Raw genomic sequence first — 72,089 nt, forward strand, 5'->3', positions numbered from 1 at the left:
CACGTGCCTTTACGGAAACTGCCGAGTAGAGAATTTTGTTCTACATCACGGAAAAAAACGAAATCAAAGACGTTATTTCATTTGGTGCTTAGTATATCGACTGATCGGACAAACGTGCATCGTGTATAGCCTATACTGTTCCATTATGAAATTAGTTTTAGTCGAGGCTTTTATATCGATCGATCGGGCAAACTTAAATGTGTATAACCTGCTGTTGACCTTTATATTGCGAATTAAATTGATATCAGGAAGTCTTCATAACACCTTTCTTTTCCCGAGAAGTTACTTCAGTTGATACACGCAAATAAATATTTTAGTTCTTACTGTTCCTAAAGCCTTAATTTCGGCCCATAAATTTGGTGCTTGCACCAATGTTTCTTGTATTATATAAGTGATTTATGATATACACAAGAAGGTATTGCGTTACGAATGTCGATACGTTATAATGTTGACGGGCAGACAGACAGACATAGTGATTACTACAATAGTCTTCCCATATGAAAGGTGAAGATAATGAACAGTGATCAATGTCATAACTCCTATAAGCAATACAAAATAAAGAGTTGGGCAAACACGGACTCCTGGACTTACCAGAGGTGGGTTCAGGTGCCTAGGACGAGTAAGCATCCTCTGTCGACCGGTCACACCCGCCGTGAGTCGTATATCTTGATCAGGTAAACGGAGTTATCCATAGTCAAAATTAGTGTGCCAAGAACGGTGTAACAATCGGTATGAAGCACGAAAGACAGCATTTGACCCAATGATAGGTTGTATTGACGAACTAGAACTAGATAAAACATATCTACGACGCGGAACCCTATCTTATTCGATTAAAAATCTGAAGTATTTAATTAATACAAGTTACCTTGCTGACTGGTTTTTTACATGCAGCAGAACTTTCTGGTCGACCTGCTTTTGGTTGTACTTGGACGGACTGAAACTCCTTCCGAGCAGTTTTCTGCACTCTGGGTGGACGCGGTAGAGCTAACCTAATTTTCGGCAATGTTAGATTAGACCCATTGGAGGGATTAGCTTCTTCACATCCAGTGCGACAGCCTACACATCCACAGCTCGGGATCTCCACTAACAATTTCCCTGGCGTTTCACTGGTATTGTCTGGGCCTGGTGTTTTAACGGCCATGGTAGACACAGAAAATGATACCCTTTTCTTTGATTTTCTACCAGGTACGACTGATCCGGGCCTTTTCAGAATCGACTGTAATTTGTTAGAGGTGGATGTGTGTTGTTGCAGTGAATCTACCGGGCGGCTTTCCGTTTCTTCACGATTGTCCTCATCGCTGCATGAAGGCAAGATGTCATCAAGGTAGCCATTAACAATGGACTGTTCTAGAGGACCAGCTTCACCCAGACTATCTGAAGTTGTTTCCTGGGCGTGGTCAACTTTTTCGTCGCTCAAGACGGCAGAAGCTTCCTCTTCTGGCTGCTGACCTACTTGGAGATTGACCTTCGGTAGAGTACCCGGAAGTACATCACTCTGACACAAGCCTAGGTTATTCTCAACTTCATCAATCTGCAGTGGGACTACATGGAGCACATGATCTCTCGGAGATGGAGCTGGATTATCATGCAGTGCATCATCCTGCCATGGCGTAAGGTTTTCCTCTGGTATATCGTTCTGCCATGGGGCTAGATTTTCCTGAGGTAGATCGTTCTGCCATGGGGCTGGATTTTCCTGAGGTAGATCGTTCTTCCACGGGGCTAGATTTTCCTGAGGTAGATCGTTCTGCCACGGGGCTAGATTTTCCTGAGGTATATCATTGTCAATAACCTCCGTCATCGGACGTATTTTGTTTTTACGAAAGTTCCTTATTAAGCTCCATACTCCACCACGACGAGTTGTCTTCTCTACTGTCGTGTCCTGGTTTCTGACTTCAGGAGAGATCTTAGAACAATGTATACAGCCCATCAGGAGATTCTGCCAGTACACTGAACACTGTGACAACGTTACGAACACGATTGTGACGCAACAATGGAGAAGATATGTTCTATTGTGACGTCATCATTAAAGATTCGTCTACGCGGACTTGCGCTCTTGAAATTCCTCGTATCTCCAGACTTGTGTTGTTTTCATTACTTTCTTTCAAGACGTGTAGAGCCATATGTTTGAAGTTTTCATTGAATAATCTAAAACATATAGCTAACTTTCCCCAAATAAATAATTAAATATTTGTCCATAAATGTATATTTCTAATCATATGAGAGAGAGAGAGAGAGAGAGAGAGAGAGAGAGAGAGAGAGAGAGAGCAATTATGGTGTTCCCAGGACGTTAGACATTGATTGAGAGCTGGGTGTCGATCAACGGCTTGAATTGTGTGAAATTAATAAAAAGTGATCTTCAAAATATTTATCATGTCAGCAAAATCCTTGTCGCTATAGTTAGACGAAATTAACAGCTACGCGCATTGATGAAGTTTTCCGTCCAACGTTTCCTTTGATACATGCATTAAACAAAGAATTATAAGTCTCGTTTCTTAAATAAAAAATAAATAGAGAGACCTGAAAAATGCAGGTGGGCATGTCAAAAATTCCCAGCATCGTTGATATTTGACCAAAGACGTCGAATATCGTCAAATTTGGGATATTTTTCGCAAACAACGCCGAATCAATTATACCAGCACCTAAATAAATTGTAACAACCCCCCCCCCCCCCCCCCCCCCCCTCAGCAAGATTCAAAGACATACAAATTTCCTGTCCCAGTGTTACACAAAATGTCAGCGAAATAGTTCTCATCTTCAACTTTTGCCAAGTCGTTGTTTAATATATATTTACATACTGTCGACTTTCTAATTCTTTAGTCCCACCTATGCAAGGGCGGATCCAGAGGAGAAGGGTACAGGGGGTACGGACTATCACCGCCCCCCCCCCCCCCCCCTCTTCTTGCGGACCAAAAAGTTTAAGAGTTATTAAATTCTAACGGCGTGTCTTTGAGTCAAAATGATATGAAAGGTGGATGCTTACATCATTCAAAGGACAGGTTACGTTTGGGGCCAAATTTGGCCCCGCGTGCAACTTAAATGATATTCCTCAAAATTCTTTCATATGGTGTATACTTCCATAAAATGGTTATGATGTCTTCGTAAAAAGCTTTACTTATGTATAATACATACGTAAATACAGTATAGTTTACGATAACGTTGTGCCATTTTGACGTTACTTTATGCAACGTCATGAACAAGAAAGCTATGTTATGAACTCAATATGAAAATAATCCAATTTATGTCGCCATATGCTCAAAGTTTTATTAAACAAATGTGCACTACGATTTTATTTGAAAAGTTTAATTGATTTTTTTCCGAAAGTTTTAATCAATTGTAGATGATTCGATGCGGCAGATGCTGTGATTTGAAGGACGATTAGAGTAATTGTATCTAAGAATTGTAGAGCAACCCATATATATTCATTCAATTTTAACATTGTATTTACATTTGCATCCAATTTGCATTGTTTTAATCTAAATTAAATGAATATCATATATGTACGTAGCGCGTGGTTACCTTAAGTTATTCTTGTGTGTATATGTACACTTTGTTCTTTCTTTTTTCTTTCTTTTTTTTTTTTGAGTGCACTAAATGTTTTCAGCGAAGGAACACACACTAACCAATGCTACATTGGATTGTACATGTAGTAACAAAGAACATGAAATTCATTCAGAATATATGTGAAAAGAAATATTATAAAACGAACTTGAAAAGGTTTTTTTTAACTTCAACACACGACAATGGGACCGAATGTGAACCTTATAGGATGTGATAAGATTTACAAAACAATGTGATAAGTTCTACACAAGAGTTGACACTGACACCATGAAAAACCTAACAAAAAATAATCTTGTCCGTATTCTATTCAAAGTTTTACACTTGTATCTATTTACACTCTTTATTTGAAAAAAAAAAATATACTGGCTCCTGACAATTATCTTTATATAACAAATCTTTCAATGCATTAGTATTTACGCAAAGGAAAAAAGTTTGAATCATAAATCTTATGCATTGTCTCAAACCACGTCCGAAGTCCGCATGGGGGAGGATCGTATATTTTTACCCCCCCCCCCCCCCCTTCTACCTTTTGATACATGCCGATTTAGTCGGAGATATGAAAACAACCTTGGTTTCCCTGTCTAATAAATCATTCAACAATTCCTTTTCCGCCAGTTCCTAATGATGAATGAAGCAGAGACTGTCCATTAACAGTACCAAAGTCAATCACTATGACAATGCATCAGCATATATAATGCCGTCAGTCAAAGATATTTATATTTTCCAGCAATTGTCAAAATAATGAAAGATGTAAGATCTAATCAGTTTTTGACACTAAGTTTTTTCACTATACTAGTGAAAAGGACTACTAGAATATATAATTAACTAGTCCGGCTGCTGAAAGTAGACGGCCGAGTCGCGATGCGACGAGGGGAAGAGTGCGGGAGGGGCTTGTCCCCTCTTAAAGAGGGTGGGGGTCCGGGGAAAAAAATTCAAAATCTAGATGCAGATTGTTCATTTGAGACAAATAAATGAAAATTTTATGACCAAATCTAGCCTCTTTTTCCTGATTCTCTCATCAAACCATCATATTTATGCTTGAATATCATGAAGAATACGTCGATGTGTAGCATAGTACCGTATTTTGTCGAATATAATATGCATTTTTTTCAAGGATTTTTGCTCTGAGAAAGGGGTGCGCATTGTTTACCAAATATTTTTTTTCCAGGTGAAACTCGGCGGTTAAGTAGTGTTTTACTCGGAGACATATCGTATGCTTGTTCACCTAATCGATCTCATGAAAATGTAAAATTGTAGAAAATGTTATACTTAACAATATGTAAATAATTAAATTATTATAAAACAGCCAATTAAGTTTCATTCGATCTTACATTCATATTAGATATTCATCACCGTGCAAAAGTGCCACGATATCATCAGACCGTGACCATGACTGGCACATGTTTTTCAAAGCCATCGTTGTGTACAAGGACTTGCCAGACACCTATTCAGGGTACTTTCTGCATGCTGCACGATTTCCATGAATCTGGGAATATGCGATTTTCTTTTGTAGTAAATGACACGCGACTGACGTACTTCATCTATCTAAATGCAGTGAAATTTCGGAGAGTTATGTTTGAATTCTTCATTTCACTACCGTCTCCAATTGATGCTAGTGTACGATTACAACACATTGAACAATTGTTCAATACTTTTACTTTATTTCTATAACGTCGGCTATTTGAATTATTTGAAGTTTAAACAAAGAAAATATCGAGTGTTCAAACTTTAATGCTACAAAATATCATGCTTTGCTAAAATTAATATATTATTATCGCGCTGTATCCAACTTCCTGTGCTTTGTTGAGAACTTACATTATTTCCACAAAGATTTCTAGTGAAATTGAAAAAAGCAAAGAATACTGCTTGGTTAGAATGTTTACATTAATCACCGGTAATTATGTAAATTGGGAAAAGGATATCAAACAATCGTTCCAGTTTTATACAAGTGATAATATTGTGCTCTGGTTTAGTCCTCATTACTTTGCGCACAAATTACATGCAACTTTAATTCCAGAGGGGAGGGGTGTCCGGACCTCCACTCTAGATCTGCGCATGATTCGGATACAGTCATTAAGCGGTGTTTTGTGCACATGCCACTAAATGCTAAGTGACCGACGGTGAGTGGGATGGTTAGAATGTAAATGCAGGAAAAGAAAGTTCTCCTTATGTGTGAAAATCGCGTTCTACTACTACAACACCAGTTCCACGATTTAATGATGAAAATAGTAACCAATGACTAACTATCATGTATTTTTAAATAAGACTATGTCACAGAACATCGACAAATGTAAGGCGATTCTATAAACAAATAATTATTACAGCGACGTAGCAACAGGGAAATTTGGCCCACACATTCTTTTATTTTGAGAACGTAGTTTTTCCATAAATTTTACATGCGAATTTTGATTTATCCCCCCCTATGGTAGTACTGAATGCTTGCGAAAATTTAAGCATGAAACGATTAGAGTTGTAGATCTGTTGACATTGAATGCAAATGCAGTCAGAGTCGTTCGTTTCTACTAAAAATGTTTTCTTAAAAAATGTTTTTTATCTATTTTTTTTACATGTAATGATCGGGGTTCATCGGGTTTTGTCCTCTTGGAACACGCAATACAAGCGTATACTTTATCTTTAGGGAAGTGTAAGAACTAAATATTGTAAGAAAAAGTGTTTCAAAGAATTCCTTTGTTTAAAAGCACGCGGAAATTACCACGCGAAGGCTGGTAAAATTTTAAAAGGTAAGGTTTGCAACAACAGGGAAATAATTATAGGTTATAGACTTTGTATGGGAAAATATGACGACCGAGTTTTTTGGCGCGTAGACGGACCAAGCTTGCGAGGTCCGTTCGCGACAAAAAACGAGGTCGTCATATTTCCCATACAAAGTCTAACCTTTTTATTATAAACTTTCAATTTCATTTAGAAACTAACAATAATTTTATTTTTAACAATAACTTTATCGGTTTAACTGAGTAATTTTAAGATGAAAAACACGAAATTTTTGAAAATTAACGGCGTAGAAATTTGATTGTGACGTAATGTTTGCGGGCCGGAAAGTTTCCGGGCATATATCGTGTGATATATGCCCGCAAACTTTTAAAGAAAAAAGAAGCTCGGTCCGTCTACGCGCCAAAAAACTCGGTCGTCATATTTTCCCATACAAAGTCTATAACCTATAAATATACCTCAGTGCACTTCGTGCTTTATGACGTCATAATGAAAAATGCGTCACGTCATAGTTGAATCGAGGGAAAATGTCATAATATTTACTTGTTATAGAACTACTACCGCTGTCAATACGGGACTTTCGAGATACGGATCCACTCGACTTTTATCGCGCGTTGAACGTCATTTGTAGGGCATGTCACTTCCGGATTACAATAACAACTAAGTAAACAAGCATGGAATTCTTCAATTGCTATCAAGTTCCTGCATTTAAATGCTATCTTTGAAAGAAAGGAATTACTACAACCATTTTCCTATAAAATGCATTTGATTAGAATATGGTAGTTGGCGAGAGAAATAAATCTAGGGAATATCTTGAGGATATCGGTAAAACCTCACGCCTTACATCTAATGATACGCGTCTAAATGCACCCTTTCCCCGCCATCTAATTTACACCCAGGTCACTAAGCACCAATAGTGAATCAAATCGTCATCGTGGGACTGCGCATAGCTCTTTACGGACCGTTTGCTAGCGAAACACCATTTGTATCGTTGTCAACTTTGCCCCAAACTCCCCGTCGAGGCCTCATTACGTCACCTACGAATAGACCTCTCCTATGTGACGCACCACAATATACAAATTTGTATATTGTGAGTCCGCGATTATCACGCAGACAAATTACACTAAAGAAGTAGTTCGCAGTTAAAAGTTTGAAGATATTAATATTAAGAGCATTAATATAAAAGTATGGATTTTATTTTAAACATAAAATGATCAAAAGATCATTAAAAAGTAGGGAGACTGTTCAAATTATTGTGTAAAGTAATGAACTTGATGTTTACGTTCTTGTTTTGAAAGTTGTTTACGTTTGACGTTATGTTTTTTCGTCATTCTACAGTGACGTCACAGTATACGCGGCCTAAGAAATCGCTATCCCATAATGCCTAAGTGGAAGAGTTTGGTTTGTGAGCAAACGAACTCTGGTGGAAGTTTGAACTTTGCCCTACAATTGGTTATTATCACGTGACCGTGGTGTGTAAATGTCAAATATAATCGGTCGTTCCGGCACATCCCGAAAGTTCCGTATTGTCAAGTGGCGTATGTGTAACACTCTACAGTATGACAAAATAATAATAATGATTCTCAAATGATCATTTATAAATTATTTTCTTTGATATTATGAAAGTCTACAATTTTATATATATGTATACATATTATAGTATGCGCTACGGTTAATTCCCATTAAAGTTATGTTGTGACCATGTAATCTCTGCGAATCTTGCTCAATAGGGAAAGTAGGATTTATTTTGATGCTGTTATAATCGATCATTGTTTGTGAATAGTATCCTCAAAGGCAAGATTCGACATTAACGAAGCTAGGAATTCTTATGACATTCACAAGCATTTTTTAAAATAAACCCGACAATGCTCTCTAATTACATGCACTTCATATTTCAATGCGGTGACATCTACATGCGCTGATAGAGCGATTTATCGCATGAACTTTGAAATGTAGAAAACGCGACTGATCTGGTCATGTAAAAATAAAAAAGGGGTCTTCTCTAGTACATCTTAAAATAGTCTTAATTTTGTCTGAGGAACATTTGCATAACGTCGACATAAAACAGATTTATTAGTGTCATTTTTACTAACTTTACGTTACCCCCACCTTCCCTCTAGATCCACCACTGACCGGGCTTTATACTTTATATTGTCACAAAGGTTACAGTTGGAATGGAACAAGGAGAGGCTAATGTAACACAGAATTTATGACGAAGCAGGACCGTGGAAAACCCGCAGGGATATTGAAAATATTGTATTGTATTGAATTTAGAAAAAAAAACCTCAACATCTTAATTTCTAATAAATGTGATACTACAATACTTGACAAATAATTATAATTATCATTTTTGGGCTGGAATTGTATCTTATTCATGAAAATGCTCAATGCACTCTTCAAAACCTGTAAAATTATAAAACAAAGTGACAAATCGCATAAATGAAATAATTCTTTTCAATCTGTTACCATGGAAACAAAGCCTGGTGGGTAGTAATTTTATATGCTTTCTTAAATATTTATGGTCCAAATATTATGTTTAAAGTAATTTTTTCTGACGTAGACCTTATAAAGCTGCCCAATATACATTTTTGTTGCCATGGCAACCAATTTAAATTTTATTTAAGATATAAAAAGTGCTATTTTTTTGGTGTTTTTAAAAAATGACATTTTTCTACCAATTAGTGTAATCTTATAGATAATACTCTTTTTAAAAATTCTACCAGTTTTTTATCCCATAAGTTTGCCTCGTGTAGTTTTTATACCACTAGTATTCCCTTTCGTACAAAGATCCCGAAAATGTAAAACATCACAAAATAAGCCCATCTGGTCAAAAAACGACACGGGCGATTTTTTTTAAAAAGTAAATTTTTAAAAGATAAATTCCTATTGAACATACTGATATGCAACATGGCTTTGTTCGCTACATGTCAAAATGTCGCAAACCTTACCTTAAATCCGGAGATGAACGAACTAAGTGAAAAGAATAGTTTGTTTGGTTGGGGTTTTTTTTGGTTGGACAATATTTATTTGAAAATTCAACACAATGCAATATAGTCATTAAGCAGAATACTGAGTGAATGTACATACCATAACAGTATACGAGAGAGAGAGAGAGAGAGAGAGAGAGAGAGAGAGAGAGAGAGAGAGAGAGAGAGAGTATAAGGTTGTCATGGTTGGAAAGTAAATATAAGGCTCTCATAAATTGGAGGTAATTAAATAATAGGAGTTGTCATATTTAGAAGCATTGATATTATATATAAGATAAATCCTTAGTGTCAAGAATTCAGATAGTCAGGGACTATATGTTTTGTTGTGAAATGTTATCAGTGCTTTATATTCAGAATAGTTGTCCAAGTTTCCCATTTCTTTTTTAAATCTTCGAGTTTACAGTTTTTTTGTAGCCATATATTTCAATGTTGAAATGTGTGTTTTGATATCTAAAAGTAATTCGTGAATAGATAGTTTTTCATTCAAACAGCGCTTCCTATAAATATATGATTTAAAAATCAGAAAGATTAAGTATGTTCCACTGGTTTTAGGGTCGAGGTTTAGTCCAAAGATAAATGTTAATGGATTTCTTGGAATAACAATTCCCATGGTCTAACAATACTCATAGAATATATTGATTAAGTCTTGAACAACGGGACACTCCCAAAGTATATGACATATTGTCTCCTCATATGTATTACAAAAGCTGCATGCATAATTCACTTTCTTTCAATCCTATTTTAAACAAAAAGGTATTAGTTGTTAGTATATGATGGTTGATTCTAAACTGTAGCCATTGTAGTTTGGTACTCTTAGTATTGATGAAAGGTAAGTGAAAAATATTTTTCCAATCTAATTCTGATAATGTTAATAATATCATTATGAAGTCACTATTTATTGCTAGCTCAATAATGCAGCTAGTCTTACATAAGGTTTTAACTTTGCAATACCAAAGTCAACAGCAGGCTATACCACCGTTCACGATTGTCCGATCGATTGATTGATTGTGCAACCGGAACCAGTCTGTTTGTATACCCACAGTGCTCCCTACCTATATCGAACTCTGCAGGGTCATCACAAACTTAATTATCATTTGTTTTAGAATGTCACTATAAATTCAATTCCATTCCAAATATATTCATAGGCCCTTGAATTTAATACAAGCAGAGCACACTGCATATACAAAATACATGTAGTATAAATACTATTAATGGTTCAAGATATTTGTCAACCCAGGTTCGTGTATTCTTGAACTATGTCCCTTATGAGACCAGAATTCTTGAATTAAAACACCAGTGTAAGAGTTTACAATTTATTAACAGATCAAAAGTCAATGTAATATAGGAATAACAACTGTGAACTTAGAAAAACTTAACGAGTGAAAATAATGAAAAGTAAGCTGAGAATAAGGGAAGGAGTAGTTTCAAGAAAAACAAAATAGATCTATAAAGTACACTAATAGACCTCCACACTTTTCAAAGTGATTCAGAACCTTGAAAATAACGTCAAAAATATCCTACACTATCTCTCATGTAGCAATATAAAAGTACTACCTATAAAATACAAGTCATATGTAGAGAGAATTGTATTTAACAAAATAAATATTTCCCTAGGTAAGAAATCTACTTCACCTTGAGCCAGACTTTAAGGTTGGGTTTCAATATCAGAGAGAATTTAATTCATTGTCAAAATTAAATTTAAGAGAAATTTAGGCGAGAAAATCGTGCAGCAAAAGTTCGCACAATGCCTAGGGAATATCAGTAGGGAAAAAGAAAAGTGGTCGAACCTTGAGATTCTTTACCACAACCTAAAGTAACTTGAACGAGTCGCGTTCACGTTTTTATATCCCCTCTAACCAATCAAACTCGACTTTACAATACCCCGCCCAACGAGTGAAACATGAAATCTGAAACGTTTAAAGGTGAGACCCCTGACCAATCAGAAACGTTGTTTTATAAATAACTTCGAGAGAACTGTCAAAATGGATGACCTTTTCCTGTCAAAATACATATACTTTCTCAAAACAAAATAAATGTGGAAATAGTCAAACACAGGAAAGAAATCAAAGAATTAAGGACAGGAAAATAACTGAATAGTAAAGGTAACATTATTTACGGTAGATAAGAAATTTAGACACGTTTTGGAATTATAAAAATCAAAACTATTACAATTTTATATTGTTTAACGTCCCTCTCTCGAGTTTTTCACTCCTATGGAGCCGTCGCCTTTGCCAGTGAAGGGCTACAAAATGAAGATGGGTGACTTTATCGAGCGAGAACCCACAGAAGGACAGATATCAAAGTTAAAATTGAAACTCTCCAGAAAAAGAAAAATTTGTATTCTAGTTACAACAATCAATCCAGAGTTTCCAGAAATGCTTTTTTGATGTGCCCATTTCAAAAGAACATTGCTTACTCCTCCTAGGCACCTGATCCCACCTCTGGTGTGTCCAGGGGTCCGTGTTTGCCCAACTATCTATTTTGAATGACCTCAGATGACCTTCAGTTCATCATATCTTTTTATCCAATTCATTGACATGCCAATATTTTTGGTTAGTCCTGTAGCTATGGATGCCATCTTTAAATCATAGTAAAATAATTAAAATCTAATTACATTCAGTAAATGTTTTTGACCATTTTCCTAGAAAACTCTATCCTCAAAAAGATATTTTTTAGAGGCGCTGAGAAAATTCGGACTGAATTTTGGGCAATTTGTTTTTGCGTTACGTGGAAAATATTTTCACATCACAGTGTCTGCACATAAACTGTTTGTATGATGGCCATTGAATATAGCCATATCATATTACAACCTGTTTGTTTGTTGTACATATTTTTGGTTCTACAACTACTAAATTTTGGCCTTTTGTGTTTTTTCAACATTGTTAGGTTCAGGGGTTGTTTCCATGGAAACGAACTCATTAACATATATAAAAATTGTCATTTTTCAAACAGGAGAGACCTCCTTTCTATGATAAAATGATTTTCAGAAAAATCTAATTACTTTCATCTCAGCATCATATCCCCTTAAAATATGATGTGTATATTTGTTTTTAATTCTACATATTTTGGATATAGTTTTAGTATGGTACTGTATCTATTGTAACTACAGGTACCATCAATGCGGACTCTAAACTCCCGATTCGCGACCGGTGCCCAATCATGAATGGGCTTATTGTTTGCCTAGTTCACCCATCTTCTTTAGGCCTATGCTCGGAGCTTACGGCCTTTGAGCAGGGAAGGATCTTTATCGTGCCACACCTGCTGTGAAACGGTGCCTCAGTTTTTGCAGTTTCATCCGAAGGACCGGCCCATTTAGTCGCCTTTTACGGCAAGAATAACTGAGGACCTATTCTAACGCGGATCCCCAGTAGACTTGCCGATCGCTCGATACGAAGATATGTTTGTCCGATCAATTGATATTTCGCCTCAACTAAATATCGGGATCAAGATATCTTTAGCATATCAGTAATTCTTCATTGTTGATTTTAATCAATATTTTTGGACAATGTCCGGTAGAATACAAATGTATATGATGGAAAACACCCGAAGTACTGTTCATACAATGATCATACAATAGTCACATGGTAAAACCCTATAAATAGGGCGCAAACTTGCAGTTGTGCGTTAGTCTGACGAAGATTGTTGCAGCATTAACATCGGTGAGATTAAGTTCGAAGTATTAGATAGTTTACTATATGGGCCTAAGAGTTTGACAGTGTTAGTAAGTCATCATTGCTATGCGATATGCTTAACATTTGCAATGGATGTTCCTTGATATGATTTAGTGAAGTAACTTTGGTCGCTTCGGGATCTGATACTGGTTATAAGCAATGCTTGTTGCTTGGGTTATATGTAACGCTGTTGCTTCAAGATCAAAGCACCGCGGTCGCTTTGATGTGACTTGGCTGAAGTAACCATTGTCGTTTGATTGTTAGTTTAAAAGAACCCGCGTGATAACTCCGTACAATGAATCAGTGATTTATTAACGTAGAGAATTTTCTGTTGGGTTTAAATATCTATATAATCGTTTTAAGTAGAATGTGTATATATTTGCATCTATTGTTGATAAATTCAAATCCTCAGCAAGTTATCTGAGGGGACCCTGTTGTAAATAGTATAATAACGGTAGCTAGATAGGTTACACGTTACAGATTTTGGCGCCCACGTTGGGACTCTGTTTGGGTTTATCGAATTAGTTTTATGAAGATTTTTGTTGCTTATTTTATTGTTTATAAGAAAAATCATAGCTGATTTGAATGACGACTTGAGTAAGATACAAGAACAGATAGAAGCGCTCGAAGGAGCTACGTTTGAAACTCCATTCAAGGGCGTAACATCAACAGTAGCACAAAGTTGTGATTATCTCCCCTTTTGAAAGGGACAAGGCCCTTCATTTGAGCAAACGTGGAAGCCCTTCACTTAAGTTTGGTTGAAATTGGCCCAGTGGCTCTAAAGAAGATGAAAGTGTGAAAAGTTTACAACGTCAACGATATATACATGTACATTTATTGCGATATATATCTATAACATAATCATGTTGCCTTGCTAATGATTGAAATTCTTTCTTCCTTTGCGATCGCAAGATTGCAGTAACAATAAATGATATAACAGTATAATTCAATTTTTGAATCCCATGAATGTAAAACAAATTTAAGTAAATGTAGTTCTGTTATGTCTCGATAATCTAACCAGAAAGACAATTATTTTACAATATATCTATGTTTAACCCCTCCCCCCTCCCCCTCCTCGTCACAAACACATTTAAATGCTCACTTTCCCAAACCATATAACCCCTCGAAAACATCATAAAACGTTTATTCCCATGTAGATTTTGTGTCATTCACTTTATTGCAACTACGTGTATAGTATATCGACCTGACGAAATAATCCCAGAATTAATGTATGTACATACAAAATAAATAGTGTGACCATGAATTTACATTTAGATTGTGCAATATTTGTATATTTTTTATGCGGATAAAACTGTTTTTTGTACTGAACTACACGTATATTATATGGGGCAGAACTGTACGAGAAAAATTACATCTTTATATCAGAGAAAAACGATACAAAAGTTTCAAATTTGGGAAAAGTAGTAAATGCATTTATTGACAATGTCTTTCATAAATGTAGATGTAAAAAAAAATCAGAAATATTTGTCAAATCAGTTTGACATTCGGGCATGAATGTACATTGAAATGTAGCATCGGTTTTTCTAAAAGTAAGGGGAGGGGGGGGGACGACTCGTCTAAACTTCTTGTCAATTGACAAAATAATTATGATAAATTGTGCTCGAGTTAGATGAATAAGGACTTCGATATATTGCATTGAACTTTCCGTGAAAATAAATGATATGGCTATTATTGAACTAATATTCTAACAGAATTCTGACGAAAATTTATCTGAAATGAATTTACGAATTCTATATTTGCTTTGTTTAGATGAATAAACAACGAACGAGTTAACATATACATACACACGTGGTACATTTTTGCGGGAATAGGGGCTGTGAGCTCGCAAGCATGAAGAATACTTTTATTTCTGTAGTAGCGATGGTATTATACTATGATAGTTGAGGTTGATCCAGTAAGAAATTTCTTTTTTCCCAGGAAGTGACTGTGGAATATGTTTCTTCAACGATACCAGACAGGGGAAGAAGCGATACTCAGCAGCTATGATGGAATAGATCTCAGCTCACTGCCACCATGTAAAGATTATCTTATGATGCATATTGTCAGAGCTAACTATCAGTGATCTGGGACCGGACACGTGATCGTTATCCCGACATTCCTAGTCCGACAGAGTATGGGAGGAATGTTGATGAGGCTGGCAATATCAAAAACAGTTAGTGGAAGGGTGCCATAAGAGGGTACATCAGCAAGGGAATTCTTATTTCCATAATGATGTCAACTTCCGTCCACTGTTTAACAATTTTTCGCATTTGAGAAGCAGTAGACGATGTCTGATGATTAAATTGAGAAATGGACTTTATTCCCAGTTCACCGTGACGATGCGAGAGATAGGACCTTGTCAGAGTTGCTGATAGACGGCAAGGGTGTAATTATCATGTTCAATAGAACTTTTCGCCAACAATTGCAAGCGGTGCAGCTGGTTATAAAAAGAAAACCAAGATGGCGGCGTGAATAGTTTGTTTACAGGAGGACAATTTTTTTTATTATATATATATTTAAAACGTCGAGTGCCTGCCTGTGCTTAAATTGAATGGCGAAACCTAACATCTGTATATCATAAACCTTTGTCAAGAATAAAGTTTCACACCTTTTTTGCACTTTACTTTATTGTAGTGTAATTTATACCACCTCTTGCATAGAGATAGTATTTACATTCACAAGTTGCAATTGATATCAAAATTAGCAAATATAAATTATATATTGGAGTCCATTATGATGATCCTGGCACTAACACGTGGTTGCGGAGAGAATCCCTGCTCATTGGCAATGAGTGGAGTCCGTGGTTCCTCGATTATTACGGTGGAGTGGCGGACTCGTTGATCTTCCGGAGACTGTCAATCACCCAGTAGAAATCCTTTGTTTGAATGTAATTTGGCATATTTTTCTACCAGTGTTGGCTCTCCGAGGCTTTTGATCTTCTCCAGGGCTCTCTTCCTCCTTTTGTTTACCCAGTCATGTGGACAATTCCAATGGGGGTTAAATGTGGGTATTTTGAAACTATAGGTAGGTTCCCATTCGCGTGAACAACTAGCCTAGAAGACAAGTACATAAAACTAGGGCTGAAACGATACGTCCTCTTCACGATACGATACATATTGCAATACTTATGCCACGATTCAATACTTTCAATACGATACAATTTACAGAAGAAACCAATAATAACATTGAAGAAAAGTTTAATTACCAAGATTCACATTCATAATTTTAAAAACAAAATGTTTCCAAATTGCCAAATGGTAAGATGCATGTTGGCTCTGTAGTTTAAACTGGTAAAGTTTATTATTATTTTCGTAAGACTCAAGGTAAACAACAGTCTGAACATTATATGACGCTATTTCGTTTCTCATGCAGGTAAATATAATCATTACAGGCCGAACTTGATGTGTTTTACTGAACCAGTTTATAATAAACGTATCGAACCGAAAATCGAACATTGAATCGAGGGTTTACATGTATATTGAACAGTATCGATATTTCGGTGAATCGTTTCAGCCCTACATAAAACATATGAGTTCAGTATTAAAACATGCATTAATCAATTTTCTCCACCTTTCCTTTTAAAACTACACCATAACCTAACATTGATAAGTGGTGACTTTTACCTTCACCTCTGGTCGGCGCGGGTTCGAATCCCGCTCGCGACGGTAAGTAAGACAGTTTCCCAGTTTACTTTAGGAAGGTCGGTGGTCTCTTCCCAAGTACATTATATCGGGGTTCTCTCTTCCACCAATATAAAAACTGGGCGCCACCAGATAACTGAATAATTGTTGAATGTGGAGGAAAACAGCAAAATAACCATTGACCCATTTGCTCCAACACTGGTTAGCATCCAGTTATTATGGGTTGGTTAGCGCCGGTCCATTATTACCGTCTTCCTTGGATTAATTGATTGTATCTTGTTTAACGTCTCGCTCGAGAATTTTTCACTCATATGGAGACGTCACCAACACCGGTGAAGGGCTTCAAATTTAGACCTATACTCAGCACTTACGGTCATTGAGTAGTGAGGGTTCTTTGGCATGCCAGGCCTACTGTGACACGGGACATCTGTTTTAAAGGTCATCTCCGAGGACCCGTGACATTCATATCTGATGTCGAGCGTTTGACGATGGAACTGTCACTACCTGTTTTAACAACTTAGGTCTGTCGCGGCCATGATTCGAATCCCGGCCGGGTGAACGTTCTAACCTCTAGACCACCGCGGCGGTCCGTCTTCATTGAAAGACAGTATTATATATGTAAGACTCCAAAGTGCGATGGGACTCCAAAGTGCGATGGTCACGCCAAACCCCGATAGTCTGCGCAAAACCCCGATGGTGTGATATCACACAGTCAAAATGATTCAATAAAAAAGCAGGAAAATGTACAGTTCCAAAATATATTTAAATCACTAAAAATATATTTAAATCCACAGCATACACTTAGAACAACAAGAGAAAAATAACGCGATCCTTTTCTAATACCATTTATGACAACTTACAACCCAAAACATATAAATATCTTTCAGGAAGCTAAGAAGAATTTTACAGTTATCGAGCGTGATTTAGAACTTCAAAAAGTTATTCCCAAATCCGACCTACTTCACAGCCAAAGACAACCATCTAACTTTAAAAAATTATTCACAAAAGCAAAATTCAATTCAACGTCTGAAAAATACGCAGTTTCTACATGTGGTGACTCAAGGTGTGGTACATGTCCCTTCCTAAAAACAGGACCTTCTATTACTTTTAAATGCGGAAAATATTTTACTGTAAATGATAACATGTCATGCAAGTCGAAAAACTTACTATACTGCATTATTTGCAACGGGTGTGGCGAGGAATATATTGGACAAACCGGAACACAACTAACAGCGAGGATGCGTGTCCATCGCCAACAAATTAACGATCCCAGTACAAGAAATACCCCATGCAGTGAACACTTCGACACCTGTGCTAGAGGCAACTACAGCGTATTTCCATTTTATAAACTTAAAACAGAATCAACGTCCATGAGACTTGCTAAAGAAAATTATTTCATGAAACTGTTTTCTCCTAAACTAAACAAACTTTAATCAATGCATATATGAAAAATTCTAATTGTTAAACCTTTTATCATGTAAATGTTCATGCTTATTTTGTCCAAGTCACCTTTCCCGAACTTTTGTATTATGACGTCATGTATCTATTCCCTCCTCGCAAAGACTATCATGACGTCACAATAGACGTCTCTAAGATAAATAACTTTGTATTCATTATTATATAAATATTGCATGTAGTTGAGAGTAACATTGAAAATTTTCACCCCGAGAAAACCATTGTCAACCGAGGCGTAGCTGAGGGGTGAAAATTTCAATGTTACCCTCAACTACATGCAATATTTGTTTTATTATACTGAATGTTATGTAAACTGGAAAGCAGAAAAACTCACGTCTGTTGACATTTGATCAATCACTGTCATGCGATATTTCGTATTTCGATGCGGGTACTCGCGTTTATTACAAACGCTCAAACGACGTCGTCTAGCAATCTACGGCGAACCGTACGCGCATAAATTTGACGCATGTGATAATTTTTTATAATATCACCCGTTGTCAAGTACTGTTACTTGTTGCTAGATACTATCACCCTGGGGCGCGTGTTTTTTGTTCTCAGAGGGTAACAATATGTTTTTTCAAATGCTTCTCGGCCAATCAGGTTCGAGTATTTTACATGAAAGTATAATAATAATTTTTGTTATACCCCTATAAAACAGTTCCTATATAACTCCTTACGAAAAAAAGTTCAACATTTCGACTGTTCAGACGACTGTTGAACCGAGAACTGTTAAAATCGACTGTTAAAAAAGACTGTTGACCGATGACGTCATATGGCGCTAACTCGAGTTATCTTTTCGTGTCGTTTGGATAAAGAGAAATGGCGAATGCACATTTTGCAACAGTTGCTGAAAGGAGGATGAAATTTCAAATTTGGAACAGCAAGAATAAAAAAAAAAATATTTGTTCATCTTTTTTTTTTAGAATCAATTGTATTAAAATGAAGTTTAGGCCTACTTATTTCTATTTTATTCTTGTTAAAGCTTTTATACGCAAGTCACGTGATTCTTGGTCTACTGATTTGTTTACGTAATGGTGAGGTTCACTGATATGACTGGTGATGAAATACGGAATTTATCAGATAAAAAGCAGAACAGAAACACGAAAAATATGATTATGAATTAGGATATTGGGTATGTTTTCTTTAAACTAGTGGAATCCGTGATAAATGTACGCAACCACACTGTCCCGTTCAAAGTCGACAAACCATGTGGATCTAGTAAAATAACCTAACAAATGAAGGTGTATAACAAAACAGTTATTGACTGGGTCCTCGGACAACAGCTGTTTTGTTGGACCCTCGAACAGACTTGTTGCCCTCAGCCTACGGCTTCGGGCAACACATCCATTCTTGGGTCCAACAAAACAGCTGTTGTCCTCGAGCCCAGTCAATAACTGTATAGTATTCACCTGAGGATGGATGTTAAAATCCAGAAAGTGCTAGTGATTTAAATATATTTTGGAACTGTATATTTTCCTGCTTTTTTTATTGAATTATATATATATCTATATACACACATGTATATATAATATAAACTCTAAACACTTTGTAGAAATATTTCGACCGCGTTAATGGTCTTCTTCAGTCGTGTTTATCTCTCATAGCAACGTAACACACGACTACATACACGAAAGTACTATGACGTCACAGTAAGTATTATAAAATTGAAAAGCAACCTCAAAGTTGATATTGCGCGAAAAACATTTGAGAAAGGTAAGAGTCTAATAATAAACTGAACAATACTCACCCGACCTCGTGGACACATCCTAAAATATGACTATGCATACAATTAAATATTTGGTAAGTAAATGTAACAGAATTTTAGAAATGTTTGTTCACAAAGCAGTCAACGTATGGCCTAAGTGAATACAAACAAGAACTATTACAGTAAGTAGTTAATCGTAAATCCATCGGCAATATTGTTAGAAGCAGTTATCATAACACGTTCTTTGCATACAAGACAATAATTATTCAAGACGAAAATGTTCCCTTTTGTTTATTCCGTGTGGTACATAAGTATTCAATTTTTTCTTCCATAACTTTTCTCTAAAGCGACGATAAATGTCATCTTTGTAAAGTTTTTTTAATTCCTATTATAGAATAATCGTCAATACTATGAGAATCCGTATAGAAATGAATAGCAACAGGGTAATCAGTTTCTCGTCTAATAAATAACAAATTGAAAACATGCCTTTGGTATAAAGTTACCCCAGTTTCTCCCACATATACAATTTTGTTGTATTTTGCTAGACACTCCAGAAACACATTCAATGTGTGTGTGTGTGTGTGTGAAAATTCTGAATTATTTCATTGGTTAAAATTCTGTTCAACACGGGGAGATAAATTTGCTGGGGATCTAATTTACATACGAGTTAACAATCTTACAAGAGAGGGAAAACGAAGAGAAAATTTTAAGAGCGACTAAATGGGGTGGTCCTTAGGATGAAACCGCAAAAATCGATGCCTTGTGTCACAGCAGGTATTGCACGTTAATAAGCAATATTCATAGGACACCATTGGAAATATACGGAAGCCGATAGGTGCCAGGGTGTAGAATTAACATTCATTTTAACTGGCTGCCGCCACTTAATTTATCTGGTGGTCGCCAATTATTATCTGGCGACCGCCAGTTAATTTATCTGGCGGCCGCCACTTAATTTAACTGGTGTCCGCCACATAAATTAACCGGCGGCCGCCACTTAATTCATATTCAACTCCTCTCTCTCTCTCTCTCTCTCTCTCTCTCTCTCTCTCTCTCTCTCTCTCTCTCTCTTAAAATCAAAGTAGTGCAATACTTAGTAATATGTATGTAATATACAATTAAGAGCATTATTCTTTTTCGATTGTGTTGTTAATTTACAACTCTATGTAAATGTTCACGATATCAAATGTCGACAGATTCGCGCCCGAGCAAATCTTCATTTGTACATTCCTGTAAACCGTATGGTTTTTTGATAATAAACTGAACTGAACTTGATATACCAACGTATAAGGCACGTAGAACCAGGGTGCTGACCCTTCACTTTTTTGACAACGTTCTTTTTTTTTTTTTTCATATGCAAACTAAGTTATTTTCACATGTGAAATAAGATTAACTGGCTGACTAGCCCCCATCCTTTTCTTTTGGTAGTAGTAATGAATGGTAAAAATGTAATAATGAATGAACTGATGATTTGACGGATGAATGGAGCCCCCTCCCTCCAATTTAGGAGTATGAAGTTTAGGCAAAAGAGATATTTTAAGGATTCTTTTCTGTTTGTCAACAATTGTAGAAGGGAATCTCTCCTCCTGGTTCCACTTTGAAAAACGATCCTACGTGTTTGTACTATTCTAATCTTTCCAAAATAATCACTCAGCAATACGATTTAAATTGTGTTTGAAATTGGCAGCCGCCATGTATAAATTAAGTGAGGGTCGCCTTGTATAAATTAAGTGGCGGTCGCCAGATAAAATGAGTGGCGGCCGCCAGTTAATAATTAAATATTAATTCTAGATCCTGGCTTCCGTAGAATAAGCCATGTGGCTTTTATGGGTAATTCTTGGTATGGCATACACATTATATATCTACCATATTTTTAAAATCAAATGTCTTAAAGGTTTTTCCCTTTTACCTTATGTATTTTACATGATCTCTTGTTTTAAACAGAAATGGTCTTCTTCTTTTTTTGCGCTCAAACCTCAAAATTCTTCTCAAGAATATTTGGGTAATTCAACTTCCAAACATTATGTATTGTAGAAAACGATTTCACGATTCAAGAAAACCGGTTTGGCAAAGTAAATGTTTTATACATTAACACCTCCCTACCATTATTTTTGTAAAATCGGTGGTATAGGCTAAGTGAACAATTTTCATTTTTAAGATACATATGTAAAATAGTATACATACTTTAGGGGTCTTTGTATCTTTTAATACTGACAAGATTTTTTTATCACGTGCCTTTACAGAAACTGCCGAGAACAGAATTTTGTTCTGCTTCACGGAAAAAAACCGAAATCAAAGACGTTATTTCATTTGGTGCTTAGTATATCGACTGATCGGACAAACGTGCATCGTGTATAGCCTATACTGTTCCATTATGGAATTAGTTTTAGTCGAGGCTTTTATATCGATCGATCGGGCAAACTTAAATGTGTATAACCTGCTGTTGACCTTTATATTGCGAATTAAATTGATATTAGGAAGTCTTCATAACACCTTTCTTTTCCCAAGAAGTTACTTCAGTTGATACGCGCAAATAAATATTTTAGTTCTTACTGTTCCTAAAGCCTTAATTTCGGCCCATAAATTTGGTGCTTGCACCAATGTTTCTTGTTGTATTATATAAGTGATTTATGATATACACAAGAAGGCATTGCGTTACGAATGTCGATACGTTATAATGTTGACGGGCAGACAGACAGACATAGTGATTACTACAATAGTCTTCCCATATGAAAGGTGAAGATAATGAACAGTGATCAATGTCATAACTCCTATAAGCAATACAAAATAAAGAGTTGGGCAAACACGGACTCCTGGACACACCAGAGGTGGGTTCAGGTGCCTAGGACGAGTAAGCATCCTCTGTCGACCGGTCACACCCGCCGTGAGCCGTATATCCTGATCAGGTAAACGGAGTTATCCGTAGTCAAAATTAGTGTGCCAAGAACGGTGTAACAATCGGTATGAAGCACGAAAGACAGCATTTGACCCAATGATAGTTTGTATTGACGAACTAGAACTAGATAAAACATATCTACGACGCGGAACCCTATCTTATTCGATTAAAAATCTGAAGTATTTAATTAATACAAGTTACCTTGCTGACTGGTTTTTTACATGCAGCAGAACTTTCTTGTCGACCTGCTTTTGGTTGTGCTTGCACGGACTGAAACTCCTTCCGAGCAGTTTTCTGCACTCGCGGTAGAGCTAACCTAATTTTCGGCAATGTTAGATTAGACCCATTGGAGGGATTAGCTTCTTCACATCCAGTGCGACAGCCTACACATTCACAGCTCGGGATTTCCACTAACAATTTCCTTGGCGTTTCACTGGTATTGTCTGGGCCTGGTGTTTTAACGGCCATGGTAGACGCAGAAAATGATACCCTTTTCTTTGATTTTCTACCAGGTAGGACTGATCCAGGCCTTTTCAGAATCGACTGTAATTTGTTAGAGGTGGGTGTGTGTTGTTGCAGTGAATCTACCGGGCGGCTTTCCGTTTCGTCACGATTGTCCTCATCGCTGCATGGAGGCAAGATGTCATCAAGGTAGCCATTAACAATGGACTGTTCCAGAGGACCAGCTTCACACAGACTATCTGAAGCTGTTTCCTGGGCGTGGTCAACTTTCTCGTCGCTCAAGACGGCAGAAGCTTCCTCTTCTGGCTGCTGACCTACTTGGAGATTGACTTTCGGTAGAGTACCCGGAAGTACATCACTGTGACACTGGCCTAGGCTAATCTCAACTTCATCATTCTGCAGTGGGACTACATGGAACACATGATCTCCTGGATTATCATGCAGTGCATCATCCTGCCATGGCGTAAGGTTTTCCTCTGGTATATCATTGTACCATGGGGCTGGATTTTCCTGAGGTAGATCATTGTGCCATGGGGCTAGATTTTCCTTAGGTATATCGTTCTGCCACGGGGTTAGATTTTCCTCTGGTATATCGTTCTGCCATGGGGCTAGATTTTCCTGAGGTAGATCGTTCTGCCACGGGGCTAGATTTTCCTGAGGTAGATCGTTCTGCCACGGGGCTAGATTTTCCTGAGGTAGATCGTTGTCAATAACCTCCGTCATCGGACGTATTTTGTTTTTACGAAAGTTCCTTATTAAGCTCCATACTCCACCACGACGAGATGTCTCTACTGTCGTGTTCTGGTTTCTGACTTCAGGAGAGATCTTAGAACAATGTATACAGCCCATCAGGAGATTCTGCCAGTACACTGAACACTGTGACAACGTTACGAACACGATTGTGACGCAACAATGGAGAAGATATGTTCTATTGTGACGTCATAATTAAAATTCGTCTACGCGGACTTGCGCTCTTGAAATTCCTCGTATCTCCAGACTTGTGTTGTTTTCATTACTTTCTTTCAAGACGTGTAGAGCCATATGTTTGAAGTTTTCATTGAATAATCTAAAACATGTACCTAACTTTCCCCAAATAAATAATTAAATATTTGTCCATAAATGTATGTTTTTGATTATATAATTTAACAAATCTGAGAGAGAGGGAGAGAGAGAGAGAGAGAGAGAGAAGAGAGAGAGAGCAATGATAATGTTCCCTGGAAGTTAGACATTGATTGAGAGCTGGGTGTCGATCAACGGCTTGAATTGAATTATGTGAAGTTAATAAAAAGTGATCTTCACAAATATTTATCATGTCATCAAAATCCTTGTCGTTATATAGTTAGATGTTTAATGCTCCAGATCGATTTAGAGTCACATGTTCGTATTAGTCCAGACATTGAAATAAAAAGTAATTAAAGAGACGAGGCTTTGTCAAATTTACCTGAAAAATGCAGTTGGGTGTGTCAATTTACCCCAGACCCACGGCCTATTGGGAGTAACCTTTAAATCAGCTTCTCTCTCTCTCTCTCTCTCTCTCTCTCTCTCTCTTTCTTTCTCTCTCTCTCTCCAAGTAGAACAAGTACACGTAGTAAATAAACTAAGCATTTTCATGTATAAAGACTGTCTCTCGATCTCCCTAAGATGTTATGTACACCAGCAAAGGGGTAAATGTGATAGGGATGGAAGTTGTGAAAAGTACTAGAACCCCACCCACCCCTTCACAAATTCTTGAATCCGCTTATGCTATGCAAATTGGGGGTGATTTCAAGATCACAGTGGTAATATGATAAAAGAAAATTGATAAATAATCATATTAGGCAAGCAGATTTATACCTGAACTTGATAGTGGTAGTACACTACAAAATCATAAGACACTCGACGTTTTAGATATCTATAAAAATTTGTCTTCCTATATAGTTTGTTTATAAGAAGGCATTCTTTTTTATTATTGATATTTAAAAAAAAAAAAAAAAAAAAGTCGAATTCCTGTGTACAAAATAACTATGACATTTCCCCGTCGTGACGTACTGTTTCATTATGACGTCATAAGTGCCTCCTCCATACTGACATTGCATTTTCTATCAAATGTTTTAAACAAACATTAATTGTACATTGTGATTAAAAGATTTATATAGCGCCCTATCAACATTAGTTCTCTATAAAGCGCTTTACAAATGTGAGAGAAACGATAATATAAAATCGATGTGCACATATACGTATGAATGAAATATTCATAATGTCAGAATTAAAATGCATATTGATATATAACGCCTTCCTATTGTTTAACATATATTTTTTTTTCATTTTAGTTCATGTTCAGTTCACTTTATTCTCCCAAACCATTATTGGTACATGAGATACGATAGTAACATATGTGCATTGATAAATAAAAATAGTCAGAGGTATAATATATAAAAGAGATATTACGAAAAGTACTGAAAAATATATGTTAAACATATGATGCAATTTTACGGAGAGCTTCTACTCAAATTGAACAGGTATTTATATAAAGGATATAAGCCTCAAACTGTCCATTCTGTGAGAGAAAGAACTGATCGAGGCCCGTATATCCTACTTAAAACATTATATTTTTTGCATGGGAATATGTCTTTCAAATTTATTTTTTGATGCGATATAATAAAAGCAGAAAATTCTACTAAGAGGAAATATCGTTTTTAAAAAAGTGTTTCAGTTATTTTTCCGATATTTGTATTGATTCTTACTTGTATGGTATTTAAAATTGAATTTGTATCTCTTGAAAAATGTATTGTCTTTCTCTTATTTCCAGCCTACCTGTAGACGTCTAATAAGTTATTGGGTTTACCTGGCACTGTTCAACAATTCTTTTTAAAATAATGGACAGCAATTATCAACTTAACTACCAGTGGACTTTATTCTAAATAAAAGCCTAAAAAGACAAAGGATTGCATAACAAAAATGTTTTAATTACGGAGAGTTCCCATTTTAAATGATACATTCATGATCAAATTAAACGTTTCTTTTTTCTCATCTGATTACCATTAAACAGCTGAATCATTGCTCGCTAATTCAATTAGAACTGTTGGTGCAAGAGTTATGTAGAATACGCCCTGATTCAACAGAGGAGTTATGTAGAATACGCCCTGATTCAACAGAAGAGTTATTTAGAATATGCCCTGATTCAGCAGAAGAGGACGTCTCGATCAATCTTCCCTGAAGTGTTATTCCGAGCTTAACATTAATTAATCGTGAATATAGAGGTTCCCTGGGTTCCGAAGTCTACCTTAGACTTAGATATGCCAAACCTACGACCAGCGGCCATTCAAATCTACCTTAGACTTAAATATGCCAAACCTACGACCAGTGGCCATCCAAATCTACCTTTGACTAAATATGCCAAACCTACGACCAGCGGCCATTCAAATCTACCTTAGACTTAAATATGCCAAACCTACCACCAGCAGCCAACCAAATCCCCTGATGCCCCTCCTCCAATCAAGTTTCAAATGTGGAAAATATAATGTTAAATTTTCAAACTCTTATTTCATTTAACTGCATTTAGAAACAAATTAATAAGTATACGATGCAAGCTTTGAATTTGCCGCCAATGGTCTTGTGATACCTTAGATCCACCTATATGATTTCCAAAATCATTCGAAAGTCGCTGAAATGACTTAGGTCATTCCTAGCTAAACGACTGCTTCGTGCGAAATGATGTTGCTACTTGATGCGAGAGTTCTAATTTCTATACATGCGCAGCAGTTTATACCTTAAAACATTACCCTGGTTGTAATGGACAGAGAACATAGGTTCGATGTATTTTAAAGGCTGTCTAAGAAATAGTCAACACCTTTCATCTAGGTGTTTTGTTGTTGATGTTGCTATGGTTCTTTCGTAAACTGCATATATAAAAACCTCATGTATACACATCTATATACATATCTCAAGTTTACCGTGATGATTGATAAAAAACAAAAAAAACAAAAACAAAACAAAAACATGGGCCAATTATTTCAGTAAAGTAGTGATTGTACATTATACATTATCGATAATTAAAAAACGCATATTTTTATCAATACGTTAATTATCTTCAATCAATGATGATTGGGAGGAACGGAAATTCAATGTACCACAGCCTCAAGTTTCCATGAAGAACTCTCAAAATATATTATACACTGACAAGTATATATGAACCTTCTCTCCCAATAAGACACACTCAGTTTGATTTGACGTCTGACTTCAAATCCACCATTATGTTTATTCCATCCCTATCCAACCAGGATATATGAAATCGTCAATAGAATTATTTCTAAACTCTTTTGAGAATTCAGATCCAGGAACGAATATGTGTTTGTAATACACAGTCGTCCCCCTTGCCATCCAACCAATCCACCATCCGTAGGTCCCGACAGACATGATCGTGTGATTGGCTAGGGAGAGCAGCGCCATGTCTTCCGCGGCCGAATTTCCTCGGACATAATAGACATTTTTTTCCGTTTCGAGCACTTTTATAGGCCACCAGATTTCATCGGAACTTACTATAAATAAAACATTTGGAAATCTCTTTCTAAAGTAAGACATGGCATTCTTGTAGTAAGTCGCATTCGGTGTTAATTTGCCGTATTCTTTATGTCCTTTTGTGGCGTAATCTCCTCGCCGAACATGCACACCAACTACAACCCCGGTTCTGTCAAAATTCATCTCTCGTAGAATATTCCTGAACTGTGAAGATGCGTAATTTCTAATGGAGACATTAAACCGGAAGATGTCCCGAATTTCGTCTTCGTGGTCTATCCAATACTTCCAAGATTGGAAGTAACCGTCAAATCTGACGTTTTGGTTTGCCGGTATATTGATTAAATTTTCGTCATATGACAGACCCCATCGCTCCACGCGACGCTGTAGGGCCGAGCACGTGCTATAGCGTTTCTTGATGTCTGAAAGCGTTGTGTGTTGCACGTTAAAGACGACTAGGAGTTTGAAATCAACAGAAATTATAGGAAAGAGGTTTTTAGTTTTAGCCATGACATATAAAAAGGCATATTGTAACATCAGATTTCCTAGTTCTCCTTTGAAATTCACACAAGCTACGGCCGTAGATCTAACGCAAGTGAAATTAAGTCTCTTCACATTGCGATGAATTGTACCGATATCATGGATTGCGACTGTTGAGTGTAAAATTCCAGTGGACTGTTCGTACAAATTGTGGATTTCGGGCAAGGCTCTCTTCAAAACCACTAACGCCAACACAATAGCTAAACTGACCGCTGAAAATATTTTAATGAATGAAGCTAATTTATAGCCAGCTTGTGTGTAATTGTTTCAAACCAGGTTGCATAATATATTTAAAGGGACTGATTCACGATTTTCCCCAAAATTTTGTTTTTCACTTTTAATGATAAAAATCCATTGTCTAATGTGTTTAAAAGATTTCACATAAAAATTGAGGTTATACATGATCACAGAAGCTCATTTTAGAGAGTTTATTATTTGTTTTGTAAACAAAGATTGTGGTATGTTATTGTTAACGAAAATTTCAAAAGAAATGGATATCGATCTAAGTTTATTATATCCTTCACATTTCAAGCATTCTTTGAGTAAATGTGTTATCTAAAAGTCAAAATATGTGAGTTCATGCAAAATTAAGATGCTTTATATTACAAAATTAACACTTTACTGGTTTGTTTGTATACATGAAAAGACTCGAGTCTTTGTTTACATAACACAGATTTAAAGCTAAAATATTGCTTTTCTTCTTGCGTTCAGAAGGTAAAAATTTTGGCTGTCAACATTAAATCGGTTATATTTTTAATATGTAACATCAAAAAATGAAAAATATTTCATTCAAAAATCGTGAACCAGTCCCTTTAAGGTGACCGGATAGGACCTTTTGCAAAAGCGTGACAGTGCGTTGCTTGCCGACTATATATACCACTGGTCAGATAACCATGTTTTTAGCTACTGATATATTTTTTTTCTTTTATATCAACACGAAATCTGAATCTACTATCGCGGCATTCTTTGAACAACGAAGTGCGACTTTGTTGTCATAACAAGGAAGGTGATGGAAGCCAGTCTATCGACGAAAAATTAAATGACGCGCGTCATACAAATTTTCCTACAAAACTGACGACCGCCTTCTCCATTAATACCACACTTCGTTGTTTATAATTATTTCCATCAGTTTAAACGCGGTCTTTTCCCCCGCTATTATTTTCTTGGAGTCCGTGTGATATAATTATGTAAAATGACGAACAAATATATTAAGTAAAAATTGACACATGTTTCGGCAATCGACACGTAGGCCTTGTGGATCGTGGTTTGCCATCGTACCAAGTACTGCGACCTGATTTGTATGACATTTTAAGATTTTTTATTAAATTTGAAAATACATGAGGGTATGAAACGCGACGCTTCACGCCAGCATACCTCATGCAGCGCATTGGTTCATATTCTCATGTATTTTCAGTAATGAAATTTATTTCTTATATTTTTACATTCCACTTTCATTTCTGTCGGAACTTCCAGCTGTTAAAATAGACATACTACATTTTTCAAGATTCACACCCGCATTGTTTACAACTGAGGAGCCCGGTTCTGGTAGCTCAGCGGTAGAGCGTTCGCTTCGTGTCTTGTACGTCGTCAGTTCGGGCCCCGCTCGTGCCACATTTTCCCTATCCATATATCCGATTCGCTTTTTATGTTCCCCAAACAAAGTTTGAGAACATGTTGTTTTTACTCTGTTTCTTATTACTAATGAGATTAAGCGATTCGGACGCTTGGCTAGCGAAGATGCTCATTCATAGATAGTGAATACTCCTTCGCCAAACGCTCGGCATTTAGAAGTGGGAATCATGGGACTTTCGGATGGTTGGTTGTATATTGTTTAAAATCCCGCTTGAGAATTTTTCACTCCTATGGAGGCGTCACCGTATTTCAGGTGAAGGACTGCAAAATGTTTGGCCTATGCTCGGCGCTTACGGCCTTTGAGCAGGGGGGATTTTTTATCGTGCCAATGTGCTGTGACATACATGTAGGGCCTCGGTTTTTACGGTCTCATCCGAAGGACCGCCCCCTTCAGTCGCCTCTTACGACAAGCAAGGGGTACTGGGGATCTTTTCTAACCCGGATCTCCATGGGAAGGGGATCTTCGTATACAGCCTTAAAAACGATGGCCCCGTGCCACGATGGGCGTTGGCAGGTTAAAGAACCCTCGCTGCTACGACCGTAAGCGCTAAACATGGGTTTAAATTTGTGGTACTTCAACTACAACGGATGACGTCTCAATATGAGTGAAAAATTCTCGACGGGACGTGAGTGGGTGAATATTGTTTAACGTCCCTCTTGAGAATATTTCACTCATATGGAGACGTCACCATTGCCGGTGAAGGGCTGGAAAATATAGGTCTATGCTCGGCGCTTACGGCCGTTAAGCAGGGAGGGATCTTTATCGTGCCACACCTGCTGCGACACGGGACCTCGGTTTTTGCGGTCTCATCCGAAGAACCACTCCATTTAGTCGCCTCTTACGACAAACAAGGGGTACTGAGGACCTATTCTAACCTGGATCCCCACGGGATTCGACGGGACGTAAAACAAACAAACGACCAAAAATGAGGAAATGGCTATCATTACAATTTGTGAAGATATCAAAGGCAAAAACGATTGGTTGGTTGGTTGTTTTACGTTCCGTCGAGAATTTTTCATTCATATCGAGACGCCACCAGTTGTAGGTGGAGTACCACAAATTCATACCTATGCTTAACGCTCAGGGCTGTAGCAGTGATGCCAACGTCTGTCGCGACACGGGACCTCGGTTCTTTTTAGGGTCATATCCCAAAGACCCGTGATTCTCACTTCTAAATGCCGAGCGTTTGGCGAAGGAGTAATAGTCGTATAATAAACCAATGTACGGCTCAGGATTGATACGGCTATGCAACTAGCGGGGCTCGAATTCACGATCTCCCGGTTACGAAGCGAACGCTCAACCACTGAGCTACCGCGGCCGTTCCTAAAAGATTGAAAATTTAAACATATGTTGGAAATGTAAATATTATACATTTATTGTATGATAGTGAGGGAGATATAAAGATTTATTCATCCAAGAAAAATCATATTTCCCGAAGGCAACGCCCGAGGGGAATATGATTTTTCTTGGGTGAATAAATTCTTCATATCTCCCGAACATTTATGCAATAAATTGTTTATTATACCGAAACAAAGAAAGACTACAAATATGCATGTGAAATTGGAGTCCGCTCATCTATACATTGTATGTAGCTGAGATCGCCCTAACGGGAACACCGAGCCGTCAACGTATTGCGGTATAAGGTACAAACAACGAAATACAGTGATATGATAACCAGTTTTTCTGTTTCCATTCTCCTTGAATGCTGATTTACTTGCTTGTTTTTGTATCAACCAAAATCAGTCGATTTTAAATCTGTATATCAGAGACCCGCATATTTTGTGCCTTACGAACTTTGAAAGTAGAATGACTCGGTCTTATTGTGACGTCACAATACACTTCGACGTTTGAGAGGGATATATGCAAACTCCCCGTCGAGGCCTCATTACGTCACGAACTCTGGCAGAAGTTTGGGAGATATGAAGTTTTATCATCCCTGACACGTGACTGTCTAGACCAATCAGATTACGCGTTGCATAGAATTCTCATACTGAGGTATAATAATATACATTTATTGCATGATAGTGAGGGAGATATGAAGATTTATTCACCCAAGAAAAATCATATTCCCCGAGGGCAATATGATTTTTCTTGGGTGAATAATTCTTTATATCTCCCGAACATTTATGCAATAAATTGTTTATTATACCGAAACAAAGCAAGACCATAAAATTGTATTTGACATTGGAGTTTACTCATCTATACATCGTACATGTATGTAGCTGAGATCGTCCTAACAGTAACATCACGCCGTCAACGTATATATAGAAGGTACAAACAGCGAAACACAGTGATATCATAACCAGTTTTTGTATTTCCGTTCTCCTTGAATGCTGATTTACTTGCATGTTTTTATATCAACCAAAATCAGTCGATTTTAAAACTGTATATCAGAGACCCGCATATTTTGTGCCTTACGAACTTTGAAAGTAGAATGGATCGGACTTATTGTGACGTCATAATACACTTCGTTTACTTTGACGTTAAATTTATGGAAAATGCACGAAGCTGCCCAAGAGGAAATATGATAGGGAGATATGAAGTTTTGTCTTCCCTGGCACGTGACTGTCTAGACCAATCAGATTACGCGTTGAATAGAATTCTCATACTGAGGTATAATAATATACATTTATTGCATGATAGTGAGGGAGATATGAAGATTTATTCACCCAAGAAAAATCATATTCCCCGAGGGCAACGCCCGAGGGGAATATGATTTTTCTTGGGTGAATAAATCTTCATATCTCCCGATCATTCATGCAATAAATTGTTTATTATACCGAAACAAAGCAAGACTACAAAAATGTATTTGAAATTGGAGTCCGCTCATCTATATGGCTGAGATCGCCCTAACGGTAAAACCCCGCCGTCAACGTATTACGGTAGAAGATACAAACAATGAAATACAGTGAAATGATAACCAGATTTTGTATTTCCATTTTCCTTGAATGTAGATTAACTTCTTTGGGTTTTCTGTATCAACTAAAACCATGCATTCAACACTGTATCAGAGACCCGCATATTTTGTGCCTTACAAACTATGAAAGTAGAATGACTCGGACTTATTGTGACGTCACAATACACTTCGTCTACCTTGACGTTAAATTTATGGAAAATGCACGAGGCTGCCCAAGGGGTAAATATGATAGGGAAATATGCAAACTCCCCGTCGAGGCCTCATTACGTCACCTACGAATAGACCTCTCCTATGTGACGCACCACAATATACAGATTTGTATATTGTGAGTCCGTGATTATCACGCAGACAAATTACACTAAAGAAGTAGTTCGCAGTTAAAAGTTTGAAGATATTAATATTAAGAGCATTAATATAAAAGTATGGATTTTATTTTAAACATAAAATGATCAAAATATCATTAAAAAGTAGGGAGACTCTGTTCAAATTATTGTGTAAAGTAATGAACTTGATGTTTACGTTCTTGTTTTGAAAGTTGTTTACATTTGACGTTATGTTTTTTCGTCATTCTACAGTGACGTCACAGTATACGCGGCCTAAGAAATCGCTATCCCATAATGCCTAAGTGGAAGGGTTTGGTTTGTGAGCAAACGAACTCTGGTGGAAGTTTGGGGAAATATGATGTTTGAGAGGGAGATATGAAGTTTTGTTATCCCTGACATGTGACCGTCTAGACCAATCAGATTACGCGTTGCATAGAATTCTCATACTGAGGTATAATAAATACATGTACGGTATCTAGATGGCTTTAAAAATGGTCATATCTACTTTAGAAGCCAATTGTTGTTATTGCATTGGATGACAGTAATATGGCTTTCATAACAAATAATTGAGAATAATTATATGCTGTGGATGTAAATGTAGCAATGTATTGAAAATCAGATAGCCTTTATACAGTATACGCAAGTCAAAAGTAAATCCAGCCATTCAAAGCGTAATGATGCGCCGAAGATTTGAAACTAACCTGCCAGGCATATGGTTGAGACCTTGAGCCTAAAAGTACAAGAAATATTTTAATTGTTAATGAATATATCCAAAAACCCATTTCAAAACTTAATTATTTCTTTTGTATTCTTTGTGTACGGACTTCATCGACGCTCAGTATGCTATGCCACTTTATTCTACTTTCATTTTTGATGAGAGTTCGATTGCTTGTGCATTGAATTTAAAAGATATAAAATCTAACAAAGAGAAAGTGTTATTTTTGCAATCGTGATATCATTTTGAAAGGGGGGATCCACCGTAGGAATTTACAAAATTCTAATTGATGCTTAATTTATTTTTACCTGAATTTTACAATGAAAAGAATATTATTAAAAGAAATAGCATTTCATGCAAATCTCTTCGGTTAAGGTTACGAACTTTATGGGGGAAAAAATAATAATAATTCCGCAGATATTTTTTCTTAATATAAACGTTTTTAAGATATTTTTTATTAAGGGCGAATAACTCTTCCAAAAATTTCAAATGCCAAAAATCGGCTTCTACGTTTGGTTTATTTCACTTTCATGATCTTCATTTAAATCATTCAGAATTGTTCAATGTCCTTTCAAAAAGATTTGATGAGAATTTAAGATAATGTAAAAATGAATACCTTCGAACACAGGTTATATTAAAGTAACGCATCGAGCACGCCTTCAAACTGCTCCGTGATGTTGTCGTCGTATTCTTGGTAAGAGAGAATGTGGCTGTCATCATGTATGCCATTTACCACTACCGAATTAGTACTGTACCAGCGGAAAACATCCCAGTACTTTACTATCATTAGCACACATAGAAAGATCAGCAACACGCATATCCGACTTCTAGATTCACACAAGAAGAAATGTGCACATTAAAAAAAAACTGTGGTAAGCTGTGCAAATTTATTAATTATATTTCATCAGTTAACCTTGCTTTCTAAATGAGGCATGGGGTCAAAGAAGTGAGTAAAATCCGTGACAAGCTACAAGGATGTCTAATTTGGGTTGACGTCTTCGAATGATATTTTATTTACAATGCTGCAGAGTCTCTCTCTCTCTCTCTCTCTCTCTCTCTCTCTCTCTCTCTCTCTCTCTCTCTCTCTCGTTTTCAATATTTTAACAACATAGGGGCTACGATGAGGACTAGAGTCACTTCAATTGAAAAGACCTGTTCATTCTCATTTAGTTTTCCCTCAAAAGACGCGAGATCATCAAACAAATTCTTTATCAGTCTCTAGATCAAAACAAGTAGGAGTCATTGTGCATAACAAACTAACCTTGCAATGACACGTGTTTTGTTCCAGAGTGAGGACACAGACAATCTGCAGAGCATGATAAACCAAGATAAGCATTTTCCAATATTGGGATAGTGTAATCTTGCATGTGTGTCGCGTGTCCATTGTCAAAGTAACAAGATAAGAATTAATCTTTAGCTTTCCTGTGGTTTATCTGTCTCTCTGTAAAATTATTTACGGAATAAGTTGTTTGTCTAATGAGAAACTATACCTCGGTTTCGAAAGTAATAACCTAAGTGCCAATATTTATACCCCCCGCAACAAGTTGTGGGGGGGGGGGGGGATACTGGAATCGGGTTGTCCGTCCGTCCGTCTGTAGACGCAATGGTTTCCGGGCTCTAAAGCATTATCCTTTCCACCTACCGTCACCATATCATATATATGGACTACCCATGGGATGAAGATGTTCCCTATCGATTTTGGGGTCAAAAGGTCAAGCGCACTGGACATCGAAGTAGCAATATGGTTTCCGGGCTCTAAAACGTTATCCTTTCCACCTACAGTCACTATATCATACATATGGACTACCCATGGGATGAAGATGTTCCCTATCGATTTTGGGGTCAAAGGGTCAAAGGTCAAGCGCACTGGACATCGAAGTAGCAATATGGTTTCCGGGCTCTAAACCGTTATCCTTTCCACCTACAGTCACCATATCATACATATGGACTACCCATGGGATGAAGATGTTCCCTATCGATTTTGGGGTCAAAAGGTCAAAGGTCAAAGGTCAAGCGCACTGGACATCGAAGTAGCAATATGGTTTCCGGGCTCGAAAGCGTTATCCTTTCCACCTACAGTCACCATATCATACATATGGACTACCCATGGAATGAAGATATTCCCTATCGATTTTGGGATCAAAAGGTCAAGCACACTGGACATCGAAGTAGCAATATGGTTCGGTTTGTCATGCCATTTGTTTTTTACACTCAGAAAAGAGGTAGTTTATACCTATTACCAACACCCTTTGGGAGATTGGGGTAAGTGGGGGGTATTCTTAGTGAGCATTGCTCACAGTACCTCTTGTTTCAAAAGTTTTTCCCTCTTGTTTTCGTATCTTAACCCTGCCCTGATTTCAGTGTATGAAATCGCATTTTAGTCTAGTCAATCTAGCAAATCACCTCAAAGTAATTGCAACAGAAACAAACTTGATGGACTTTAATAAACAAAATCGTGGTTAACAACATACAAAAAATCGGACAATGGGAAATATTTCAAATTTAGACTTAAATGTTTTAGTAAACCATCGATATTCTGTGGTGTTTACGGCACGCCGTACACGTAAAGAGGAGTAGCTTAACTGTGACAGTCATCGGAATAAAGTTATACACGACGATCTAAAGTGCATGTGATAAAAAACGCGATTAAACAGCTTAACAGTTGTATTAAAAAGGTGATTTTAAGACCTTCTATATACATACAATATTACTCAGCATCTCATATTCTTTGTCGACTTCCATTCCCGGAGAACTTTCGGAACAGAGCTTCAAAATATTTTGTTTGACCCTTTACTAATTTTAATTATGAAACACAATATTTACTTTAGAAGTTATGAATAATCAATTATAAATGAAATCTTAAAGAATTAGTGTCAATTTACAAGGGGGAATTACGATTGTTAAAAAAGAAAGTATGGAAAGCCATTAGGGTTAAAAGTTTCAGTTATTTTGTATCTTCATCATTTGGGCAAGCGTTTTGTATTAAAAACTTTTATAAAATTAAGTAAGTAAAGTAATTTTGCTTTTCTTTTTCAAATTCAGGTTTGGGGAGTCATTCATGGTTAATAATAATGATAATAAAACATTGATAATATAAGTAATTAAAATCTAATATAATTCCAAAACGTGTCAAAATTTCTTATTTACCGTAAATTATGTTACCTTTACTATACAGTTATTTTCTTGTCCTTAATTCTTTGATTTCTTTCCTGTGTTTGACTATTTCCACATTTATTTTGTTTTGAGAAAGCACGTGTCTTTTGACAGGAAAAGGTCCTCCATTTTGACAGTTCTCTCGAAGTTATTTATAAAACAACGTTTCTGATTGGTCAGGGGTCTCACCTTTAAACGTTTCAGATTTCATGTTTCACTCATTGAACGGAGTATTGTAAAGTCGAGTTTAATTGGTTATAGGGGATATAAAAATGTGAACGCGGCTCGTTCAAGTTACTTTAGGTTGTGGTAAAGAATCTTAAGGTTCGACCACTTTTCTTTTTCCCTACTAATATTCGCTAGGCATTGTGCGAACTTTTCCTGCACGATTTTCCTGCCTAAATTTCTCTTACTGTCCCGTTTTGACAATGAATTATATTCTTTCTGATATTGAAAACCAACCTTAACGTCTGGCTCAAGGTGAAGTAGATCTCTTACCTAGGGAAATATTTATTTTGTTAAATACAATTCTCTCTACATATGACTTGTATTTTATAGGTAGTAGTTTTATATTGCTACATGAGAGATAGTGTAGGATATTTTTGACATTATTTTCAAGGTTCTGAATCACTTTGAAAAGTGTGGAGGTCTATTAGTGTACTTTATAGATCTATTTTGTTTTTCTTGGGTCTACTCCTTCCCTTATTCTCAGGTTACTTTTCATTATTTTCACTTGTTAAGTTTTTCTAAGTTCACAATTGTTATTTCTATATTATATTAACTTTTGATCTGTTAATAAATTGTTAACTCTTACACTGGTGTTTTAATTCAAGAATTCTGGTCTCATAAGGGACATAGTTCAAGAATACACGAACCTGGGTTGACAAATATCTTGAACCATTAATAGTATTTATACTATTTTGTATATGCAGTGTGCTCTGCCTGTATTAGATTCAAGGGCCTATGAATATATTTGGAATTGAATTGAATTTATAGTGACTTTCTAAACAAATGATAATTAAGTTTGTGATGACCCTGCAGAGTTCGATATAGGTAGGGGGCACTGTGGGTGTACAAACAGACTGGTTCCGGTTACACAATCAATCAATCGATCGGACAATCGTGAACGGTGGTATAGCCTGCTGTTGACTTTGGTATTGCAAAGTTAAAACCTTATATAAGACTAGCTGCATTATTGAGCTAGCAATAAATAGTGACTTCATAATGATATTATTAACTATTCTTTTCACTTAGTTCGTTCATCTCCGGATTTAAATTTCACCATGCAGTCTTCGCGTGGTAATTTCCGCGTGCTTTTAAACAAAGGAATTCTTTGAAACACTTTTTCTTACAATATTTAGTTCTTACACTTACCTTGTCGGCCCATAAATTTGGTGCTTGCACCAACGTTTCTTGTTTCTATTTATACTCGCTCGTAGGAGATTTACGGAGACAGCTGAACGTCTAGTTGCGCGACAATCGATATATCCTATTCTCCGGAAAAGGCCGAGTGATATTCCGATTCGAGTGTAGAGGTGGAGGCACTTTATGACGTCATAAAGAAACAGTACGTCACGACAGGGAAATGTCATACTATTTCGTACTCACAGGAATTCTACTTTTTTTTTTTAAATATCAATAATAAAAAAGAATGCCTTCCTATAAACAAACTATATGAGAAGACAATTTTTTTTTTATAGATATCTAAAACGTCGAATGCCTATGATTTTGTAGTGTACTACCACTATCGAGTTTATCAATCTATAAATCTGCTTGCCTAATGCTTATTTATTAATTTTCTTTGATCATATTATATTGGTCTCCAATTTCCGATATACGCTCATTTTGATTGATTATACTGTGATCTTGAAATTACCCCCCCCCCCTCCCGCTATTTGTATAGCATAGGAGGACCCAGGAATTTGTGAGGAGGGGGGGGGGGGATTATAGCACTTGATCTTTTCGCAGTCGTGCTTTTACCCCTTTGCTGGTGTACATAACATCTTAGGGAGATCATAAGACAGTCTTTATACAGAAAATGCTTAGTTTATTTCTACGTGTTTCCAAAGTTCTATTCATTCTAACCTCCATCCTCAGACCTCATTTCGCAATGAAGAGAATGAGAGAGAGGTTTCTCCCAACAGGCTGGGGTAAATGGGGGGAAATCCTGCATTCTGAGTATTTTCTGGAACCTCTTTTTCACTTTCAAACTGTCTACTTGTTAAAGAAAACTTTTATGTTGCATATACTTTTTAAGAAATCTTAAATGATATTTGTATCTGACGAAAATATCGTAAATATAATATCAGTGGTCTTATCTATCGTAGAATTAAATGATAAACTGGTGTTGATAAATTTGAATGATGTAAGTATCCACCTTTCATATCATTTTGACTCGAAGACTCGTAAGAATTTAATAACTCTTAAACTTTTTGGTCCGCAAAAACAGGGGGGGGGGGGGGGGGGGGAGGAGGCGATGGTAGTCCGTACCCTCTGTACCCTCCTCCTCTGGATCCGCCCTTGCATAGGCAGGACTAAAGAATTAGAAAGTCGACCGTATGTAAGTATATATTAAACAACGACTTGGCACAAGTTGAAGATGAGAACTATTTCGCTGATATTTTGTGTAACACTGGGACAGGAAATTTGTATGTCTTTGAATCTTGCTGACGGGGGGGGGGGGGGGGTTACAATTTATTTAGGTGCTGGTATAATTGATTCGGCGTTATTTGTGAAAAATATCCCAAATTTGACGATATATTCGACGTCTTTGGTAAAATATCAACAATGCTAGGAATTTTTGACACGTCCACCTGCATTTTTCAGGTAAATTTGACAAAGTTTCATCTCTCTAATTAATTTTTATTTAAGAAATGAAACTTATAATTCTTTGTTTGATGCATGTATCAAATGAAACATTGGACGGAAAACTTCATCAATGCGCGTAGCTGTTAATTTCGTCTAACTATAGCGACAAGGATTTTGCTGACATGATAACTATTTTGAAGATCACTTTTTATTAATTTCACACAATTCAAGTCGTTGATCGACACCCAGTTCTCAATCAATGTCTAACTTCCTGGGAACATCATCATTTTTCTCTCTCTCTCTCTCTCTCTCTCTCTCTCTCTCTCTCTCTCTCTCTCTCTCATATGATTAGAAATATACATTTATGGACAAATATTTAATTATTTATTTGGGGAAAGTTAGCTACATGTTTTAGATTACTCAATGAAAACCTCAAACATATGGCTCTACACGTCTGTAAAGAAAGTAATGAAAACAACACAAGTCTGACGAGATACACGAGGAATTTCGAGAGCTCAAGTCCGCGGGGACGAATCTTTAATTATGACGTCACAATAGAACATATCTTCTCCATTGTTGCGTCACAATCGCCTTCGTAACGTCGTCATTGTGTTCATTGTACTGGCATCTCTGGAACAGAATTCTCCTGATGGGCTGCATTCATTGTTCCAAGATCTCTCTTGAAGTAAGAAATCAGGACACGACAGGAGAGAAGGCAAATCGTCGTGGTGGAGTATGGAGGCTAATTAGGAGATTGCGTAAGAACAGAATTCATCCGACGACGGAGGTTATTGACAATGATTCACCTCAGGAAAATGTAGCCCCATGGCACTATGATATACCAGAGGAAAACCTTACCACATGGCAGAATGATGCACTACATGATAATCTAGGTCATTCCCCGAGTGATCATGTGCTCCATGTAGTCCCACTGCAGATTGATGAAGTTGAGAATAACCTAGGCTTGTGTCAGAGTGATGTACTTCCGGTTACTCTATCGAAGATTGATCTCCAACTTGGTCAGCAACCAGGAGAGGATGCTTCTGCCGACTTGAGCGACGAGGAAGTTGACCACGCCCAGGAAACAGCTTCAGATAGTCTGTGTGAAGCTGGTCCTCTGGAACAGTGCATTGTTAATGGCTACCTTGACGGCATCTTGCCTCCATGCAGCGATGAGGACAATCGTGAGGGAACGGAAAGCCGCCCGGTAGATTCACTGCAACAACACACATCCACACCTAACAAATTACAGTCGATTCTGAAAAGGCCCGGATCAGTCGTACCTGGTAGAAAATCAAAGAAAAGGGTATCATTTTCTGCGTCTACCATGGACGTTAAAACACCAGGCCCAGACAATACCAGTGAAACGCCAGGGAAATTGTTAGTGGAGATCCCGAGCTGTGGATGTGTAGGCTGTCGCACTGGATGTGAAGAAGCTAATCCCTCCAATGGGTCTAATCTAACAATGCCGAAAATTAGGTTAGCTCTACCGCGTCCACCCAGAGTGCAGAAAACTGCTCGGAAGGAGTTTCAGTCCGTCCAAGTACCACCAAATACAGGTCGACAAGAAAGTTCTGCTGCATGTAAAAAACCAATCAGCAAGGTAACTTGTATTAATGAAATATTTCAGATTTTTAATCGAATAACAGAGGGATCCGCGTCTTAGATGTTTTATCTAGTTCTAGTTCGTCAATACAACCTCGCATTGAGTCAAATGCTGTCTTTCGTGTTTCATACCGATTGTTAGACTGTTCTTGGCACACTGATTTTGACTATGGATAACTCCGTTTACCTGATCAGGATGTACGGCTCACGACGGGTTTGACCGGTAGACAGGGGATGCTTACTCCTCCTAGGCACCTGAATCCACCTCTCGTGTGTCCAGGGGTCCGTGTTTGCCCAACTCTCTATTTTGTATTGCTTAAAGGAGTTATGAGATTGATCACTGTTCGTTATCTTCACCTTTTATATGGGAAGACTATTGTAGTAATTACTCTGTCTATCTGTCTGTCTGTCAGCGTTACAACATATCGACATTCGTAACGCAATACCTTCTTGTGTATATCATAAATCACTTATATAATACAAGAAACATTGGTGCAAGCACCAAATTTATGGGCCGACATCAAGGCTTTAGGAACAGTAAGAACTAAAATATTTATTTGCGCGTATCAACTGAAGCAACTTCTCGGAAAGAAAGGTGTTATGAAGACTTCCTGATATCAATTTCATTTGCAGTATAAAGGTCAACAGCAGGTTATACACATTTAAGTTTGCCCGATCGATCGATGTAAAAGCCTCGACTAAAACTAATTTCATAATGGAACAGTATATAGGCTATACACGATGCACGTTTGTCCGATCAGTCGATATACTAAGCCCCAAATAAAATAACGTCTTTGATTTCGTTCTTTTCGGTGATGCAGAAAAAATTCTGTTCTCGACAGTTTCCGTAAAGGTACGTGGTAAAAAAAATCTTGTCAGTATTAAAAGATACAAAGACCTCTAAAGTATGTTTACTATTTGACATATGTATCTTAAGTTGAAATATACCACCGATTTCACAAAAATAATGGTAGGGAGGTGTTAATGTATAAAACATTTGCTTTGCCAAACCGGTTTTCTTGAATCGTGAAATCGTTTTCTACAATACTTCACAAATTGTAGAGGCATTTTTCTTCTACTTTTAAAAATTCACCCCCTTCCCTTTCCCCACCCCATATAACACACTTAATACATTCTTACTTCGCAATGAAGTTTACTTATACAATCAAAAAGTAAATAATATGTAATGGATCTTCCTTGTATGAAAATTGTAATAAACATGTCTGCGGTGAATGATTTTATTTGTATTACAGTGCATATGTACCTTATCCCGACTCCTTAAACTAACCTTGATTTATTTATTGAATATCTTATCTTGTATTGCACTCAAACTTCCAAACATAATGTTTGGAAGTTTGTGGTGCATAAGTTTGCATAAGATAAATATCTTTTTAAAAATCTATACGTAAAAATTAAATCACTATGATAGGATTTTTTTTCAACATTTTTCATAAACTTTACTTTCATGTTAGTCAATAATGAGTGTGGCGCTAGCTTGCACCATTTTACTAAACACACCGAACATCTGCTTTCACAATTTTCTTGAGTTTGGGAGAAAAAATACTCTATTACGCCATGTCTACCTTTTTATTGCAACAGACAAAAATTATTCTTGGTATGATATACAAAACTGATTTACCAGTGTATGTGATCCACGTACTATCGCGAGATTCATCAAATACGTATAAGTCTATATATAACGATGACGTCACAATACAAAATCTGATTTATTTTTTAAACAGCAAGAAACAGAATATACTATAAAATAGCGTTGAATTACCCAAACATTCTCGAGAAGAAATTTAAGGTTTGAGCGCAAAAAAAAGACCATTTCTGTTTAAAACAAGAGATGCAAGGTGAAGATAACGAACAGTGATCAATCTCATAACTCCTACAAGCAATACAAAATAGATAGTTAGGCAAATACGGACCCCTGGACACACCAGAGGTGGGATCAGGTGCCTAGGAGGAGTAAGCATCCCCTGTTGACCGGTCACACCCGCCGTGAGCCCCATATCCTGATCAGGTAAACGGAGTTATCCGCAGTCAAAATCAGTGTGCCAAGAACGGCTTAACAATCGGTATGAAACACGTCAGACAGCATTTGACCCAATGCGAGGTTGTATTGACGAACTAGATCGTTATAACGACCATAGAATTTGCGAAATGCTGACTTCAATCGAGACTGTTGAAATCCCTGTACCATCAACTTGTTTGTCAGTAGCTTACCTCGATTTAAAAACTGACTATACCCAGAACAAGCTCTTGCATATCGAATCAGTTGAGATATATAAACACCATATGCAGGTGATAATGGAATATTGCTACATAAATGTGGGAAGTTGACGATGGAGAAGCTGAAATCATCCCGTTTGTCATACAGTTGAGTTGTTAGTTGAAAAATACATAAGGTAAAAAGAAAAAACCTTTAAGCTATTTGATTTTTAAAATATGGTAGATATATAATGTGTATGCCATACCAAGGATTACCCATAAAAGCCACATGGCTTATTTCTACGAAAGGCAGGGTCGAAAATTAATATTCATTTAACTGGCGGCCGCCACTTATTATCTGACGGTCGCGATATAAATTAACTGGTGACCGCCACTCATTTTATCTGGCGGCCGCCATTTAAGATGTGGCGGCCGCCACTTAATTTATACAAGGCGGCCGTCATGCGGAAGGCCGGGATTCGAAAACTTACTACAAACTGAAATTGACATTATTTCCCCGAAAATACCGCTATGTAGTGTGTATAAGGACAAGATTGCCGTTTTCTTTAAAAAAAAAAAAATGCTGCACTGTATACAAATTCTAGTGCATGCTTTTTTTGAGAATCTGCATTATTTCCACAAAGATTTCTCGTGAACTTAAATGTGATTGTACTCATCCACAATTTACAGGCCCTAAATCAAATATTAAATATATTCGACAAAATACGGTAAATGTGACTATCTATATCTGACTGTAGAATAGTATAAAAGCGAAAACATAACAAAGTGAACGTGCGTCCCTCGTCTCACCCCAGTAGACTCCTGCAGAAATAGTTACATGGTTTAGGCTCTGACACACTTTCGAAGGGGCCTCGACGGGGAGTATTGATCGGTCGTGATAGACCAATACAATTTATAAATAATGACTATGCTTTTCCGAAGTGAGATATTACTTTCTTTACTATAAAATATTTACTTACACGTTATTTGTTTCATATTTACGAATCTATTTTTGTAGTTGATATATTTATACACACGTACGTCGCATGTACAATCGCCTGTGACACTTATTGACATAATTTGCTTACATCATGTATTCATTCGCACTATGTTTAGTTTCTTTAAACGAATTGAGGGGACTCATTTAAGACACATTGTTATAAGAATGTCAACATACATGGATGATATGCCTTCAAAACCTAATGAAGCTGTTCAAAAAAGCAAATGAAATTTTTTTGAAGATCTTTGTGTGCGGGATTTATTTGCTGTCGGTGTAAGAATAAACAGAAAGTTTGTGAGCCGCGATAAATGACAGCAAGGAGCATCTCGCTTTGCGAGCCGACTCAAAAAAAAAAAAAGGGGGGGAAAGAGAACATTGTCAAAAAAGTGAAGGGTCAGCACCATAGTTCTACGTGTTCAGTTCAGTTTATCAGCATAAAACCATACGGTTTACAGGAATGTACAAATGAAGATTTGCTCGGTCGCAAATCTGTCGACATTTGATATCGTGAACATTTATATAGAGTTGTAAATTAACAACACAATCGAAAAACAATTATGCTCTAAATATATTACTTACATATTACTAAGTATTGGAGAGGGAGATTAAAGGAACTTGTAAGTTGTCAGAACTTGTTACCAATCCTTTTGATTTCATCAATAAAATATGTTCAAAACAAAGGGATTGCATCCCTTTGATTTTGAGAGAGAGAGAGAGAGAGAGAGAGAGAGAGAGAAGTTGAATATGAATTAAGTGGCGGCCGCCAGTTAATTTATGTGGCGGACGCCAGATAAATTAACTGGCGGTCGCCTGATAATAAGTGGCGGCCGCCAGTTAAATTAAGTGGCGGCGCCACATAAACTAAGAGGCGACCGCCAGATAAATTAAGTGTCGACCGCCAGATATATTAAGTTAAAATGAATATTAATTCTATACTCTGACACCTATCGGCTTCATTATATTTCCAATGGTGTCTTATGAACATTGATTGAATAAATATTGTTTAACGTGCAATGCCTGCTGTGACACGAGGTATCGACTTTTGCGGTCTCATCCTAAGGACCACCCCATTTAGACGCCTCTTAATATTTTCTCTTCGTTGCCTACCGTTTTTCCCTCTCTTGTAAGATTGTTAACTCGTACGTAAATTAGATCCCCAGCTAATTATCTCCCCCGTGTTGAAGAAAATTTTAACCAATGAAATAATTCAGAATTTTCACTTCATATATTTTCTACCAATCACAAAGTAGAGGAGGAAGTACATTGTCCAAAGACTGTAAAATACTTCAACTATATATATATATATATATATATATATATATATATATATATATATAATGCAGTTTATGGAGTGTTTTGCAAAAATGCAACAAAATTGTATATGTGGGAGAAACTGGGGTAACTTTATACCAAAGGCATGTTTTGAATTTGTCATTTATTAGACGAGAAACTGATGATCCTGTTGCTATTCATTTCTATACGGATTCTCATAGTATTGACGATTATTCTATAATAGGAATTGAAAAAACTTTACAAAGATGACATTTATCGTCGCTTTAGAGAAAATTTCGGAAAGAAAAAAATTGAATACATGTACTAATGTACCGCACGGAATAAACAAAAGGGAACATTTTTGTCTTTAAAAATTACTGTCTTGTATGCAAAGAACGTGTTATGATAACTGATTATAACAATATTGATGTATTTACGATTAACTACTTACAGTAATATTTCTTGTTTGTATTCACTTAGGCCAGAAGTTGACTGCTTTGTGAACAAACATTTCTGAATTCTGTTACATTATTTACCAAATATTTAATTGCACGCATAGTCATATTTTAGGATGTGTCCACGAGGTCGGGTGAGTATTGTTCATTCTATTAATAGACTCTTACCTTTCTCAAATGGTTTTCGCGCAATATCAACTTTGACGTTGCTTTTCAATTTTATAATACTTACTGTGACGTCATAGTACTTTCGTGTATGTAGTATTGCGTTACATTGCTATGAGAGATAAAAACGACTTTAGAAGACCGTTAACACGGTCGAAATATTTGTTTAGAGGTTTTTTTAACCGAGTTGCAACGAAGTTGAACTCGGCTATTGGTTTGGTGATGCGGGCGGGCGGTTGGGCGTCAACAATTGATTTCCGGATGATAACTCGAAAAGTTTACAATCTAATCAAATGAAACTTTGATATATTGTTGGGTACCAGGTAAGAAAGACCCCTATTAATTTTGGAGAAAAATGCTCAAAGGTCAAGGTTACAGTGACCGAAAATAGAATGAAAATTTCAGAAAAATTTGGTTTCCGGATGATAACTCAGAAAATTTAAATCCGAATCAAATGAAACTTACATGTGTTGTTGGGTACCAAGTTAGAAAGACCCCTATTAATTTTGGAGAAAAATGCTCAAAGGTCAAGGTCACAGTGACCGAGTATAGAATGAAAATTTCAGAAATATTTGGTTTCCGGATGATAACTCAGAAAGTTTAAATCCGAATCAAATGATACTTAACGATACTGTTTTGTACCAGGTAAGAAAGACCCCTATTGATTTTGGAGAAAATAGGTCAAAGGTCAAGGTCACAGTGACCGAAAATAGATTTAAAATTCCAAAAAATTTTGGTTTCAGGAGGATAACTCGAAAAAGTTTAATTTGAATCAAATGAAACTTGGATATATTGTTGGATACCAGCAAAACAAGGCCCCTGTTGATTTAGGAGAAAAATGATCAAAGGTCAAGGTCACAGTGACCGAAAATAGATTTAAAACTTGAGATAAATATGGTTTCTGGACAGTAACTCGAAAAGTTTAAAACTGAAATTATTTCTTCACAATTATAAATATGCCACATCATTCCTGACTTTACAATGTATCCCATGCAACTCCGCTCATGCACCCCTGGGTGCATATATTGATATTTTATATTTTACTTCGAAAACAGAGTTTAAAATATATATATATATATATATATATATATACAGGTTCGGCCTGTAATATAAAGCACAAACCAACAATTATAACACCCAACCTTACGTTTGCCCCTAGGATCTAAACGATACATGTGAAAATCAATTAATTAATATATAAAGCACTAAATAATCACAACTAGGTACTGAAAATTTTCGCCCCAGCCCGGGGTCGAACCAGCAACGTACGGCACCCACCGCCTAGCAAGATTGTCAAACCAGTGCGTAAGTCCACTCGGCCACAACGACTTCCCTATAAAAGGAAGCTTTGTTATGCTCCTAAAGCGCTACTTATACACACTGATGCAATCCCACACAGTTTATTGCATCAGTGTGTATAAGTAGCGCCTAAGTAAACTGGGAAACTGTCTCACTTACCGACGCGAGCGAGATTCGAACCCGCGCCGACCAGAGGTGAAGGTAAAAGTCACCACTTATCAATGTTAGGTTATGGTGTAGTTTTAAAAGGAAACGTGAAGAAAATTGATTAATGCATGGTTTTGATACTGAACTCATATGTTTTATGTAGGGCTGAAACGATTCACCGAAATATCGATACTGTTCAATATACATGTAAACCTCGATTCAATGTTCGATTCATTGCCTCGATTTTCCTTTCGATACGTTTATTACAAACTGGTTCCGTAAAATACATCAGGTTCGGCCTGTAATGATTATTTTTACCTGCAAGAGAAACGAAATAGCGTCAAATAACATTCAGACTGTTGTTTACTTTGAGTCTTATGAAAATAATAATAAACTTCATCAGAGCCAACATGCATCTTACCATTTGGCAATGTGGAAACATTTTGCTTTTAAAATTATGAATGTGAATCTTGGTAATTAAACTTTTCTTCAATGTTATGATTGGTTTCTTCTGTAAATTGTATCGTATTGAAAGTATTGAATCGTGGCATAAGTATTGCAATATGTATCGTATCGTGAAGAGGACGTATCGTTTCAGCCCTAGTTTTATGTGCTTGTCTTCTAGGCTAGTTGTTCACGCGAATGGGAACCTACCTATAGTTTCAAAATACCCACATTTAACCCCCATTGGAATTGTCCACATGACTGGGTAAACAAAAGGAGGAAGAAAGCCCTGGAGAAGATCAAAAGCCTCGGAGAGCCAACACTGGTAGAAAAATATGCCAAATTGCATTCAAACAAAGGATTTCTACTGGGTGATTGACAGTCTCCGGAAGATCAACGAGTCCGCCACTCCACCGTAATAATCGAGGAACCACGGACTCCACCCATTCCCAGTGAGCAGGGATTCTCTCCACCACCACGTGCCACGATCATTATAATGGACTCCAATTTATAATTTATATTTGCTAATTTTGATATCAATTGTAACTTGTGAATGAAAATACTATTTCTATGCAAGAGGTGGTGTAAATTACACTACAATAAAGTAAAGTGCAAAAAAGGTGTGAAACTTTATTCTTGACAAAGGTTTATAACATACAGATGCTTGGTTTCACCATTCAATTTAAGCACAGGCACTCGACGTTTTAAATATATATAATGATAAAAAAAAAAATTGTCTTCCTGTAAACAAACTATTCACGCCGCCATCTTGGATTTCTTCTTAACCAGCTGCATCGCTTGCAATTGTTGGGGAAAAGTTCTATTGAACATGATAATTACACCCCTACCGTCTATCAGCAACTCTGATTCGGTTTTATCTCTCGCATTATTAAGAATTTTATGTGCACGGCAACAATGATTTCATTCAACAAAACATACCCTGTATACAATTATTTTCTCTCAAATGATCTTTTTTTTTTTTTTTTTTTTACAAATACCAAGCTGGTTTTGTACCTGGTCATTCAACTGTTTATCAGCTTATTGAAACATATGATCATATAGCAAACTCCATAGATGAGGGCAAATGTTGCTGTATGGTGTTTTTTGAATTGTCAAAGGCCTTAGATCGTGTATGGCACAAGGGACTTCCTTTTTAAGCTACATACTTATGGGGTGAGTGGTAACTTATTACAATGGTTTCAAAGCTATTTAAATTTCAGAACTCAAAGGATATTGCATAGAAATGTAAAGTCTAATTTCAAACCTTTACATGTTGCATTTATGTTGCTGAAATATGTCAAGTTTATGTAGGCTTTACGCTGATGATAATTCTTTGCAGAACTGTTCTACCAATATCTATGATATCCAATGCGTGCTGAATAATGATTTACTTCGGCTTGATCGATGGTCTAAACAATGGCTGTTAAATTTTAATCCTTCGAAAACAAAAGCCGTCTTCTTTTGTACAAAGAAAAATACATTTCCCTTGTCTACATTTTCAAAATTGCAATTTAGATTTTGTGTCAACACATACACACCTAGGTATCACTTTTCCACATGGTCAGCTTACATTGATTCGCTGTTAGCCAATGCTTATAAAAAAACTTAAAAACTAGCTAAGACTTTAAGACTACTTAAAAAGTTACAGTTCAAGGTCAGTTCGAAACTTTAGCTATTTTATATACTACTTTCATTAGACCTCCTCTAGAATATGCCTCTGAAGTATGGGTAGGTGGGTGTTCAAATCAAGATTCTGAGAAACTACAGTTAGCAGCAGTAATTCAATTTCAATTCAATTTATTTCGCTCAAACCATGTTAAACGGTACATGGGGTACAATAAATATACATGTAATGCAATGTACATGCAAGAAAAATCGTCAGAGGTTCATATATGGAATAATACAGCTTTCTTAGATACCAGAGGGAAACATGAAATACAATGTATGTATAAATAAATATAATAGTAATACGTTTAAGGGGTAGCAGAAGAACAATTACGAAGAATAACAAACAATCTCAAAAATAACACAGAGATTTCTTAATATTTTCATATCTTGAGTTGACAATAGATTAGAAAACTTCAAAACATTTGGTCTTTCATAAAAGAATGTGTCTATGTATTTTTTCCTTAATTGTGAAAAAGTTGGACACTGTAAAATAAAATGGAATTCATCTCCTATTGCTCCTTTATTACAAAATGTACATAGTCGTTCATTCAGGGGAACACCATGCCATCTTCCTGTCTCTATGGGTAATCGGTGATTTGAAGTGCGAAATTTCATAAATAATTTTCTTAATTTTACAGGCAGAGTAGTACATATTTCTCTAAACCAAAACAATGTTTGAAAAGTTTATAAACCTGGCCATTAGAAGAGTCATCAATATCAGAAGACCACTTCTGAATAAATTGATCTTTCAAAGTGAGGTTAACTGTTGTAGACAACCATTTATGCAATTACCTTGCTCATTCCAAATATTTGAAAGTCCACACATGTTTAAAAATTTTTGAACACAGTCAATCCAAGGGTTTTTATATCCAACTTTTTCATATTGGGTACAAAAATATCTATAAACAATATTAACAATTTTATTTTCTGAGAGTAGCAATTTTGCCCAGTATGTAATCATTCTTGAATAAACCTTGATATACATCGGAAAACGTCCAGATTTTCCGTATATCACATAACTAGGAATTGAGCTTTTCAAAAATTTTAAATGTACACGTACAATTATATCAAGATTTTCATAACCCCAAATTTCACATCCTTAAAGTAAAGCAGGTACACCCACTTTATCAAATAGATCAAGTTGACATACTACAGATAAATTAAATTGTCTAGTTTTTCGTATCACACAATACATAGCTTTTTGTGCTTGTTCACATAAGTGCTTTTTGGCTTTACAAAATGTTCCGCTCCTTGTTAGTATAATCCCTAAATATTTAAATTCTTTTACATTTTCTATACTATTTTTGTTATAATAAAACTCCTTCTTTAGCAGTGGACCTTTGGAAAAAATCAATATTTTTGTTTTATCCACATTTACATTAAGTTTCCATTGTTTACAATAAATATCAAAAGCATTCAGAGCATTTTGTAAACCCTCAGCAGAGGCCATTAAAACAGTGTCATCAGTGTCAAAATAAAATCAACATTTTCACATATACCATTAATTCATCTTCAATTGCACTCTCTATTCTCTGTAGCCCAACTATGTCTATTCCTAATAAAAAAAAATCTAGGTCATCAATTTTAAGGAAAATAAAAATGGAGATAAATTTTCTCCTTGTCTTACACCGATATTACATTCGAAGTACTCTGAAAAAGTGCCATTTATCTTTACTAAAGATTTAATACCAATATACATATTTCGGATATAGTTAAAACACTTTCCATGTATTCCATTCTTTATCATCTTACTCCAAAGGCCATTTCTCCAAACAGTGTCGAAAGCCTGCTTAAAGTCGATAAAAGCACAAAAAAGTGTCTTTTTTCTTTTCAATAAAAAATCTGAAAGAAATTGCAGAGCCAAAATGTGGTCTAATGTTGAGTAATTTTTCTGAAACCTGCTTGATTTTCTTTTATGAGACCTACTTCTTCAGCATATACCTCCAGTCGATTGCCTAAAATACAGATAAAAACTTTGCCTAAGCAACTAAGTAAAGATATTGGGCGATAATTTTCAGGCTGAGTTGGGTCACCCTTGTTTTTATAAATTAGTTTCACAACACCGATTAACCATTCATCTAGTACAAACCCATTGTGAAAAATTATATTAAAACACTTTTTATACACTGGTAGAAATAATGACAACGTATTAGAAATATGCTCATTCACAATGAGATCGTATCCTGCGGCTTTACCGTTTTTAAGTTTTCCAACAGCCGCTGTTATTTCGTCCTCGCTGATTTCACAATTTAAAATGGTGTCGTCCATGCAATTAAGAGAATCAACATCAATAACATTATCATGTACATTACTGTCGGTATCTTCATTTATAATTTTCAAAATATCATACATATCATCAATATCTACAGCACATTTTTTATCATGGCTCGATGCATTCAAAATTTTCCAATAATCTCTAGGGTTTTTAGAACGTAAATTAGACAAATTTTGTGATAATTTCTTTCTATGGTCCTTAATACAGTAAAGGTATAAGCTCAATGAGAATCCCAAGTTAGGCACTTAAAAGTTACATGTACAAAAGTAATTTTCAAACGGTAATGTTCAAACCTTCTGTTATACGCAGCTAAGCTTGACTGGTCCCTTAACAAAGAGATTACGGAATAGGTAGAACCAGTCTAATATTGACAAGTCTAGCTTTTGAAAAAATCTTAGGGAGTCAGCCAGAGAAATCTCCATAATCATATCACCTATATATTAAATGCTGTAAACTCATATACGGACTATATATCTATTTGGTATCGTCATCTTCCGAACGGGGAACTTTGGTGAACCAGTAAACCATGCAATTTCAAGAAATAAGAAGCTTCCTGACTGCATACTTCTAGAAGCACGTCTGCGTTTCATGAAAAGTTTGCTGGAGTAAAGCGTTGCAATTCATACCCTCATGTATTTTCAAAAATGAAGTTTATATATACATATATATATATTTATAAAGTAAGATATCCTACCTTTCAGAGAGAATTGGGTTCTTGCGCCTATGATTCACGTGAACACATTCACTAATCCATTCATGTATTTAAAAATATAACAACAAGGTACATCTACATATAGAACTGAGCAGGAACACCATGTCTTCCACCCGAGGAGATCAGATTCAGATTCTTTATTTCCGTGAGCCCCAGGATCATTGGATATCATATACATAAATATAATTATACAAACAAACAACCAAGGAGATAACCGCGTGTAAAGCCGTATTTATTTTATTTTCAGATTTTACTCTAAATTTGAATACCGAATCAGAAAGAGCACACCATAACTCATTTAATGACTTAGTTTATTTTAGAGATTAGTATAGAAAAGATAAACAACAAGTCCCACGGTACTGTTTCTCATGAAATTCATAAAGTATCTAGGCCTATCACTTATCAAGGAGAGGAACTGAGATTCGCGCCCCCCTTAATGCTCTTACCTACATTTTAAGAACATATGATACCCAAAATGTATTATACAATTTTGTAAAACTATTTGTAAATGTTTTGATATTGCTAAAACCCCATTCTTGCTACATAGTTTTCCAATGAAAGCATCTTTATTTTCTCATTATTCATAAAAAAATCATTCTATACTTGAAAATTCACATTACCCCAAAATTTAAATCCTTTACATTTTTTATATATATACATTTCGAGTATCAATGAGCGTATTACATTGCTGTTTGATCAAATAAAAGAAAATCCTACTAAGTTTGAAAAACAAACAATGTGCATCAATTCATGAAACAGAGGATAGCAGCCCAGATAGTCAAATAATCATCACGCACATCCGTACTTATCGTCAAGATTTTCCCTATATATATTCGCATGTAAAACTTTGATCCTTATTGTGGGCCCCAACCTACCCCTAGGGGCCGTGATGTTAACAAACTAGGATCTGCATTGTGTCAGGAAGCGGTCATGTAAATTCCAACTTTTCTAGACCAATGGTTCTTGAGAAGATTTCCCTATATATTCGCATGTAAAAATTGGATCCCCTAATGTGACCCCAACCTACCTCCAGGGGCCATGGTTTTTACCAACATGAATCTGCGCTGTGTCGGGAAGCTTTCATGTATATTTCAACTCTTCTGGTCCAGTGGTTCTTGAGAAGATTTTTAAAAGACCCCATCCTGTTTTGCATTTTTGTGATCATCTCTCCTTTGAAGGGGGCATGGCCCTTCATTTGAACGAACTTGAAAGCCCTTCACCCAAGGATGCCTTTTGCCAAGTTTGGTTGAAGTTGACCCAGTGCATCTTCACAAGTCAAGGCTCATTGATTCGTTACCTCGCATGAATCAATAACCCTTGACTTGTGAAGATGGGCCCACTGGTTTTGGACAAGTTGAAAATGTGTAAACTTAACAGACAGACGGATAGACGGACAACGGGTGATCAGAAAAGCTCACTTGATCTTTCAGCTCAGGGAAGCTAAAAAGAAAAACTGATGAAAGATAACATACTGATTTAAAGAACTGTGTGCCAGTCAAGTTTTCCAATAATCTGTATGCGCCCTTAATGACAGAAACTACATTTACCGAAATCGAGCAATCCTAACGCTAGCAAGAAAGCTTAACATTTGATCATCAAGTAGAAGAGTTACTCGAGTTATTCGATATTCGTACATTTTTTCCAGTTTTCTTTTTAATTATTTGAAGTCACAACCCTGCAACTCCATATGTGACTGTAACATATTTAATGTGACGAATGAACATGTATTTCTTAACGGTAGATAAAATTGATTGAATCTCTCTTTAGATAATTTATAGCTGCAATTAAAAAAAAATTAAAAATCATAAAGCAGCATTTTCTTTCACCAACCATTACTGTTTTATAAAGATGTACATGTAGATGAGTGCACATACTGAGTACATGGATATGATATTTTTATTTTAAATTTTCTGTTTAGTCAGTGTTCGTAATTTTCGATCGGAATCGCATCAGTCTATCAGTTCAAAGGAGTGCGTGTCATTCAGCCTGGCATTGGTTTCTGAATTGCCGCCAAACATGTAAAGTCTTCTGTCAAAATCGGAAAACGCTGCAGAAAACCACCCCCGGGGTTCAGGAACGTCACCCTTGGCAGTAACTCTTATCCAGTCCTGTGGGTTAGTTGTATCAAGGATAAAAGCACCATTGGAAAAATTCCCCGCGCCCTCGTGACCTTGGTCGGATGGATCAACCTCCCCACATACAACAATTATTTTGGTTCCCATGGAAACCACACCGAACACACTCCTAGGTGGCAGAGGTGTAAGAAAGGTTAAAGTCCGCCATGTCTTTGTTGTGGTGTCAAAAGCATGCACATCGTTCATTTCTCTGCCCGCAAATCCTGCCACAACATAGATAGTTTTTTCAACAACAACGAGGCCTGGGCCGCCACGCCCTTCGATGACGTCATAAGATGGCTGTTTTTCCCAATGATTAGTGGCAACATCGAAAGAGTGCAAATCATTCATTCTACCTTTATCCGAACATCCGCCGAAGACAAACAACGAGCTACCCAGGGCCGTCATGGCGTGATAGCTCCTGGCTAGTGGAACATCTCCCGTTGTTGTTAATTTACTCCACTGTTTGGTCTGGGTGTTAAATGAATACATGTCGTTTGTGCTTCCTTCTCCCATAGTGATTCCTGACCGACCCCCGAACACGTACATGCTGTCACCAATAGCAGCCACGGAGGCAGCGTTGATTGGACTGGGTTCTTTCTCTGGATTTTTTGGCTCACACACGCCCCATTCCTGCGTTTCTAAGTTAAGGGCGTGCACGGTACTGCCGATGGGGACACGCGGCGAGTTTTCGCCTCCGAAGACATAAGCGTGTTTGCCGATGATAACGAAACCATGACTACTTCTTCCTATGGGGAGGGTACCCTTTGTAGACAAACGACGCCACATCGCCTGAAACAAAAATATAACGATAATTCTTTTAAGTAAGTCATGCATCTCTTATAACCCAAACCGCTTTCCATAACACAACAAAAAAGCGAAAGTTTCCAAATGAATTTTAAAAACATTGATTCTATAACTATAACAAGTAAATATGTTTATATTATTAAGAACGTTTCCCTGTCTGCAGTAGACTACTGCTTACAGACACCTGAACAGACCACCAAGACCATTCAGACGTGCACCATCAGTAACTTGAATAAGCACTATACTTGTCGACAAACACGTCGACGATATCAATAATCAGATAGACATTTCAAAACATCATATATATATCCTGAGAGACTAGTTGGAACTACCTGCATATCCTTTGATGTACTTCCGTGACACAATATAGGACGATCAACAAAGCATGACAACAGATAAATATTGCGCGGTGACTGGTTTTGAAAAATATAATCTGATGCCTGATATGGAGGAATGTTAGCGCTATAATTATAGACTGTGTACATGATTCTTTATTTTACATTTCTAATTCAATAATTTTATTGAAGTTTATAATTCTAGTACTAATTTTTAATTTGCAACTCTTTTTGTAATAGTTAATGATTTCAATGCTTTAAAATTTCCATTAAAAAACCCAACAACATTGATTTCACTAACTGGGGCACCAAGGGGTATTTGTTCCCTGTAATGCATACAACAGCAGTTCTGAGAGATTGTCAGCCGCCCAAACTCGACATATACATTTTATATATGAATATAAATATTTGTAATAGTTTCGGTGTAATTTTTACTTTTTTCTGAATTTCGACCCCGATGTAAATTATTCACAACCTCTTTCGGCCAATAACTTTAATGACAATGTCTGTTGTCCCAGTTACTATAGAAGCAAGAAGTTTGCCGTGCCAGCTACACTTCTGCTTTCATCCTTCGTATACTGGAAGGGGCCTCCGTGGCGTTGTGATTAGAGCATTGCGCTCATAATCACACGGTCTCTCACCTCTGCTCGGCGCGGGTTCGAGTCCCGCTCGCGCCGGTAAGTGAGAAAATTTCCCAGTTAACTTGCGAAAGGTCGGTGGTCTCTTCCCAGAACATCTGGGTTCTCTCTTCGACCAATAAAAACTGGGCACTAACTGAAAAATTGTTGAGTGTGGCGGGAAACATCAATCATCATCATCCTACACTGGAATCACGTTTTGTTCGCCTGTTTTGTCCCTATACATTTTGTCCCTTTTACATGTACACTTAGTAGATTGTAATAGAGGACGAAGCACTCTCACGGTCCAAAGAGAAGAGCTCCCCCTCTAGGTAACACGTATATGTTTAAAAGAAAAATATAGAAAACAATGAAAAATTAAACCACACCGATGGGAATTGAAATCTTTGTCAAAATGGCGTTTGTTCGAATGCAAGAGCGAGGATATGTATTTCTCCATTTTGAATCTCGTGTACCCAAGTTCTCGTCATTCTGAGATGTTACACACTGAATAGGCGGATCAAATAGTTGCAAGATGTTAAATGATGTTTTGACAGCTATCCGTACACATCCGCATAACTTCAGAATTTCCTGATTCTACGTGCCTGTTATGGATAAATCTATTTATTAAAGTGTACACTGGCTGCACTCGCCGTAACAGCAACACTGTAAACATATTAGTTTATAGGCTACTCATTGTAAAACTGGTAATAGATTTGTAAAGTGTTGTTAATCTCATTTTCATCTCTATTGAGTTCATTTTCAAGTCTCTAATCATAGCACTTGTCGTTATAAGTCGTTTCGAAATCGCCACTATGAAATAATATAAAACAAACACAATGCGAAGTACGGACTATACGAGCGCCAGACCTGCTACATTATTTGGTCGACCATGATCAGGATAGGAAGTATTTTATGTAGTTACGTCCGTTTCCTACCAAACGGCTTTCCATAACACAACAGAAAGTGAAAATTTCCAAACTTTTAGATGCGAATTCCTTTTTAAAACATTGATCCTATAGCATGTAAATAGGTCTACATTTATCAACAATGTTCCCATGTCTGATGCTCATATGCATTTGAACAAACCACCCGGATCCTCCGGGGCCGGGATATGGACGTGCATGCCGTCGGTTTATAGCACTGTGCACATTTGTCGACAAGCAAATCTACAATTTCAATACTAAAATCGACTTTTCAAAAAATTATTTATGTCTAAAGAGACTAGTTGGAACTACCTGCATAGCCTTTGATGTACTTCCGTGACACAATTTTGGACGATCAACAAAGCATGACAACAGATAAATATTGCACAGTGACTGGCTTTGAAAAATATAATCCGATGTCTGATATGGAGGGATGTTAGCGCTATAATTATAATATGAGTATATAATTCTTTATTTTGAAAAGGCGAAGATAACGAACAGTGATCAATCTCATGATTCCCACGAAGAATACAAAATTAAGAGAAGGGCAAACACGAACCCCTGGCCACACAAGAGGAGGGATTAGGAGTATTGAGGAGTAAGCATCCCATGTCGATCGGTCACAACCGCCATGAACCCTATTATCTTACTCAGGTAAACGGAGTAATCCGTAATCAAAATCAGTATGAAACGAATGGCCGAACAATTGCTTTGAAACATGTAAGAATCATTTCACCCAATGACAGGTTGTACATGTATTTGTAAATTAGATCGTTTTAAGGACCAAATTTTGCAAAATGCTGACTTTAAATGAGACTGTTGAAACCTCTGTACCTCGATTTTAAAATTGATCATACGTAGAACATGCTTTAGCGTATAGAATTATGCAATTGAGAGGCAAAAATAGGTGACAGTGGGATATTGCTACATTAATATGGAAATTCGACGATTAAGAAGCTGAAGTCATGTAGTTGAATTATGGGTTCGCCTATAATATCTTTGTTCAATAAGATATCCAAGTATGAATCAGATGTGGAAGACTCTGTGGTGTCTTTTATTTCAAGTTCACTGGGAAATATCGAATCGACATATGAATGAAAATGAGTATTGTTAGTTAATAAATATGTCGTCTCTATATCTAAATGTCGAGTTGAAGACCACAACAAAAGATGTTTTTCTTCTCGTGGAGAATCTTTTGAATAAACAAATACACATGTATAAAATCAGGTCAGCTATAAAAAAGGAATACAATTTGTGCCCATGGGAATTCCAACAACTACAAAGACATTGTAAGCGACTATCGCATACAGAGAGAGAACACTTAAAGACAGTATCACGTCCAACGATTAGTTTGAATTTAAATATATTATTTTCTAGAATTTTCTAGATCATCTAGAAGTAAATAGCCCAGGTCTACAGTGGACGGGGATTATAAAGCGTAAACTGCACCAAGTTACATGGTACCGTATAACATAGGTCAAAATTAGCTTCATTCCTTAATTAAATGCGCAGTTTTAATACGTTACATGTACATGAATATACCTGTTATTATAGTTTCAAATAACTTAAAATTGATATACTTGACCAAACCACCCATATTTCCATCGATTTTTCACTAGAAAACGATATTTACCCCCCAAATTCCTTTTCCCCTACATATATTTGTTGTAAAGATTTCAAGTACTGTAATTGTACAAATCCATTCTAGCTGTAATTCGAGTTTTAAATAATTTGATACCGGTACTCATTGATTTGATATAATTATCACTTTTTTCCAGTTTTCTGCATCCAAAATTTAATTTTACTTAGATTATAATTTTGCATAGTTTTACAGTATAATATCTTACTTGTACCAATAGATACCTTCATTTTAAGTGGTAATTAGCTTTGTAGCAATTAGTTTAAGGCTTGCCTTAAATTTTGACAGATCGATTAGGCTCAATATGGTAGGCTCGGTTTCGAATGGTCCGTTTTATCTTACCTCCGTTACATTTGATGCCGAATTAAGAAAAATACCTGTCAGTGGAAAAATGTCCTACATGGTCGGGTTGATGTCTTAACAGTGCAGACATTTAAGAAAGGGAGAATGTGGCTGTCAGACGCCGTCTCAGGAATCAGATTTTGACTACGGATTGCTCCGTTTACCTGATCAAGATATAGGGTTCACAGCGGGTGTGACCGGTTGACAGGGGATGCTTACTCCTCCTAGGCACCTGATCCCACCTCTGGTGTGTCCAACTCTATATTTTGTATTGCTTATGGGATTTACGAGATTGATCATTGTTCGTTATCTTCACTTTTCATATTGATAATAGATAAGACGTCGAGTTAAACACCAGGGATTTTTTCTTGTAATGTAGAAATTTTTGAATAAAAACAGGTCAGACGATAAAGCAGCTCAATTCTTGCCCATGGGAATTCCAACAGACTGTTGGAAGACCTGATCAGAAATTCTGCGAAGATATTGTCAATGAGGAACTCCAGCATCTTTTTAATATTAAGGTAGCTCACAACATTAAAACTTATAAACTACGTCACAAGATGGCGATTTAAATGTTTGTGAAATTATTTGTATCGATCGATTTCTTCGTCTATTATCGTAGCTCAGTGGTAAAAGCATTGGGCTGGTGAACCGCAGATCTCGAGTTAAAATCTGCCAGTCTTTAGTTCATGTGTTGAAATAATATTGTTGAAAATCATGTTTTTATCCAAATTTGCAGATTTTCTGCCACTTTGGCATATATACTTATTATATATCATCATATCTTTTATGATTAAATCAATTCGTACTGATTTGAGAAATTATTTCAGGGTGTAGTGAGCCACCTTAATTTCAGAGTACTTGTGCGTGGAATCAGAAAGGTGTTTAAAAAAGCAATTTTTTGAATGATTGGTTACTAGATAGAATATTTCCATTTTTGTTGAAGAAGCAACTTTGATATCAAAAGTCCAGTCTTTAATTTAGAATAAGGAATGGTAGTGCAAAGGGTTGATAAGACATACATCTTTATGTTAATTTGAGAACATTTTTGGAATCCACACTTGATTTGCACCACGTCTGACATTTTGTTGTAAATGTTGAACACCTATTGTGCTGACGTTATTCACTTTGTCCACATTATTGTATATTAGACATCAGAAGAAGAAAAAAATGAATGCTATTCCTGCAAAACAATAAACATGCAATTTCAAATCTGACTGTCTGATATTCAAATGGCTACAACTTTCTTTTTTTTTTAAATTATTTCAAATTTAAAATGTAGTTAAGAGACAAATTTCGTTTTCAAAAATGCAGGAGAATATATGAACTGCAACACTTCACGTTGGCTTAAGCGTGTCAGTGCTTTATGAAAAGAAACATTTATTTCTTATATTTGCATTCTACTTTCATTTGTCAGAATTTCCAGCCATTACCATTCTCATACTATATTCATACGTGCATTGTTTACAACTGTAACATACTCATGAGAAATTGGCATTACAACACGATTGATTGTATATTGTTTAACGTCCCTCTCGAGAATCTTTCACTCATAAGGAGACGTCACCACTGCCGGTGAAGGGCTGCAAAATTTAGGCCTATGCTCGGCGCTTACGGCCTTTGAGCAGGGAGGGATCTTTATCGTGCCACACCTGCTGCGACACGGGACCTCGGTTTTTGCGGTCTCATCCGAAGGACCGCCCCATTTAGTCGCCTCTTAAGACAAGCATGGGGTACTGAAGACCTATTCTAACCCGGATCCCATTACAACATGAAGAGAACATTGGAAATAGAGAAATCGTCAGATAAATCCAATTTCTTGTCTTTCTAATGATTTCCTCAAATGGAATGGGTTCCCGCTTCTCACGAGACGCAGGGTATGTACACTAAATCACCTTTTATCCTTTAGATGTTGTGTGTGTGTGTGTGGGGGGGGGGGGGGGGGGGGTCACAGCTAAAATAACAAGCAATTAACACAGCCATAAATACAAAAATTTAATGAGAAATGGATAACAAAACTGTAATATTCAAAAACATAAATAATATTGAAAATGTACAAAGAACCAGTTTCTAACTACAATAACAAAATATCATTACAGTGTCAATATCACAACAGACAGGTGCTCTCAGTGAAATGTACACAAATCACAACAAGCAGGTGCTCTCAGTGAAATGTACACAAATCACAAGCAGGTGCTCTCAGTGAAATTTATACAATATCACTACAAGCAGGTGCTCTCAGTGAAATGTACACAATATCACATCAAGCAGGTGCTCTCAGTGAAATGTACACAGTATCACATCAAGCAGGTGCTCTCTGTGAAAATTATACAATATCACATCAAGCAGGTGCTCTCCGTGAAATTTATACAATATCACATCAAGCAGGTGCTCTCAGTGAAATTTACACAATATCACAACAAGCAGGTGCTCTCAGTAAAATTTACAACCAAACTTGTGCTTCTCCATTTTGAAGAATATAAAAATGCCTAAGTTATGATACAATGGTATTGGATTTCTATGAAATAAGCATCAACTATTTTCCTACAACCTCATCAATATATACTTTAACTCAAGTACATAATGACACAAGGTACATGTACTACCATTCTCACCTTGCGGATATTAAGGACCCTCTATACACTGTCGACAAATGTTTTCAGACAATAAGAAAATTATTTCACATAAAGGTGTACATGTTGAGTTTATCTTGATATTTTCAGTATGGGGTATCATATGTGTCATTTGGCCCCAGGAAAAAATCTTCAAAGACTACGAAGAAATGATGACTCAAAATCAAAATTATTGATTTGAAATGTCAAAGATTTTCAAATATAGCATTTAGTAACTTTATCTTGGTATAATGTAATGATGAAAATTCCTCAATTGATTACAAAATGTGGATAACACTGTAAATTCAGTTTATTGTATCATTCACCAAAGGGCAGATCACTCTAATTGCAGAAATTTGAACTCTCCAGAGTGCAGTGTATACAGGGCCCTTACACAAGTTTTAAGAATCGAGTGTGTTCTGCAGAAAACCTGAAATTGTAGTATTGAAACATGAAATAAAGTGTTATCATTTTCATAAGATGGCAACTTTAAAAAAAATCTGAAATAAACAGGCAGTAATATAAATACACTTAATGGAATACAGGAACTCTGTAAAAAGTTCTTCCGCTGCGAATTACAAAGTATTGTGGGAAAAAGACATGGTACGATGTTGCTTTACACAAGACAACACATAAAATAAACATTTTCATTTGTAGGAATCCTGGATTTCTGATTGTAGCCTCGGGTGGATGGAGGTAAGAAGCTAGCATTGATAACAGACTAGCGCATCTAGGTATTTAATCAACAATGGATATAAAGATGGAATGTAAAAAGACAACAGATAAACTTAAATTAACAGTCAGCTGTGTTTTGTAAATGTAGAGAGTAAATGTTGGCACGTGACTAGCTGAGTGGGGTCCTTGGGCGACCTGGTGAATGGGACCTGCTTCTCATTCTGTGGGGTGAGGGAGATCGACTTCGCGCCACCTTTTCGTTGTTTACGATTGTCTTTAGATTTCCCAGGTGAAGGAGAGCTCTGAAACAAGTCAATAAAATCTTTGCATAAAAACAATCATGCCCATGCGATATTTCCTACAGTGAAAGAATATGTCAATCCATTACCGTTTAATTGTACCAAATTCTAATCATGTTGACATTTAGATTTAAACAATACTGAAACATTTGTCATTGTAGTAAACAGTATTCAATTTTATGGTAAAGTCCATAATTTATATCTCTGATCTAGATTCATTTTGACCAACATGTGAAATTTCACACTAGAAAAGTAATGGTACACATATACACAGTCAATGATATTAAGATTTGCAAACCACAAGTCATTCGGGCAACCATTTTCAGGAAATCCACATTCCCGAACTCAATTTCACTTGCCCGAAAAATGAAAGTAAATTATACGCATGCAAAATCTGAATAATTTTCAAGACAAATCCGGAACAGACCGAGTGAAGATGCGTAATTAATGGGACGAATGACTTTGTTTGGGGTGAGTTATTCTAATTCTATGACTTGAGCATGCGCATAATATTTATTTACTTCTGATTGTCAAATTAAAACTCTGACGGGTAATTTTTTTTTTACAAGCCAGTCGGACTTGTTGCCAAGCGGATTTTACAAGTCCGACAGGAAAATCACTGGCCACGGGCGTTCGGACTACCGCTAATTTCGCAGACTGTATACATAAGACTTAGACCCTTTTAAATGCATATATTTACATCCACCAACCACCATTTAGTTGTTTATGGTATTCATTAATGGTTATACTGGAAGATACCGGTATTTATTGATGGCTATACTGGAAGATACCGGTATTTATTGATGGCTATACTGGAAGATACCGGTATTTATTGATGGTTATACTGGGAGATACCAGTATTTATTGATGGCTATACTGGGAGATACCGGTATTTATTGATGGTTATACTGGGAGATACCAGTATTTATTGATGGTTATACTGGGAGATACCGGTATTTATTGATGGTTACACTGGGAGATACTGGTATTTATTGATGGTTACACTGGGAGATACCGGTATTTATTGATGGTTACACTGGGAGATACCGGTATTTATTGATGGTTACACTGGGAGATACTGGTATTTATTAATGGCTATACTGGGAGATAATGGTATTAATTGATGGTTATACTGGGAGATACCGTTATTTATTGATGGTTATACTGGGAGATACCGGTATTTATTGATGGTTATATTGGGAGATACCGGTATTTATTGATGGTTATACTGGGAGATACTGGTATTTATTGATGGCTACACTGGGAGATACTGGTATTTATTGATGGTTATACTGGAAGATACCGGTATTTACTGATGGTTATACTGGAAGATACCGGTATTTATTGATGGTTATACTGGGAGATACTGGTATTTATTGATGGCTACACTGGAAGATACCGGTATTTATTGATGGCTACACTGGGAGATACTGGTATTTATTGATGGTTATACTGGGAGATACTGGTATTTATTGATGGTTATACTGGGAGATACTGGTATTTAGTGATGGTTATACTGGGAGATACTGGCATTTATTGATGGCTATACTGGGAGATACTGGTATTTATTGATGGCTACACTGGGAGATACTGGTATTTATTGATGGCTACACTGGGAGATACTGGTATTTATTGATGGCTATACTGGGAGATACCGGTATTTATTGATGGTTATACAGTGGAACCCCGTTATTACGTTCCCCCTTTAATACGTTAGTCCGCATATTACGTTGGAATTTCAAAGCACAAAACCATTTCTTAACAAACCTATATAAAATAGACCTAGTTATTACGTTGTCCTAAGATGCCGGGACTCGGTATTACGTTGTAAAAATTCCGACGAAAACGTAATAAACCCCTAATTATTCAATAGTGATTCTCAAAATAATAAGCCATTCACACCTTGACTGCCTGAGGCAGTCACCACGTAAATTTCCTGGTCTGTTTGGGGATTAGAGACGCTTGACTGATCACGCTACGATAGATAAAGCGACATCAATACAGGTGAATACCTCGTATCGAAGCCAGTGATAAACAATTAAATGATGTTTATTTAGAAATTGTACTCTATGAAATTTACTTCATTTTTCATATTTTGATAATCAAAGAAATAATTTCTCAACTACCTGCGTGTTCAGCATAGTGTGATTACCTTCGCTATTAAAACTCTATTTACAGACAGCTTTGGTACCAAACATGAAAGACAAGATTTATCGTAGCAATGTTAAAACCGCTTGGGTAACTTCTTGGACATTGGTGACTAAAGGTGTTCAATTAAAAAATTGTCCGTTGTTTGGACATGCAGCTTGGGTGTTCGTAAATCTCGTCCATACATACACAAATCAAACTGTCCTGTGTTATCGGCCGATTCGTGCACGGCATTTACCTCTATGAATATTCTAAAATTCCCTGATGCGCACGTGATTTTAGTGCCATCATTTAGCGTTGTAAATGAAATCTTCGTGCATCATTATATTTTTTTTATGTGGATTGCGCTTAAATTGTTCTCCGTGTTTATCGTTGGTAAGAAAAGTTTGTAAGTGTTGGGTATCGTGTGCGTTTTGTGTCTATAGTTTTGTTGTTTTTTGGATGGGATTTTTTTTTTTATTGCGTTGTGTATTGTGTAATTAGCGAACTTAATAAAAACGATGTTTTGTTATTTTTTTTAATACGAATGTTGAATACGAACTGGAACGAGTTATTGAGAGAAATTTACATGAACGCATTGTTTTAAAGTTGAACAAAATGGCGGTCCAAACGAATGCAGAAAAGCAACGTTTATCAAAACATCCTTATGAATCCTACACCAGAAATAAAGAAAAGGGATAAGAACATGAAGAATTACGGACATTAAAGATAAGATGTAAATAAAACAAAGTATCATAGTCTTTTAAACAAAGAAACAGTAAAGATATATTCACACACCCCTTCACGGAGTACCAACGGACGATATACAATTTCCAAACGATATTTTTAACGGATTTCACTGGGAACGTTTATTACGTTGCCCCCGGTATTACGTTATTTTATCGTGACAAAATGGAAAACGTAATAACGGGGTTCCACTGTACTGGGAGATACTGGTATTTATTGATGGCTACACTGGGAGATACTGGTATTTATTGATGGCTATACTGGGAGATACTGGTATTTATTGATGGCTACACTGGGACATACTGGTATTTATTGATGGCTATACTGGAAGATACCGGTATTTATTGATGGCTATACTGGAAGATACCGGTATTTATTGATGGTTATACTGGAAGATACTGGTATTTATTGATGGCTACACTGGGAGATACTGGTATTTATTGATGGTTATACTGGGAGATACCGGTATTTATTGATGGCTATACTGGGAGATACCGGTATTTATTGATGGCTATACTGGGAGATACTGGTATTTATTGATGGTTATACTGGAAGATACCGGTATTTACTGATGGTTACACTGGGAGATAACTCACTTTTCTAGGGACTGTCCCCCGGGCTGCTCTTGCCAGTTGTAACCCTTAAGGGCAGGGATGTCATCCTCTAACTTTCCTGCAGAAGGAACACCACTCTGAAACAAGAACCAACACTGATTACTTTTTAGGGATGATACATTTTTGCTAAATGTTTTGTCTGGGTTTATGGAGTAACTGCATATAATTTTGTAAGGTTATTTTTAATACCAATTTTATTTGTGAGATCTGTTCTAAATAATCCTTAGGGCTGTTCCAGAAATGATCAAATGGGGGGGGGGGGGGGGGGGTCGGGCGGCAAATGATATTTTTTTGTGTGGGTGGTCGTATTTTTTCATATTTTATTTGGTCCGTGGTTGGACTGTTAAAAAAATATTTATTATGGGTAGTGGGTAGTTTCTATTGTTTTATTTTGTGCCACGTGGGTGTTGAGTTTTCAGAATATTTTTATTGTCGCTGTTGTCGTGTTGGTTACAAAACGTCGGAGGGAAAATTGAAAACGTGCTTTCGAAATGCTGTTTTCGAAATCGGAAATAACATAGAACTATTCGAGTTGTCGCTCTTTGTAGCGCATAACTTTCCATTACGGCACTCTTCAAATTAGAGGCGCGTTTAGTAGGGTCCCTTTGGACGTGATGGCGGCGAACTCTGTTCTGTAGATTATTACAGTTTACAGTGCATCAATTTTGGGAATATTTTGAAACCAATAGGTATTCCGTTTTCTAATAAAAATAGGCAAACCTTAGTTGATTTATACGAGGGTACCGATGCGTTATATTTATCAGTCAGTGTGATGGTGATATAGAGGCCTCCGGGTGTGGGCTCCATTAGAAGACGAACGATTCGTGGAAAAACATATCCATACCCATTTCATGATAATAGCATCGTTTGGACTTCCAATCTTTCCAACATTCCCGCCATAGATGCCTTTGATTGTTGATGTGACATCGTTTCTTCAGAATTACTGTGATACAATGTCGCACAGGCATTACCGCGTCATTGACTAGAATGTTTGTCCCGAAAACCTCGCGAGATTTGTACCGTTTTCATTTTTAAAAATATTTTTGTGGTGGGTCTGGTTAGTTTTTTTTTTTTAATTAGATGGGTCATTGTAAAATGAGTTTATCAATTTGATGGGTCATGAGGTAATTTTTTATTTTTTTTTATGGGTGCTTGGTATATACAAAAGGTGCCTCCCGACCCCCCCATGTATTTATTTCTGGAATAGCCCTTAGCAAAACATTAAATTGTAATACAAATATATACCTACAGGTCTTGACAGATTTTATTGTTGGATTCATAAGATTTACCTAAATGTATTTCATTCATGACAAGGTTTTCTACCCATACATACAGATTTTTCACCCCTCTAAACACTCCCTACACATACTTACAGATTTTTCACTCCTCTAAACACTCGTTACACATTACTAATACATGCACTACCTTTATTGATAGACTTCTATATTTACCTGCAGACATTTCATTTACCTGGTAGTTCAGTGAGCATTATATTACGGTGAAATCTTAAACATCGTATCGTCCTAAAATGATCAATAATTGTATATTTTGACCTCTATATTTTGTTTACCTGTAAGTTTTCTACAGTGGTGGGATTCCCTGCCGCGTGAGCCGCAGCCTCAGTCTGGAGTTTAAACAACATATTCTTGAGGGCCTCCAGACTTCCAGGCTGGGGGGTCCCTGTCAGTGTGTTGGTTTGTAGGTTGTCATTCTCTGTAAACACCACTGGCTTCCTACAAAACCAAAAACCCTTCTGTCAACAAAATTAATCATAACATGATCAATCTATGCAAGATACAGAAATTTGCTCTCAATTAAAGTTTTCATACATTCTTTTTAGCTAAAGAGAGAGAGAGAGAGAGAGAGAGAGAGAGAGAGAGAGAGAGAGAGAGAGCAGTTGATCAAAGAAGGGCGCATGTGACGTCACTGTATCATGTGACTACCTATTAACTAAGTAACGAGACTTTTTGAAATCTGGGTTTAGATTTAAATCTGTATTGTGGCTAATTATCACAATATTTCAGTGAACTAACTATTAGAATCAATTACTATAAGCATAAGAAAGACAAAATACATATAATTTTGTATACTTTGGAAACATGCGATGTGTCCTTTAACTGTGTTAGGTTCTATATACATGTATATATAAGAACTACATTGATGTCTTACAGGCTAGGTGCCACAGGTTTCTCCCAGGACCGGTCCCCATCCAGAACCATGTCTGTGTCCGGACTTTGTGGTCGATTGCTACCTCTGGTCTGTGTTGGTGACTTTACTGAAGCAGTCCAAAAATTGAATTAGGCATGAAGTCAACACTTTTCAAACATTATCAGTATCTTTACAGTTTATCCATTTTTATTTGACTTGTTTTATATAAATTCAATCACCCATACTAAACTGAATTCTGGTGTTTAACACTTTCTTGTAGTATAATATATATATTCCACAAATGGTACATGTATGTAAATTTTGATGACTTTCACGAAACACTCCTGAGCATCTCTCGGTCTTTATCTTTAATACAGTTTGTAATATCACTTATATTTTGCAAGACTTTATTTCTTCAATCTTGCCTTGCCAGATTTATATGCCAATCAAATTTACTCATCACAACATATGCATTAAATTAATTTACGAGAGCCTTATTTTCATCATGTCAAAATAACCTTGAGAACTTATGCATAAATACTCTGTTCTCAAGATCAAGGCTTGATTAATAGTGATTTCAAAGTACTGTATATTCCTAAATATACGTGAGGAATTCATTATAGCGTAATTTCGCGAGAAACAGCACTTGCGAAAAAATATTTTTCGCTTTTATTTCTATACTGCTAAAATACATGCAAAAACACTAGATCAACAGAGCACCCGCGAATTTATTTTCACGAGAATTGATGTCCACAAGTCATTTCGCAACAATAAATACTCGCGTAAAATAAGGAAACTAAAGTATAAAACATATCTCAGAGCAGACAAGGGTACTACCTGGTGTGATGGGGCTTGCTCCGGTTATGTCACTTTTGTTTGGAGCTGATATTCCCGCCAATAGTGCCTCAGTGTCCAGACTGGAACACCGAGGACGACGTGAAATTTCAAATGAGTTATCCCCCTTTGTAGAAGTGTCTAAATATTTTTCCAAAATATCACTACTGTTTGCACTTGTGTTCCCTGCATTCAAAACTTCTGGAGCCAATTTGCTTGAAAAATTGTAAGCCTTTCGACCTGACTTTGGCGACTTTAATGAAGATTTTCCAGGTGATTTTGACAACAAATCATTGAAATCTAGACCAGGTGGATTTGAGTCATGTGATCTGTCAAAACTAGATTTAGCCACTTTTTCTGAGAAGCCCACACGCTTCTGAGGTAGATCAGCTGTTACACCAGTAATATCCGACTTATCTAGTCCGTGTATCCAGCTAGGAGCCGGACGACCTGACACAAGGTCCCTCTTACTCCAAAAACTCTCACTTGGATTAGAAATGTCCAAAGCATCAATCCAGCTGGGAGGCTTCTTAGTCTGAGATAAATCCAGATCATAACTTTTCACAGGAATGTCATAGGCCTGTCGGGCAGGGTTACTGGCCAATCTCTCGTGATGTCTGAAAGAAGACGGAGAAATGGACCTGCTTCTCTCCCTTGGTTGGGAGGACTTGTAACTCATCGGGGGCGGTAAATTGGCCAGACCACTTCGTCTGGATCCCAGAATGTCCTCTACACTAGACAGGTCTCTCTTTCGAGGCGCCGCCCCCACAGTTTTGGATCTGTGTCTGGGGTTCTTATAAGAATACACGTGTCCTCGTTTCTGCCCCGCTGTCTCTAAGTTCATGTTGATGAGCGTGTCGGTGTTCATACTCTCAATGTCACTCGGACCATCCTTAGGGAGAGCTTCATCATTAGCTATTCTCTGTAGGAGTTCTCCGGATTTGTTCAGAGCTTCATCAACTGAAATTTAAATGTACTACATGAATATTCATTTTCGTGCAATTAATAACAATGCAAGATCCATTTGATATGTTATAACAATAAGTTGTATGCGAGAATATCAATGCAATTTCCACATAAAGTTAGTTAATGCTAATCAGATATAGGCTAAACTTTAGAATAATAGAAAAGATTTTTTTTCTTTTATGCATGGCATATCCTCTCATTATAAACTTTCCATAAAAGAATGAAATAAAAATGACTAAACAGCTCAACACAGAGACAGTTTCATTCAAGACAATGCATTACATCACATATATTCAATATATAATTCATTTGTATCGTCCTGGAGTATAAAGCAAAAACAAGATGAGTTCAAACACTCTTGAAAAGTCAAATGAATTAAACCAAACTTGATCCCGCTACCATTAATGATTATCCCTACTGGTTGAGTACCAATTTTCACCACCTTTTCTCAGGTCTGATTTCTTTTATTCATGAACCAATTTCTTTTATTCACGAACCGATTTCTTTTGTTCATGAACTGATTTCTATTCTGTATGAACTGCAGGCTGAGTCACATTACTTCACAATGAAGTATACCAAAGCTATAACCAATACCCATTGTTACAATTCCTAAGCAGTTGTTCATCTGGTGTGAATACCAATGATCACCATTTCTCTTAATGACTTGAAAACGATTGTACAATAAATTAATATACATAAGCATTAGCAGTATCTACTTACGAAGTAATTGATAGAAGTATGATTGTAAATGTTCCCCACAACCAATGCACATCATACATACAGAGGCATTACATCACTACTCTCACATCTGATTAGTCACAGCAATATCATACATACAGAGACATTACATCACTACTCTCACATCTGATTAGTCACAGCAATATCATACATACAGAGACATTACATCACTACTCTCACATCTCATTAGTCACAGCAATATCATACATACAGAGACATTACATCACTACTCTCACATCTCATTAGTCACAGCAATATCATACATACAGAGACATTACATCACTACTCTCACATCTGATTAGTCACAGCAATATCATACATACAGAGACATTACATCACTACTCTCACATCTGATTAGTCACAGCAATATCATACATACAGAGACATTACATCACTACTCTCACATCTCATTAGTCACAGCAATATCATACATACAGAGACATTACATCACTACTCTCACATCTGATTAGTCACAGCAATATCATACATACAGAGACATTACATCACTACTCTCACATCTGATTAGTCACAGCAATATCATACATACAGAGACATTACATCACTACTCTCACATCTCATTAGTCACAGCAATATCATACATACAGAGA

At 36.6% G+C, this 72,089-nt stretch overlaps 3 protein-coding genes across 11 annotated transcripts in view; all 3 read right to left on the bottom strand.

Moving 5' to 3' along the window:
* Window positions 1–27,071: 27,071 nt before the first annotated feature.
* LOC125651988 (galactoside alpha-(1,2)-fucosyltransferase 2-like) lies at window positions 27,072–35,059 on the bottom strand. Its single transcript, XM_048880854.2, has 4 exons — window positions 34,986–35,059; window positions 34,341–34,551; window positions 33,711–33,739; window positions 27,072–28,348 (listed from the first exon to the last, which is right to left on the bottom strand). Exons 2-4 carry the CDS (start codon window positions 34,451–34,453, stop codon window positions 27,339–27,341), a joined length of 1,152 nt encoding a protein of 383 aa, XP_048736811.2. The 5' UTR covers window positions 34,454–34,551; window positions 34,986–35,059; the 3' UTR covers window positions 27,072–27,338.
* Window positions 35,060–54,629: 19,570 nt separating this feature from the next.
* Window positions 54,630–58,161, bottom strand: LOC125652572 (uncharacterized). Of its 2 annotated transcripts, none has more exons than XM_048881893.2 (2): window positions 58,053–58,161; window positions 54,630–55,847 (listed from the first exon to the last, which is right to left on the bottom strand). In XM_048881893.2, exons 1-2 carry the CDS (start codon window positions 58,056–58,058, stop codon window positions 54,891–54,893), a joined length of 963 nt encoding a protein of 320 aa, XP_048737850.2. In that variant the 5' UTR covers window positions 58,059–58,161; the 3' UTR covers window positions 54,630–54,890. The 2 variants fall into 2 exon arrangements, with proteins under 2 accessions (XP_048737850.2, XP_048737849.2); XM_048881892.2 differs by lacking the exon at window positions 58,053–58,161 and adding an exon at window positions 56,195–56,314.
* A 3,541-nt stretch (window positions 58,162–61,702) lies between these two features.
* LOC125650973 (uncharacterized) overlaps window positions 61,703–72,089 on the bottom strand; it is a 22,118-nt gene continuing 11,731 nt past the window's right edge. For all 8 annotated transcript variants that reach the window (XM_048879557.2, XM_056165644.1, XM_056165640.1 and 5 more), the window contains 5 exons: window positions 69,781–70,737; window positions 68,965–69,070; window positions 68,366–68,528; window positions 66,778–66,872; window positions 61,703–63,310 (listed from right to left, as the gene is read on the bottom strand). In XM_048879557.2, coding sequence (XP_048735514.1) covers window positions 63,178–63,310; window positions 66,778–66,872; window positions 68,366–68,528; window positions 68,965–69,070; window positions 69,781–70,737 — 1,454 coding nt within the window. In that variant the 3' untranslated portion in view covers window positions 61,703–63,177. The remainder of the gene's footprint in view (window positions 63,311–66,777; window positions 66,873–68,365; window positions 68,529–68,964; window positions 69,071–69,780; window positions 70,738–72,089) is intronic.

Source organism: Ostrea edulis, chromosome 5 (genome assembly GCF_947568905.1).
Source record: "Ostrea edulis chromosome 5, xbOstEdul1.1, whole genome shotgun sequence".
NCBI lineage: Eukaryota > Metazoa > Mollusca > Bivalvia > Ostreida > Ostreidae > Ostrea > Ostrea edulis.

Coding starts and splice junctions, on each gene's coding strand:
- LOC125651988 (XM_048880854.2), bottom strand. CDS start 34,453: ATGGCATACATGATGACAGCCACATTCTCTCTTACCAAGAATACGACG. Junction 33,740..34,340: donor AATATAACCTGTGTTCGAAG/GTATTCATTTTT, acceptor TTGTACTTTTAG/GCTCAAGGTCTCAACCATAT. Junction 28,349..33,710: donor CTCAACCATATGCCTGGCAG/GTTAGTTTCAAA, acceptor AAATATTTTCAG/CGGTCAGTTTAGCTATTGTG.